A 68,079-nucleotide genomic window follows, 5' to 3' on the forward strand; every position below is an offset into this window, starting at 1 on the left:
CACACTGCGGTTTTATCCGTCCCCTACAGAAATAAAGCCACTTACACATACTTTATGTCTCTGCTGGAGAAGCAGAGGTGCACATCAGAAAGATGCTGCTGTTAAATCAGTCTCTTCTAAACACACATTCACATAGGGACACTCTGGAACACAGTCACATAGGGACATAGAGACCCAGACACAGAGTCCTACAGGCATACTCAGAATTAGCCACTTAGTCATATGATGAGATGCCAACACACATGGGGACCTAGACATACAGCTTTGCACAAACACAAAGTAATACAGTTCATAAGCGGTATGAAGAACCAGACTCTCAATCTTACAGGGACCTCCAAAAACACAGTGCCATAGGGACATGGAGACCCAGACAAACAGTCCTACGAGCACACTCAGCATGACACACAGGGAGAACACAGTACATGTACTAGAAATTCAATCCCTTAAGGACACCCAAAAACAGAGTAACTTACGTACAGCTAGACTGGTATATAGTTGTGAACGTGCATTCATTGCCTTTCTACTGAGTTATTACAGAGGGCTGTATGGCAGTGCAGGAGGAAGGTGGAGTAGATCAGGAGGACAGAGGGCAGAGAAAACTACTATTACAGAGGGCTGTAATTCACTCCAGGCGTTTTTTCTGCTCTTATCAGCAGTGAAGGGGACTGGGATCAGCAGCTACTCAGAATATGGAAAGATAGCTGTGTAGTAATAAGTGGGAATGATTATGCTACATAGACTCCAAAGAGAGGGAAGGGGGAGCTGAGTTTATTCACCTTCATTATAGAGATCATCTGATCAGTGCTGGAAACACCCCAGAGCCAGAAACTTGCATGTAGGAGAGTCTGCAAAGCAAGTATGATGCTTTTTAAATACACGAGAAGGAAAACTCAATGCAAAATAGTAAAGTGCATACTTTTTCAGCATGAACCTAATAAGATATGTGTGTACTGATTTTTCATGCACAAAGGTTTCCATAGCCTTTATGTTTCTATAAATATAAATGCAAGATAATAGTAGGAAGAGGGTGACAGGAACAATTAATGATTGTTCATATGACAACTATTATAGAAAATGTCAAGAACGTTGAATGGAGAGGCACACTCTGAAACCCCTGCCGTGGCCACCAATAGAGCTTGTTGCATCCCTAGTTTTGGCCGAAGGGCATAACCATCAAAATATCTTTTTGACATATCAATAAGTCAATGAAAGCAAATATTTAACAAGATGTGTAAATCGCCTGTCATTATGATATACCTACAAGGAATTACCATGTTTAATGGACAGCTTGTATATTGATTTAGCATTACATTAACCCTCCAACAGTCATGTTAAAATTGGAAAAACCCTCCTGAAAATGTCAGTCTTTTTATTGTAGATTTTAAATTTATGTCTCGTGTAACTATATTTGAGGCAGAACTCAGTCGCCTTAAGTGCATTTTTAACTCCTTAGTGACATAACTAATTTTAGCCTTAAAGAACCTGTAAATCGGATCCCTTTTTGTGTTCCAGCAGTCATCACTTTTTTATTTTTTTCATCAGTATAGCTGTATGATACCTTGTATTTTGCGGGAAGAGTTCTAGTTTTTTTAGGAAACAATTTGGGGTCTATACAATGTATTTAATAACTTTTATGATTTTTTTTTCTGGGGACAATGGACAAAAAGCTATTTCACCATTGTTTTTCGTGATTTATTTTTTACGGCATTTACAGTATGGTATAAATATTATGTTACCTTTATTCTTAAAGTGATTATGATTATGACAATACTAAATATAGAGAGGTTTAATTATCTTTTACAACTTTTACACAATATAAACAATTTTTTTAACAAAAATACTTTTGTGTGGCGCCACATTACAGGACCAGACCATTTTTAATTTCCAGTGAACAAAACTGTATCAGGTCTATTTTTTGTGGGACAACTTGTAGTTTTTATTGCTACCATTTTGAGATACATACAAATTTTTTAAAATGATTTTAGATTTCTGTTTAGTGGAAGCAAGATGATCATAAAACAGCAATTTTGTTTTGTTTAATGGAATTTTCCGTGCTTGATAAATAATGCAATATTTTATAGTATGGGTTGTTATTAGAGATGAGCGAGCGTACTCGGAAAAGCACTACTCGCTCGAGTAATTTGCTTTATCCGAGTATCGCTGTGCTCGTCCCTGAAGATTCGGGTGCCGGCACGGAGCGGGGAGCTGCAGGGTAGAGCGGGGAGGAACGGAGGGGAGATCTTTCTCTCCCTCTCTCCCGCCCGCTCTCCCCTGCTCCCCGCTGCGACTCACCTGTCAGCCGCAGCGGCACCCGAATCTTCAGGGACGAGCACAGCGATACTCGGATAAAGCAAATTACTCGAGCGAGTAGTGCTTTTCCGAGTACGCTCGCTCATCTCTAGTTGTTATAGATATGGCGATACCAATTATGTGTAGGTTTTTTTTATGTCTCCTTTCAGTTATTTCCATAATGTAAATAATTTTGTAAGGGAAAAAAAGGGTTTTTATATTTTTTTTAATGAAAACGTTTAGCAATTACTGTATGGTTAAACGGTGTAGAGGAGTGATTAGGTGAGCAAGTCCTTATTATTTCACTCCTTTTCTAGAAAGAAAACCCAAATTTGACAATCAGAGAGCAAATATGTTTTTTGATATATGGGGGGTATATTACATGAACAAAAATTCATGTTACCCCCTCCCCTGAAATATACAGAAGATTCACATATCTTCTCTGCTGCCGCTGGTCTCTCCTTCCCCTTCCTCTTTCCTCTGCATACACATTCAAAATGATAGCTGTAAATTCACTTTACTCGCCTGTCCCATTGGGGTACACAGCTGTAGACCATGGGATATAGTTGCTGGTCATTAGGATATTAGGAGGTAGCACTAAGCAAAGAAGTGTTAGCCCTGCCTACTCACTATATTCCTCTTGCCGACACTGAGCTAACCAGTTTTAGCTTAGTGTTTGTAGGAGGCAGACCTATGTGTCGCATGGTCTATGAAGCAGGACATTACGGGGAGGCAAGACTCTTATTCGTTACTCCGACTGAGGCGGGTGAACAAGGGACGAATCCTTACCCTGCTGTTGTCAGCCCCAACCTCTGAAAAAAAGGTCGCCCATGCTCTGAATGTTAACAGGCATGTCAACCCGCCAGCTATAGTGTGCCCCCCTTATTTATATGGAGTACCCCCATACCTAGCTCTAAATTATGCTGGCTGCGGGGGGTACTCCTGGAGCCCAGGACTTCTCTCCCTTCCCTCTACATTTTTGAGGGTGAGTAATGGGTTCCTGGGGGATGTTTCTAACAGGAGTCTGTGTCCTGCATATGGTAAATTGAGGCTTACCTTCATGGTGCCCTTTCTGGGAGCTTAGAGGCTCCATTGCTTCTCAATATTTCTTGGCTGTAGGGACATCCAGTGTAGCTGGCTGCAGGTTATGGGATGCTCCCCTGTAACAGGCCAGGCATTATGCCTGTTGACAGCAGCGGTGGGTGGCCCCGTGGGTCCTCCATACTAACTTAGTCCCCGGCTTGGGCCTAGGCATCTTCCGACATCTTTTGGCATCTTTTGCCCCTGGCTTGAAGTTCCAGTATGTTTATGAGCAACCTGGACTCCCAGTGGCTCCAGGCGTCCTGCATCCAGAAACTCTGAAGGGTTCTCCTGCAGCTGGTCAGGTTGGCATCTGTAGTAAGCACCTGCCGCTGAAGGGTCCCCAGTGGCAATCTTGGGGGGCTTGAGGAGAATCTAGCCACCATTGGAGGGAGTGCTGTGTTTGAGGAAGTACTGAGATCCTCCACTCTAGAGACCCCACAAAACTATCCCTCAATGAGAGGAGGGCCCATTGAAGAGATCTGGCATGGAACTGCTCATACTGGATCGCCTCAAAAGCTGAAACCATGAGACCCAGCCGGAACATGCAGTGGCAAATGGATACGCGGTCTGGTATCTGTAAAGAACGTATCTGCTCCTGAAGGCAATACAATTTCTCTGGTAGCAAAAAGACTTTGGCATGTGCCGTATTGAATAGCAGGCCCAGAAAAACTACACACTGGGCTGGGATAATGGACGACTTGGGAAAACTGATGACCCAACCAAAACTGGCCAGAGTGTCCAATATGAGTTGGAGCTTTTATCAGGATGTCATCTAAATAAGTAATGGCCACAATCCCTTTTTAATGAAAGAGTGCTATGACCGCCACCAAAACCTTGGTAAAAACCCAGGGTGTAGTAGCCAGCCCAAATGGAAGGTCTGCAAACTGGTAATGCCTTTCCTAAACGGCAAACCACAGGAAGTGCTGATGCACCTGACAAATGGGGATGTGCAGGTAGGTGTCCTTCATGTTTGTGGATGAGAGGAATTCACCCAGCTCCATGGACATCACAACTAACCTTAGGGACTCCATACAAAAATTCTGAACTTCTCATGTAGCAATTTAGGACTTTCAGATTCAGAACTTGCCTGAATGATCTGTCCTTTTTGGCCACAGTAAACAGATTGGAACGAAAACCCCTGCAACGCTGAGAGGACGGGACCTGTACTATGATGCCCTGAGACAGCAGGTCGCGAAAGGAATGAGATTCTGGAACCCTTGAGTTTAAATATGCTTGGTTGGCTGGGCAACAAACTCGATCGCATAACCTGCAGAGACAACCTCTAAAACCCATGCGTCTGCAATGTGGGCAAGCTAGGTATCCCTAAACAGGGTCAGCTGTCCCCCCACCCCGGAAACCCCAGGTGGGGGCTGCCCCTCATTTAGAGCATCTAGCGGAAAATGGCTTACCACACTGGGGACATGGGTGTCATGCCGATCTTGACTGAAAGGAGGGACCTTGCCTCTGGTCTTGTGGTTCGAGGGCCAGAGCAGTGAAAGGGCCAAAAAAGAAAATGTTTGCCCTAAATGGAGCCAACGATTCTAGGCCTATACTGAGGCAAATGGGAACTACTCCTTTCCGTGGCATCATAAATGATTCATCCAGCCGAGTGTCGAACAGCCTAAAACCCTCAAAGGAAAGGTGTGCCAGCGCTTTCTTAGAGGCAGCATCGTCTTTCATCGTGTTCTGTATGACCACGGACGAGCAGATGTCCGAGCTATGAGGCTGGCTGTATTAAGGGATGCCTCACAGACATATCTACCAGCATGATCAATCTGTTGGGCCACCTCCAAAAACTGATCCTGAGTGCACTCAGCTAGGATAGCTTTTTGCAGCTGTGCAGCCCGCTCTGAAATGGCCCTACTGACCCGGGGTGATGGAGAACACTGGCCTAAAAGTCGCTCCTGCTGCTTCAGAGCCAGACTTAGATGTTTGTTCGATTTTTCTGTCCTGCACATCCTGAAAGGATAAGGTGGCCGCATGGGCAGCATAATATGTTTGGATAACCATGACAACGGAGGATCCACAACAGGGGGAACAGACTAGCACTTTACAAATTCCTCAGAAAATGGATACAAGAGATCCAACCCCTTAGGCTTAACAAAGCGCTTATCTGGTTTACTCCATTCGCTGGAGATCACATGCTCAAAATCCTCATGCGGAGAAAAAAATTTAGGGGTGCGTCTGGGGCACCGGAAGGAAATGGTTGCCGCAGGACTAGACTGAGGTTGGTCAGTGACCTGTGAGGTACCAGTGTCTGTTATAATAGGGCTTTTAACCATTGAGGAGTGTTTAGAAGCTTGCTTGTCATCAATATCAAACTCAGAAGCCAAATCAGAAGGCTCGCCCTGTGATTGACTAAGGTGTCAAGAGTAATAACAAAACTCTGCCTGGTCACTAGATGACGGCAACCGGTCCGAGAATACAGGCGAGGAAGGCCTGGGCAGAGGAACATCTGTTGGCTCTTTTGGCAATTCACATTCCCGGGGTAGACAACTGGGTGGCCAACTACCTCAGAAGGGGGACGGCTTCCCCAGTGGAATGGGAACAGCATCCCAAAGTATTTTGCTTGATTTGCCGCAGGTAGGGCTAGCTGGATATGGATCTGATTGCCTCCAGATTCAACCACAGGTTATCAGCCTTTGTGACCCTATACCTGGATCCCATGGCTTGCGTGGTAGATGCCCTGGTGATCTCATGGGAAGGATTTTGGTTCCCATATGCTTTCCCTTCATTCTCCAGAAAATCAGGTAGGAGGGCCTTTCTGTCATCCTTGTGGCTCCAGATTGGCCACACAGAGCAGGGTATGTGGAGCTCGTCGACCTCCTAGTCAACGCTCCATGGTGCCTTGCAGTCTGATCTGACCTTCTTTCTCAGGGACCCCTCTGCCACCCCAATTTGTCCACGCTACATTTAACGACATGGCTGTTGAGGCTGCAGTCTTAAGATCTCACATCTTTAGAGAGTTGGTCATTCAAACTATGATAAAGGCTAGGAAGCCTTCTTCTTCCAACGTCTATCATCAGGTATGGAGAAGCTTCTTCCTCTAGTGTGAGCAGCGGAAGGCTCACTCTATGCGTTTCTTCCTGCCTCGGGTACTTACCTTTTTGCAGCCTCAGTTCCTTAAAAAGTCAAGTGTCGGCCCTCTCGGTGCTTTTTCAGCGTAATCTGTCCTCATGGTCAGTGATCTGCACTTTCCTGTAAAGTGTTGCTCACGCCTTTCCTTCCTATTATTCCCCCGTCTTGGGACCTAAACTTGGGGCTGACAGTATTACAATCTCACCCCTTTGAATCACTGAAGGAGGTTCCTATGCGTCTCTTGACGTGGAAGGTTGCCTTCTTGGTGGCCATTATTTCCATTCGCAGGGTGTCTGAGTTGACAGCTCTCTCGGCTAAACCACCGTTTGCTGTTCTCCATCCTGATATGGTGGTATTATGACCCATTCCGTCATTTCTTCCTAAGGTGGTATCAGCCTTTCACCTTAATGAAGAAATCATCCTCTCCTCTTTTTGCCCTACCGCCAATCATCCGAGGTTACGGGCCATCCACAGGCTGGACCTGGTACAGGCTTTTAAGATCTTTCTTTCATGGACAGCCTTCTCTTTTTGTCATCCCCGAAGGTCCGAGATGTGGACTTCCTGCCTCTAAGATAGTCATCTCCCGCTGGACTCATTCGGCCATCTCTGAAGCCTACCATGCAGGAGGAAAGCTGACCCCCTTCTGGGTCACAGTGTATTTGGCTGGGGCAGTGGGGCCATCATGGGCTGTTCATAATGGGGCTTTTGCCACTCAAGTGTGTAAGGCTGCCACTTGGTCCTCCTTGCACAATTTTTCCAACTTTTATCGTGTCAATACATTAGCACCTGCAGACGCCACTCTGTGTCCTTGAGCTCCCACCCTAGATGGGAACTGCTTTTGGATGTCCCATGGTCTATAGCTGTGTACCCTAATGGGACGGACGAGTAAAAGTAGACTTTGGTAGTCACCATAAAGTCTCTTTCTAATCTCATCCATTGAAGGACACAACACCCACCCAAATGAGGTATTCTGTTTTTTGATGACCTTCCTGGTTCGAGGTTCTCCTTTGTGTCATACATGGTACTATCCTGAGCGGAGTTTAGTAGAACAAGCTCTGTTCGTCCTATGCTGCAAAGTCTTTTTAATACAGAACAAACAGAGCTGAGGGATATAAAGTAGAAAGTACAGTATTGCCTTCTTAAAGCACAAAAGCTGATTACAACCTAATTTTAAAATGGAGGGCAGAGCTATGCAAATAATTGTTTTCTCCCCTTATTACCATCCATGAACAATTACTGCTGTACAGCACAGATATTGGATGAAGCTATACAGTCTTTTACTCTACTTATACCTGTCTCAGGCTTGGAAGCCATCATTAGTGCAAGATAAGGAAACAATCAGCAAGGTAGTAAGTACAGAAATACAAAATTATTAGCTCTTGTAAATAAAGCTCACTCATTCAATAATGCTAATTATCTTACTTTTGGAATATTCACTTGTATTTCAATACCCTCTTCAAGATCTCTGCTTGTTGTCAGTGAAACTGAATACTCCTGTTTATATAAAGTGCTTAAAACTCTGTAATGTCTTCAGCCAAGGTAACCAGAGAACCATGCCAGAAAGAGGTTAAAGCAACCCTCCGGCCCTAGACAAACAAAGATGGTCGAACCTCTTCACGCGCTTGCCAGTATCCACCTTATACCAGCAATTGCATTAAAGTCAATATAAAGTTTTTAAAAAAATTTAAAGCTTCAGCTTCCCTTATGGATCTGATCCATTAGGGGAGCTGAGGATATTTACCTCCATCCTCCGTGATGTCCCGCGGCGTTCTCATCCTCCAGGACCTAACGCCGGCGTCTGCGTATGAACGTCAGACGTCTTTATGTCACGTGCATGCGCAAAAGCATGGAAGGCCCGGGAAATTTGAAAACTCCCGGCTAGTATGTATAGCCGAGAGCACGGGGCTGTCACCTGGAGCTGCTGTATGCGGTTCCCGGTCACATGATCACTGTTATTTCAATGGGAAATCTCGCATCGCATTCTCATGCACATCGAGAGCCATGTGATGTATTTAAGGTCCCATTGCAATCAAGGGGCGATGTGTTCTGAGATAAGACGTGAAGAGATAGGACATACTTGCTTATATTACTCCAGTCAAAAGAATGGAGTTCATATTGGCGCAAGATTTGTGCGTCTCGCAATGCACAAACCTCACTTGAGTTTTTTGGCCGTGTGAAAGCGGCCTAAGGCAAGTTACCCTACACAAGCTATTCTGTAGACAAGTTGAAGCATCATTTTAGATTCGTGATACAATAACTACATGGTGGAAACCATTTGATTTGGAAAGGAGAACTGTAAGTTTTAATGTTAAATGTAATCTGTTATCTCCTAAAACCTTTGGGAAAGTGGGTGCACCCGTCCTCTATATCAGCCAGGGACAGACTGGAATATACTGTATGTATCAATTGTGCCTATTGATAAATCTTTTCAAAAGAGGCAATTCTCTGTGTGCTTAATAAATCAACTTCCCAAATCTTCCCCCTGTTCTGCTGTTTTTGTATATTGTATCACTATAAGTGAAAGAAGATTGTTCCCAGCAAGAAAAAACAAGTAATCTTGTAGATACGATACCTTTTAATAGCTAATAAAAATACACGATGGTATAGCGAGCTTTCGAACCTCTCAGTGTCCTTCCTCAGGCGTAATGAAATAGATCCAAAGAGGTATGCATATATATACACACACTGATGACATTTTAGTGCACATAGCATTCAGGAAGGGAAGACATCCAGCATCACAACTGATGCATCAGATGCCAGAAGTGACCCCATAGAAAACAATGGGATCAATTCTGGCATCAGTTTCTTACTGGCATTTCCTACCACACTGGGGGAAAAACTACACTGATCACCTGATATATGGGAGTCCAGCCTTACAGACGTTTTAGGAATTGATAAGGGAAAAAGGATTGTTTAGACTACAGAATAATTATATCCACTTCTCAGCTGAGAACATAATTAGAGTATATACATATATATAGGGTATATACATTTTCAGCCCCTGGACATAAGCTTTTATTGTTTACTGACATCAACAGAAATATTAAAAACAGAGGAATTGAAACACAAGGTATATTTAGGCTGTGTTCCCCTATACTCGTCCATCCAACAATTTTTTTGATTTGGTGTTATATTGAGAGGTCCAAGGGAAACTGATGCCAGAACTGATCCCATAGTTTTCTGTGGGACAGTTCATGGCATCCCACGCATGAGTTTTGATGTAAGATGCCTCCATGTGCCGGATAAAAAAAAAAGTCGCATACAGCATTTTTCTATTCAGGTATGGATGCCAGATTGGTCAACTCTGGTGTAAAATCAATGTGCGGACACAACTGATTTATTAGACCGCCAGCTTTACAAAGCTGCTGAATGTTCCTTTGGATACTTAGTCGAATCTAGGAGTGGTGGTGGAGCTCTTGACCACTTGTGCACCGCTATCACCACTGGTGGTGCTGGAGGATTTTTTTTCTATAGTTTTCATTAGATAAGCCAATATGCAACATATGCAGACATTGTATATGAGCAACCTCACATGACTCAGTCCAATACAAACCGTAGTAGAAGGACATTTCTTTGGAGTCACAGAACCCATTTGAGTTGGAGGCTGCTCCCTAGCTGAGAGGGATAACTGAAAAGGTGGGTGTAATGAAAACAAAGATCTGGTACCGTGTGAGCCAGTAGAGCAAAGTGTGATTGTTCCCAGCAAGAGAAACCAAGTAATCTTGTAGCTATGATGACTAAAAAACCTGACGAAGAGCCCTGAGAAGTTCGCAAGCTCACTACTACATCATGTATTTTTGTTAGCCATTAAAAGGTATCATAGCTACAAGATTACTTGGTTTCTCTTGCTGGGAACAATCCCATTGAGAAGGTGGGCTGATGCACTTACATTCTTCAACATTTTGCACAATCAGCAGTTTGAGAGCTTATTTAATGCATGCCATATGCAATTTCACTATAACACATGTATCAGTATTTTATACAATTGCCCTAATTTAAAGTAATGTAGTCTCTTTATAAAGGAAGGATATGAACTCTAATAAAAGGGCAAGCAGTTACTCCCTTTTACCCTCTCAGCTCCCAGTTTTGATCCATTGGGCTGTATTCTGTATTTACATGGGCAAGTGCGATATCGTGCTCATACACAAATGCGATTTTCCCCATGGTTGTGAAGCATATTGTTAGAAAAACGCATTGCATCACTGTACATGCAATTTAGGAAAAAAAATGTAAAATCTCATTGCACTTGCATGAAAATTGCATCTTCATCTGAGTGTGCTTTTTTTTTTTTTTTTGCTCCTATAGAAAATAATGGCAAGAGTGTCCAAAAAAATAGGACATGCTGCGATTTTTCTATCGTAGACTCTTGGTAGGAGAGAAAAATCGCCTATGTATATAAAACAATTGGTTATTTTTGCTTGTAAGTTCCGTCCAAATCAGTCAGATGGAACTCACACAAGGAAATCACCCATGTAAATATAGCCTTAAGATGTTTTTGCTGATTTGTCCTCTGAAGAAGACTGTATTTACATGGGTGATTTCTTCGCGTGAGTTCCGTCCAATTGCGATATGAACAGAACTCGCACGAGAAAATAACCCATTAGGCCATATTCACACAGATGAGAGCAATTTGCACCCGAGATTCTCAAACATCTTGCATAACATCTTGAAAAAACGTTCATGTGTATGAACCCATTCAAATGGATGGGTTTGCCTTCCGTATGAGTTCTATCTGTCTCAAACATAGATAGAACACGCATAAGAATATCAGATTTGTGAATACGGCCTTATTTTCTATGTGTTTATACACATGGGCAATTTTTCTCTTGGACCGAGAGTCCAAGATTGATAAATTAATTGTCACGCAAGTGCAAAGTGATTTTTTATTTTTCCTATTGAAACAACATGCGATTTTCACGCATGTGAAAAACCACATGGGCAGCGTTGTGATGGATTTTTCTCGCACAATGCATCACAATGGCGGCTAAAATCATATATTTATGAGTGCAATATCAGTCCAAGTAAATACAGCCCATTTCTGTCTTATGAGGTCATAAAACAGCCAGGGATTTATTACTGCATAGCTAGGCAGAGTATGACTAGGAATCTGGGAAAGCTGGGTGACAACATCTGTAAGAGCTGAAACCTTACCTATATTGGTTGTCACCCAGCTTTCCCAGTAAGATATATGTCATAACTATTAAAATGTGCATTTTACCATCCTGGCAGAAAGGGATGCAATGTATTCTTGATTAATGGTAATTTTGTATTTTAGGGGAAAGTTCTGTTTAAATCACATTTGGAAATTTGAGTAATAATAATAACAGCATGGGGGGGATGGTGGGAAGAGTAAGCCTCCCTGGTGAATGGAGTGTAATGTAAGTAAGGAGTTCATCACTAGCAGTGGTGAGACTGATCCTCTGTGTTCAGGCTCCTTCCTCTTCGTTATATTGAGTGCAGTAAATCAGGCAGTGCTATTAGAGGTGGCACTATTGGAAGGAGAGAGTGCCCATGTGCTTGACCCTTGACACCTGGCAGATAAATAATTCTCTCTCCTGAATTATTAAATGGCGATTTTTGCTGCTAATCTCCCATTCTCTGACAAAAGGAAGGTCAAAGGCGGCTCCCACAGCTCCCAGTGTGTCCCAGCATCTCCCAACATGTCCCCGGGATAAGCATTGGCAGAGATGGATAGTCTGGGTTTCAGGGATAATATCAATGGGAGACTTGCTAAATTAACCCCTCTACACACAGATTACCTTATAGAAGAGTTTAGGTTTAGTCATGTGTGTTAAGAAGGAGAAATCCAAGTAGTTATCTGTATATTATAAGAAATTGATTGTGATAGGAAGATGACAACCTAAATGATAGATTAGATGTGAAATAAGTAGAGAATTGAAGGGTAAATAGATAGATAGGATTTCAGCAAAGCTACATCCACAGAGAATCTGTAGTTACTTTTTCAAGATGTATGAAACAACTTCCCTGCCGAGTTCTTTTCAAAAACTGTGTGCAAGTGTACCTAGAATAATTGATGCTATTTTGAAGGCAAAGGCTGGTCACACCAAATATTGATGTGATGTAGATTTCTCTTGTGTTCGTCCACTTCGCATTTTGTTAATAAACAAAAAAAACTTTGCAGCATTTTTCCATGCCTGCCCAAGACCTTTGCACAGTACGATAGATAAATATTCAACATAAGTGTGCAGCACAATGTCCTAGGTACATTAAATATGGGGTTACCAGCGATTAATCCCCGATCCAGGGCATATTAAATATATTTCAAGAACCACGCAGTATATCTTTGAGGGTATCTTTTTTTATTATTCACCCAGTGCACTGAGTGAATACAAATAATGCCCTTAAAGTTATCCTGAGAGTGCTGTAAAGTTCTTGAGATAGATAGATAGATAGATAGATAGATAGATAGATAGATAGATAGATGATAGATAGATAGATAGATAGATAGATAGATGATAGATAGATAGATAGATAGATAGATAGATAGATAGATAGATATGAGATAGATAGATAGATAGATAGATAGATGATAGATAGATAGATAGATAGATAGATAGATAGATAGATAGATAGATAGATAGATAGATAGATAGATATGAGATAGATAGATAGATAGATGATAGATAGATAGATAGATAGATAGATAGATAGATAGATAGATAGATAGATGATAGATAGATAGATAGATAGATAGATAGATAGATAGATAGATAGATAGATAGATAGATAGATATGAGATAGATAGATAGATAGATAGATAGATAGATAGATAGATAGATAGATCTGCCGTTAGCTTAGAATTTTTGAAATGCTTGTGTTCATACTGGAAATTGAACTTTCATTCATAGTGTTCTATTTTCTCTGTATGTTTCTGGAGAGTTTGAGAACATTTGCAAGAGTTGTAATTTATGCTTACAGAAAACAAAAGTTGTTTGAGGAATACAGCCGCCCAGTAGAGTCTTCTACAGAGCTCACATCACTGCCTTCTGTGGGATGGAGGGAAGGAGGAAATAGGGGGGAAATGTGTAGCTTTATTGCGCCGGAAATGTAAAACTGTGAAACAGTAGATTTATAAAAAGTGAGGAATTTAACTAGCGACCTGCAGCCTGTATAACATATACCTTTGCACGTGCAAGCACTGAAAGCTACATAACTGGAGTCAGTCCTAAAATTGTTACACACCCTCCTCTTGGTGGTGCACACTACTGTTTTAGATAAATAGATAGATAGATAGATAGATAGATAGATAGATAGATAGATAGATAGATAGATAGATAGATAGATAGATAGATAGATAACATAGATATTAAATAGATAGGATAGATATAGTTTAGATGAATAGATTTGCAAGCCCCCACCCCCGTCTTCCCATGCCTAGCAGTGATTAGGGTGCAGCTATCATCATTGAAGGTGCAGCAGCTCCTTTATGATTTAGCCCCAACATGAATATGATGTTCCTATAATTAATAATGCCGCTTATCTCGGCACTGAAGCCCCCATGGTGAGTCAGACCTGGGGCAGCAGCCTCCTATCCCCTCTTTATACTGCCGGTCCTCAAGTCTATAGTTCAGCATATATATATATCCACACTTCTACAGCTTGGTGCCTGTACTAATCATTGAATGTTAATTAGAAATTCATTACAATTAGGGCCCCGTCTTAACACAAGGCAATGTTGTAATTACATCTGCTTTTTCATTCAGACTTCGTGTTTACACAGTAAGCAAAATCCGTCTTTACCTTGTGATTATCCCCACTACTCTTTATACTGTACTAATTATGTAAATGAAAGCTAATTATCAGACGAGGAGCACACTCCACTTCATTCCACTGCTAGGAGATGGGAGCTATCTGACAACTGCCAGCCACACATACAGCCACTGACAGGCCTCTATCCCCATGTATATGCCTTCCAGGGGGCTTCTACCCAGCGCCAGGGCACTAGATGACAACAAGGAACACAACACCATCATATTATCAGAAATAAGAAGTAAAGGTGGAAAAGATTTCTTGTAACTGAGTAATATTTTTTAAGTCAGGGAACTTCTATATGCAGCTAAAGAACACCGAAACTGATATGAATAATGAAAAGAAATAAATAGTAGTATTACTTGTTGTATTTTCCGGGGAAACAATCATATATAGATATTTCTGTGTGCGCTAAATAGCTAGAAAAAAACACAACAATATTAGAAAACATAATATATATTAAAATGAGCATAATAGCAAATGATAAGGTACAATAATGACTCAACCTATTTATAATACACATAATCACATAAAAATCCTAAAAACAAAATATTTTGTTTCATTTTTTTCAAAGCTCTGATATTTTCTGTAAATATTTTATTGTTTGACTATTTTATGAGTTGATGGTGTAATCAGGATTGGCTGGATGTGAAATATACATGTAATTGCAAGCAGTGATATGCAGAGCTCGGGGGGTTCTGGTAAAGAACAGACAGAATGTAACGAGTTAATGGAGCTGAAGTTTTGATGTCCTAAGTGTGCTGACGGTCCTGGGCGTCTCTGGGAAGATGCCTGATCATTTCTTGATAACAATAATAATTAATTTATTATTATTCGCATTATTATTGTTGTTGTTTGTTATGCTGCTGTTATTATTATTGTTGTTGTTATAACCAGGAATCTGGAGAATCAGATGCAGATGTAATAATCACTATTTTGTAGTACCCTCCTCCTCCGTTTACTAAATATAACATACCGTAGAATGTGGGTCACTGTTGTATAATGTATATATTAATATTTCTAGTATGCTCTGCGGTGGTTCCCATACATTTTGTGGAGTTTATTTTATGAATGCCCTAAAAAGTGGATGAAGGACAGTAGTAACAAAATAACACCTAGAGTAATGATAACCCAAGTGCTGATCAGCTCGCCCCATATAACCTGCTGCCATTATTCAGCAGGATTTAGCACCAGGTGCTGCAGAGACCCTAAAGCAATATGTGTAAGGTCTGGGGACAAGGCTGGAGACTTCAGAACAGTGTGAGCGATACGTCCCCAGGGAAGAGATGAGGGGATTGTAACTATTAAGTTCTGCAATATCCAGGGCTGACCTCTCCACTACTACTCTGCTCTCACAGTCAAATATAGGATGTAGTATAGGGAGAACTTGCATATATAGTGCAGTGCAAAAGTTTTAGGCAAGTGTGGAAAAACATGCTGTAAAGTTAGAATGTTTTCAAAGTGTTAATAGTTTATGTTTGTCAAATAACAAAATGCAAAGTGATGCACAAAATAGAAATCTTAATCAAATACATATTCAGTGTGAGCACCCTTTGCCTTCAGAACAGCAGCGATTCTTCTAGATACACTTGCACACCATTTTTGATAGAACTCGGCAGAGGGGTTGTTCTATAAATCTTGGAAAACTAAGCACAGATCTTCTGTGGATGTAGTCTTGCTCAAATCTTTCTGTTTCTTCATATAATTCCAGACAAACTCAATGATGCTGAGATCAAGGCTCTGTGAGGGCCAATATCATCACTTCTAGGATTCCTTGTTCTTCTTTACACTGAAGATAGTTGTTAATGACATTGGCTGTATGTTTGCAGTCGTCCCGCTGCAGAATAAATTTGGAGTCAATCAGATGCCTTCTATTTTTGAGGGAAAAAATCGTACTTTACTGCATTGTTTCCACACCTTCCTAAAACTTTTGGACAGGACTGTATATGATTGTACACAGTAGTGTATGAATAAGCCTTTCATAGTTACACTATATTATATATATATATATATATATATATATATATATATATATATATATATATTCTTGTTTTTCTTTCTTTGTAACCCATCTACCTTTGCTGAACTATTAGTTGCAGTCTACTGCTCCCTGTTATCAGGCATTACAGGTTGTGGAAATGCTGTAATCCTATTTCTGCTTTTTTAATCACTCCTGCACATCCAGTTCTGATATGACTACTCATAACATAAACGACTACCAGTATATTCTATAATGTCAGGAAGTTACTCAGTGTTGATAATGAGCTGTATATTAGGATGGTGTAATGGTGTAGGGCCTGGCCTGACTGATACAGGGCACAGACAGGTGACACAGGAGAAAGTTGAGAGAGAGAAAGACTGAAGTCTAATTACAGACATGTGAGGTGTGAGGAGCAGGGCTGAGGCTCCAGCCTCCTGTCACCAGCCTGACACAAGCCCTCACACAGCCCCTAAATAATTGACAGCACAGGCATAATTACAGAATAACATTGTAATGATGGGGAAGGATGGAGGACGCCGGGCGGCTGCTCTGATACCTGATCACAAGATCACTATCAAGTTCACCATTATCCGGCCCTATAAATGTTGCATCCAGCGCTGGGTGTATGTGACAGTCTGCAGAGGACATGGCCCCGCCTGTGACCCTCTTCCTGCCTCCCCTGGTGGAACCCAGAATAAACAGCATCCCATACTCCACTCCATAATGGAAACCTACACACTGCAAAAATATATACACCTCATAAGGTAGATCCCAACATAGTCAGGCATTGGTTGTCATTATTTCCCAGATTCAGAGATAGATAGATAGATAGATAGATAGATAGATAGATAGATAGATAGATAGATAGATAGATAGATAGATAGATAGATAGATAGATAGATAGATATGGGATAGATAGATAGGATATACAGATAAATGGATTGATATCAGATAGATAAATAAATAGAAAATATATGAAATAGATACATTAGACGTTATACTGCATTTTATACATAGTATAAAAGCAAGCTTTAGAAATATAGTTTACTATATTATACTACAAATTATACTATATTTTACTATATATTACAAGACATAACTATACTATACCACCCTATATTACATTGTATACTTCCCTATTTCTACTGTGCTTTAAGGCTGCACTGTGCTATTATTATCATTGCTATTCTTATTATTGGGGCTGTAGAGGTAACAGAAGTGTTGCCCGGGGCTATACTGTGACCGATATTAACTTGTGTTTGATTAGGGTAATTGTTCGCATTTACTTCGGACAGTATGATTAATTACAGTTTAATTAACGTGTCCATTAAGAGCTGTTAATGCTACAGTGTTGTATAAAATGCCTGGGGGGCAACTCTGTGAAACCTCAAGCTGGACAGCCAGTGATGACTGGGGGGAAATCGTACATAATAACACAATGCTGCGACGAGAACACAAAACTAAATATCTGCCGGATATGTAGGGAGAATTACACATGACCAGGCCTGCAACTACAATAAATACATAGGATAGAATAGATAGATATGATAGATAGATAGAATAGATAGATATGATAGATAGATAGATAGATAGATAGATAGATAGATAGATAGATAGATAGATAGCAGACATGACAGATAGACATATATATAATATATGTAGATAGACATAATATATGTAGATAGATATAATATATGTAGATAGATAGACACACACATATATATATATATATATATATATATATATGTGTGTGTGTATATATATATATATATATAATATATGTATATGTATATGTGTGTGTGTGTGTGTGTAGACTGGTGGCTTTAATCTATGTGGAGCGCTTCTTTCTCTCTGAGGTATTGTACAAACAATTGTATAAGAGATACCACTTGATAAGGGGATAAGAAGAAATTGTGTTTGTGGGATTTCGCATACACCACACGTATGATTCTGCTCGGGACATGTAGACATAACATGCAATGAGTATATTACAAGTACACTGGGACTTGGATATTATTTAGTTGTGGCTTATAAATTCCAGCTCCAAATAGCTGCCCCTTAATATAGCAGCACTTGCCGCCAGTAGAAGATACAGAGAGCCCATATAAATGCATTATAGTAGTAGTACTGTTACAATGTGCCACCAGGCTCCACTTTCTAGCTGCCACTCTTAAATATGAAACTCATTTCCCTCATTGCTAAACTCTGGGAGAGATCCTGGGAAATGGATCGAATCCTCTTATGTTTATCCAGCAATTAATTAGTAATAATTATCATCTTCATGATTACACTTTTCTCACACATCAGATTTAAAGGGTCCCCCCCCCCCCCCCCCACACACACACAGAAAAGAGAGAGAGGAGGAGGTGGGGGGAGGAGGAGGAAGGGAGGAGGATGAGGGTGGTATCTGCTAGTAGTAATAATAAGAAACACTCACAGGTGAAGAGTAATCCCCCCACTTACCTCTCATATCTTCTGCACATCTCACTCTCTGGGAGGAAGGATCCCACCCGCCAGTGCTGTGCTGAACACAAGGGGTTAATGGGAACATGTCAGTGCTAAGTGGAGTCGCCTCCCTATTATTGTAGCTGTCACTGGATCATTGGGAGCACTCAGATCAGCCGCATCTTCAGTGCTTGTGTGGACCCCAAGCCCATGGTGCCAGCCTCAGCCTCCATGTCCTCCCACCTTCTGAGCCCATAAGTAGGGTACAGTGCAAGAGCAAGCTTCTAAACTGGAGGAGATAGCACCAATCCACAGTACACTAGGGTAAGTAACTCTGAACTCCACACACAGTATCTATCTATCTATCTATCTATCTATCTATCTATCTATCTATCTATCTATCTCTGTTCTATTTATCTGCTTATCTATATCTATTGTTTGATCTATCTATCTATCTATCTATCTATCTCTGTATCTATCTATCTCTGTTCTATTTATCTGCTTATCTATATCTATTGTCTGATCTATCTATCTATCTATCTATCTATCTATCTATCTATCTATCTATCTATCTATCTATCTATCTATCTATCTATCATCGTATCTTATATCCATGTATTACAAAGTACAAAGATCACCCAATTTATTTTCAATGTATATATCAATTTCTTAGTGATTTGCCCAGGCAGGGTAGATAGAGGACACCTCTGTTTTCCCCAGTGCTGCTCCCCATCTTCTTATTCTGTGTAATTACAATGCAATCCCCTTCATTAGGTGATCTCTTTAGGATAAGCCGCTTTCGGTGGCTCCCGTGTGCAAGACTTGTACAACTGGTACAGTTAAATAAACTAATCTGCTCCAGGATTATCCCATGTCAAGACTTTACCCAAAGACCAAGAGCTGGATTTGGAAAAGCACAAAAAGGATTATTAGGAGAGAGAAAAAATATTTACAGGAGAATAAAGATCCACACCAAATGCTTTACTGTTACCAATATTAATGTAGGAATACTTATTTAAGTGTGAGGGGCAAAAACATTTTGTTTTTCTTATATTCAATTGCTTAAAAACTAAAATTGTCCTACACAGTGGAACGAATAATAGTAAAATTATTACAACTACAAAGTAGAATAATATGTAAAACACACACTAAAAATAAATAATATATTCATAATTGTATTGAAATAGTATATTAAAGTAAATATTACTGTACTATAGATAGATAGATAGATAGATAGATAGATAGATAGATAGATAGATATTAGATGGTAAGAACACTTTTGGGAGTAGTAAAGAACATTTGGAGCAGATGCTGCGTGCTGTCCTGGTGCAGGAATAATTCACTGTCAGGTCACAAGGCTGTGTGACTGGACAGGACAGCATATACTGTCCTGGAAGCAAGAGCCTATACTTTTACTGTGTTATGAGTAAGACTCTGCACCTACACAGTTTTATGTATTAATACAATAGTCAGGAGGCTGCTGTAGTCCTGGGAGAAAGTTGATGTACTGTGGCTAGTGTGACGCACAATATGGAGCAGGACTTCAGTGTATGTACTAAGGAACTGTGATCTTTCCACTAAGCTCTGGAAGACAATGGAACTGGAGGGTACAATGCTGGGAGATGGTCAGATGCTGTTGGAGGGTCAGTTTGTACCTTAAATACCTTTATCACAGCCGGTTCACACTAGTTATTTTTTCCTTTTTGAAAAGATGTTCAAAATTTATTAGACAAGGCATGTGGTTCTATCTATCTATCTATCTATCTATCTATCTATCTATCTATCTATCTATCTATCTATCTAATCTATCTATCCTCATATCTCTTGCGTATATCTATCTGATATCTATCTATATCGCTGTTTCTCATTTAACTTGTGTTCACAGGACCTAAAAAATGTCACAACTTGTATTTTTGGATCCCACCTAGACTTATGCAAAATGCATGATGCATAATGTCCCCATGGTTCGCATACCATATAAATAAATTTGATCTTTCAGAGAATATTAACATTTTGGAAGAAACTACTATTTTATTATCCCAGAGTGACCAGAGACTTCACAGAAGTAGTGCTCACCCGGCAGCTCTAATAGAGCCAAGTACATGAGAACACAACCGCACATAACTTCTTGACCGTAACATACATAAAACATGCATTCAATTGTAGAATATATATATATATATATATATATATATATATATATGCTGTGTGCTTATTATATACAGGAGGCATACCATAAGCTTATTGCACACTTTATTTGCTTATTACATACAGCTAGAGTATTACACTAAACAGGATTGAGACACATAGCATATAACTTAGCATATAGCATAAACTTAATTCACTGCACAAACAGGGCACACAACAGACATGAAGTTGCTACACAACATACAGGAATTACACACAACATGCTTCTACATAAAATGAATTTATACCACACAGACTATAATATAAAATAATTTTCTAAAGCCAACAAGCAGGAACTTTTGACACTGCCCATAAAGGGGCTTTTAGGGTTATTTACATCCTATATGTGAATTCTTGTAGTCTTCTAGGGATCACGCAGCTGATCACTAGGTATCTATGGACATAGGTTTGTACAGAAATGCACTTTTGCATCAGTTGTAGCGCTAGACATCCCTCTCAGTCGGTGGTATACAGATCTGTCCAGCTGTGGAGGACAGCCAGTGTTTTATTTCTCCAATTGTTGTGATCAGTTTAGGCAGAAAACAGCACACAGTTCCGTCTCAACAGCAGCAGGACGCAGCGTCAGTCTCCTCCTGGATATGTCAGTATGATTCCTGGTCCCCACCTGCTTCATATTGTGACTTTTGGCTTCTTTGTGTGCTGATTCCGCTAGGAATGTCCTCAGCCCCATACATTGTAAGGCGGTGATTATAAAGCTGTTCTCATGTCTTACTATCTCCTCCAGTCATTTATTATTTATAACACATCCGGACGCTTCTCTGTATTACGAGGGGCGAGAAAATACCACTATAAATCCTGCAGTTATTATTAGGATTGGCCTGATCCTAGGAGCTAACACTCTACAAGAGGTCAGAGATGACAACGGCTCCAGCTATAAAGCAGCGCACAGGTTACTATTACACGTGTCAACTACTTAGTATCAGCTGTATAGACCACACAGGACACATGTAGCAGAGCTCACTTGGTCCTTGGTCCTTTTATTGTTTCTCTTCAACACCAGGATGATTGATTCAGAATAATGGGCAGGGCATACCTGCAGGCGCCATTTCCATCTAGGTGTGTGTATGTGTGTGTGTATATATATATATATATATATATATATATATATATATATATATATATATATATATATATATATATATATATGACAGCTGGGTGTAGGAGAGTCGGGGTCAGTAAATTATTCCAGTAATATATGCGCAAATATTAAATGCCACTGAAAATAATGTCATTTAACGAAATCACTGCCCTGGGAATCAATAATTCTGTACTAATAATTATTAAAAGCCATATAGACACACTGATAGTAAGGATCATTCCACTACTAATAATAGTACCAGCCCTAAGTAATTGTTTCTTCATTAGTCCATTGGTCATGTTGTCATTACAGACTCCATGTACTGTTCATATACAGTGATACAATGTGTTTCTTGCGTTTTCCTATACGATACAATGTGGGAAAAGTTAAATATTTACTAATTGAGAGAAAACATCGCACACAGGAGTCTAATCGCAGTGACTGATTATATATATATATATAATGTACATACAAAAATTGCATCACATGCTTCATTCAGTGTTTGGTACCGAAAGCAGTAAGTTGCATAAAACCAATGTTAACTGTTGCAAATAACAGAAAAAAAGTTTTTTTTAAATGTAATTTAATTTTAATTAAAAACAAGAAAACGTTTACAACAGTTCACGGAGAGATTTTGCAGCTAACTTACTGTCTTCAGTATCAAACACTGTTTAAAGCATGTGTATTTTGCTCACCTCTGTACACACACGATATATATATATATATATATATATATATATATATATATATATATATATATATATATATATATATATATATATAGACAGCAATAAAGACTGAGTTAACCCTAAAATGTACACCTCATCTTGTATGCACGTGAGTATAATATAACAAATCTTTATGGTTGTTTGTATTACTATATATGGATCTGGATAATTTGACCTCAGATAGATGTGTGTATGACATTATATCACACACACACACACACACACACACACACACACATATATATATATATATATTATATATAAATATGTAATATATATATATATATATATATATATATATATATATATGTGTTACACTATCTGATATGTAAGTATCTATAGAAGTATCTCAGATATATCTATTTATAGTACAGGTGTCTGGTCATTATAGTATCTATATGTCTACCTGTATAATAGGATTGTGTTTAGTTATTGTAATGTGTATGTATTATACAGGTGTGTCGGCGTATCTGAAATTATCTGAATACAGATGTCTAGTTATTACAATAGATTATACATACATACAAACACTCTATAAATATATAAAATGAATGTGTGTGTATCCTCTTCTTGCGCCAGACCTTTGATGCCCAGATGCTCATCAAAATTTTATATTATCAAAACAATACATTCTAGGGTTTCTTGTTTTTTATTTGATGCCTGCTTTTTTTTTACATTTTTTACAACATAGATTCTGCTTTCTTATGGTACCGGGACGGGGTCGGTATCTTTTAATTTTTCTTCTTGTTTAGAGAAGAATGAGCAGAGTTAGTATAGTATTCCAACGTTCTTCATTTTTCCTATTTCCAATTCAATCTAATAAATTTGATAACACAAATATATACCTAAAAATCTTCTTACACTCCTGTACACAACAACACCGGATATGTGTATTCTGATTAAGCCATCATCTATGGAATACCTGGAAACAATATTTTTTTCCCGCTGTTATTAGTTGGTAATTTGGCCCCCCTTGACCCCTACGTTTATCACTTTTCATTGCTGAGAGCTGATCATCACAACTCCCCGTCACTTCATTAGGGTTGAACTGACAAAGTGCTGAACAATATCTCTACTGGCAGAGAGTTATACAATGACATGTGCTACTAAAATGGAGGACGTATATGTACGTCTGAGCTGCAAGGTGCATCTACAATTAGGATGTATATATACAGATGGTGGACTCAAATGGCTTATATAATACAGGTGTGTGATTATTATATTGTATATTACAGGTGTAACTGATTATTACATTGTATATTATAGCTGTATCTGGTTATTATATTATATAATACAGGTGTATCTGGTCATTATATTGTATATCACAGATGTATCTAATGATATACTGTATATTACAGGTGTATATAGTTATTATACTGTATATTACAGGTTATCTGGTCATTATACTGTATATCACAGGTGTATTTGATTACATACTGTATATTACAGGTGAATTCAGTTATTTTACTGCATATTATAAGTGTATCTGGTAATTATATTGTATAGTGTGTATCTGTATATGACAGGTGTATCTGGTTATTATATTGTATATGACAGGTGTATCTGGTTATTATAGTGTATAGTATGTATGATTATATACTAGACATTGGTGCTCATAGTAATACTGACATGTCCCCGTGTTGTTATCTTGCAGGGGAGACATTATGGAGGGGATCAGCGCCCAGAGAGAGCCCAGCTCCTCACCCAGCACCAAGCCCCCGGGCCAGGACAGCCAACCTTTCTCGTCCCTGAAGCCCAACCAAGTGGGGGAGACGTCCCTGTACGGGGTGCCCATCGTGTCTCTGGTGATAGACGGCCAGGAGCGCCTTTGCCTGGCGCAGATCTCCAACACCCTGCTCAAGAGCTACAGCTACAACGAGATCCACAACCGGCGGGTGGCGCTGGGCATCACCTGCGTGCAGTGCACCCCGGTCCAGCTGGAGATCCTGCGCCGGGCCGGTGCCATGCCCATCTCGTCCCGCCGCTGCGGAATGATCACTAAGAGGGAGGCCGAGCGCCTGTGCAAGTCGTTCCTGGGGGAGCACCGGCCGCCCAAACTGCCCGAGAACTTCGCCTTCGATGTGGTGCACGAATGCGCCTGGGGCTGCCGGGGCAGCTTCATCCCCGCCCGCTACAACAGCTCCCGGGCCAAGTGCATCAAGTGCGGCTATTGCGGCCTCTACTTCTCCCCCAACAAGTTCATCTTCCACTCGCACCGGGCGCCGGACTCCAAGTACACGCAGCCCGACGCCGCCAACTTCAACAGCTGGAGGCGGCACCTGCGGCTCAGCGACCCCTCCGCATCCGACGAGCTGGCGCACTCCTGGGAGGATGTCAAGGCCATGTTCAACGGCGGCACCCGCAAGAGAGCCTTCCCCTCCCCGGCCTCCAGCAGCTCCTCGTCCCGACAGCACCTGGAGCTCCCGCCGCCACCGCCGCCGCCCCCGGCCAAGAGCCTGCGGGGTGATGAAGAGCAGGCGGCGCGCAGCTTCCCCCTCATCCCGGTCCCCAGCAAGGGCTTCTCCCTGCACAAGATGACGCCGCCGCTCTTCCCGCCGCCCCCCTACGGCTTCCCGGCCTTCGGTCTGTGCGCCAAGAAGGACGACGGTGGCCTCGGGGAGAAGGCTGCCCTGCCCGGCGTCTTCTGGCCGGCGACTCCGGCCTCTAAGGACTCGGTCTATCCGCCCTTTCCCGTCTTCTGGCCCGCCGCGGGGGCGCTGCCCGTGCCCTCCTACCCGGGGCTGTCCCAGCAGCAGGCAGCCGGCAAGACCGCGGGGGAGGCGGATGAGCAGGAGAGCAGCGGAGAGACCCAGGAGGAGCAGCCGCCGAGCCGGGAGGAGGATAGGTCCGGGGACGAGGGGAGGCCCGGGGAGCCGCTCACCCCCAGGAAGCTCCGCTACATCTCCGCCTTCAGGCCGGTGGTGAAGGCCGCCGAGAGTCTGGCCAAGTTATACGGGAGCCGGGAAGTGTACGGGCCCAGCCGGCCGCCGGGATACAGCTCCCCGGACCTGCTGAGCGACACGTCCAGCTACCGCTCCGTCTCCCCCGGACCCGACACCGCGGACGAGCCCGAAGTAGATGTGGAGTCCAGCCGTTTCCCCGAGGAGGAGCGAGGAGCCGGCGGAGGACCAAGACCTTGTTCCAGCGCCTCATCCCCAGCCTCACCCCGAGACACCGAGGACAGGAGGGAGCACAGCCCGGGAGACAGCAGCCCGAGGAGCAGCGGGGGCTACGAGGTGAGGAGGCGAAGCCACCGGGCAGGTGTGCTGCAGACATACAGCTATACACATACATGTACACAGATATATACAAACATGTACACACAGATATACACATACATGTACACACATATATACACATACATGTACACAGATATATACACATACATGTACACAGATATACACATACATGTACACACAGATATACACATACATGTACACAGATATACACATACATGTACACACAGATATGCACATACATGTACACAGATATATACACATACATGTACACACAGATATACACATACATGTACACAGATATACACATACATGTACACACAGATATACACATACATGTACACAGATATATACACATACATGTACACACAGATATACACATACATGTACACACATATATACACATACATCTACACACATATATACACATACATGTACACAGATATACACATACATGTACACACATATATACACATACATCTACACACATATATACACATACATGTACACAGATATACACATACATGTACACACATATATACACATACATGTACACACATATATACACGTACATGTACACACATATATACACATACATCTACACACATATATACACACATACATGTACACACATATATAAACATACATGTACACACAGATATACACATACATATACACACATATATGTACACATAGATATACACATATGTGTACACAGATATACACATACATGTACACACATATATATATACACATAGATATACACATAGATATACACATACATGTACACACATATATATACAGTACATATAGATATACACATACGTGTACACAGATATGCACATACATGTGGAGACAGATTTACACATACATGTACACACAGATATACACAGAACACACATAGAATATCCGGAGAGATCGCAGCTGACAACAAGAACTTTCCTTTTGTTTTTCTGGACACTTTGGAAAACCATAGTGAATGAGAACGTTTAGAAGTCATACATGTTTATAGGTCAGATATGATCTCATTAGCAGCATTTACTGGGAGCTGTAAGATGCTAATTACAATATAATAACCGGCTCAAGGACCACCAGATGGAAAAAAAATCAGCAATGAAACTATTTTTTTTCGCGGACGCTGGAAAAAATGCCCTATTTTTATGGACAATCCAGGAATTTCTGGACAGTTGGGGACCCTGTATTGAGAATCTACAAAAACAATATACATGCGGAACACAAAAATATACATATAGACACATAAGACACATAAAATACACATGGAAGAAACATGTAGAGCACATAAGTATGCAAATACAACATACACATGGAACACACAGAATATACATATAAGATATGCATGAAAAACACAGAATATATACAGTACTACATAAACATAGAGCATATAGAATAAACCTAACATCTATGTAGAGAACATTGCATAAACACATACAACCAAACATACATGTGATTGTTCCCAGCAAGAGAAACCAAGTAATCTTGTAGATATGATACCTTTTAATGGCTAACAAAACTACATAATGTTAATGCCAGCTTTCGAACCAACGCAGGGTTCTGCTTCAGGCTGAGAACAATCACATTTTGCTGTACTGGGTAACATGGTACCAAACTTTTTCATTAAACATACATGTAGAACAAACAGAAGATTATATATAATGTTTGTGTAATATGTACTGTATATAGTCTGTGTTTTGCGTATATGTCGTATATGTATATTCTGTGTTCCATATGTATGTTATATAACACTGTATATAGGTATACAACATACATGCAGAACACCGAATTTGTATATATGTATAGTACACACACACATATATATATATAGTGTTTACTATACACATTCAGAGTTTTGCATGTATGCTGTATACCTATATTCTGTGTATATATATGTATATATGTGTATATATAAATATTATACATATAGAACACAGAATATACGTATACAACATACATGCAGAACACCAATTATTTATAGTACACACAACATAAACATAGAGCATATAGAATATTTATGTAAAACATCCATGTAGAGCACATTGCATACACACATAAAACATGTAGATCATTCAGAATCTAAACATATAACATGAATGTAAAATATAAGCATAGAACCTACTTTAGAGCACATCATATAATAATAGCGCATACATGTATAGCACATAAAATATACACATAGAACATATATGTAGAACACACAGACACATATATAAAACACGATATACAATTATATTATACACATAGAACCTAAACATGCAGGATGCATGTAGATCAAAAGAAACATAGACATGAAACGTACTTATAGAACATACTAATATAACATGCATGTAGATAAACAGATAACATACGTGCAGACCACATAGGGTAGAAGATTTCTGGAAACAAATATAATTTTCTATATAACAAAACATGGAAAATATGTGTACATGTAACATACATATAGACATTACACACAAACTCACAGATACGTGTAAACATAATATACATGCCACCTACAGACATAATACACCCGCATGCATTTAAAGCACAAATACAGATAGAAGGCTTCGTTCACACGTTCTGTTAGAAGATTCTGTCATGAGTGCCGGAAACATTGCTTTCTGTTTACATGACGAACACCATGTCTGTTTCCTGACGGCACCCATTATAGCCAATGGAATCTGTCATGTGATAGAACAGAAAAACGGAAGTTTTCACAGATGTTTGCCTAACCAACACATCATTCACATTGTGCAAACATGGAGAGTACACCATATACATTCACATACCATACATGTAGAGCACACGTACTATACACTTGCACTCACAAGGCTGTCTGACACGTGATTATTATTCATGTTAAGTGAACGGATCAATCCCATACTTTCTATAGGGAAGGCATCAGCAGCCGTTACCCATACATGTAATCATTGTGCTGTTAGCTCCATGCTCACCAGTCTCACATATGGGACAACTGTTAGCTGACCCCCTGCGGTCCACAGGGATCACTCGTGTCTCCTTCATAAATGTATACACATTGGCTGAGCATACAATAGGAAAGGGGATTAAGCCAACATCCTACACACAGCGCATTCATGCAGTCCTAAAATTAGCAGGATTGGTCGATGTTTATCCAGGGTGTATGATGAGCCTAATTATAGTTGTTGCTTTTACATTTGCACTGCCCCTTTATAAAGTGATAGAACTAGTCCCAACGGGCTTCATGCTACAAAGTTTCTGTAGTCCTCCGGACTGTTGTTTGACTTTGACCATTTTACCTGGACATTGTTTAAATTTATACACAAACAATCCTTCACGATGACCAGCAGTAAATCACTACTAAAAAGGTGACTAGTCACGTTGCCTTCGCTGTTTTTTTTTTTTGCTGAATCTAGACGTGTATGGTACGATCAACCGCTTACGGCCAATCATTTGCCGCTTTTCAAAAGCCGTCTTTGTTTACTTTTTTTTTTAACCACTGTATGTCCCTGATATATGAGCTTAAGGCCCTGTTACACGTAGCAATTATCGTGTGAATAATTATTAGATCGAGTGGTCTGCATGATAATTGTCAGGTGTAAATGTGTGCAGTGAACCAACAATTAGCAATAAATGGTTAGATTATCGCTGATTGGATCTTTCATGCGGACCTAAAAATCATCCTTCGCCGCTGTATCGTTTGGTCGTAGAATTTGCCAAATAGAACTCAGTGGCAGAAGCGTTGACTAGAGGCGTGGTTATATTCCAATGAATGATTGAAAGAACCCAATTATTGCCCACTGTAGATACATGCCTAGCGAACGATATATGATGGTTATGTCACTGCTGGTTGCATGCTTGTTCCAATTAATCTTTTTGTGTAAAAGGGCTTTTAGTCTGGCAGATTGATGGCTGGATCGTTGATTCCAACAATATTACTGGTCGGCCACATTCTGGCTAGTTTTATCTCTTTATGCCCAACTTTAGTTATTTGCAAATCTGGGCTGGTCACAGAGGGGTAGGGTAAATTTCTAAGGCCATGATGCAAAATCTGAACCAGACTTGCAACTGTCACATGCCATTTATATGTACTATTTTTCTCTGATGCGATAGAAGGGCTGATGGTCCTCCTTAGGCTCCTGGTTCTGGGTGCTATTGTTGTCTCTGCACTCCTATAGTTTGGCCCTATAGTTAAAGGGCGGTCTCTGGTTAATTATGTCTTTGTTGTGGTTGGTACTTGGTTTCTACACTAAGCATGCTGAATGGCCGTCCATACATTTCATATGTGCAGAGTTAAGTAGAGGGAGATGAATCTTCTGAATACAGTATGGTTAGTTAGTATGTAGTCAATGTGTGTCAGATACATAGAAGAGGTGTGAGAAGTGCTCAGACCTGCACCAGACATTCTGCTACTACTTATATGCCCCCTATAACTCTCCTGGATTGATTTACTGGTGTCCAGTACATACTGGGCTGATAATGTTGGCATGTTCATAGATGTGATTCGAGTTCTACCAGTGCTAGGGATTTCTAAAGGTTGGAGCAATAATCTTAGTGTTGTTTTTACTGCTGATATGGTTCTTTCAGAACATGGAAACCTGAATTGAGAATATATCAGACCTGGTTAGAAGTTATTCTCAGTCATTACAGACACAATTCGCTAAGAACTTGGATTGTGGAATATAGAGACGCACAGTAGAATACTTATACAATTGGACTGTAAAAACTTTCTGATTGCCGATAAATAACTTTGCACGTGTAATGATGACCTAATTGTAAATTTTCTTTTTGCACTATTAAGCATGTCATCATTAGTATATAACCCACCAGTAGGGAGCAGTAGTTCTTTCTCAGTACTAATGGGACTGGACTTCCTGTTCTGTGATTGGCATATAACCCATCAGCAGGATGTAGGGTTCTGCCTATGAACACTAAGGCCGGCTTCACATGTATTGCACTGCATATTCGCGCGATAGGGGTTTCATTTTTCTGTTTAGACTACTGTATTTTTTTGCACGTGCACAAAAACACGCAAGCATGCTACCATTGATTTCAACGGGCAGTTACATTTAATGAGTTTAATATGTGCAATTTTTTGTGCGTAATTTTCATGAAAATAGAACATGCTTTGTTTTTTTTCGTGATCGAAATGCACGCGCAAAAAACGTACAATCATTGGGTTCTATTCACTGCGTAAAAAATACAATCATTGAGTTCTATTCACTGCTCAAATTTTGCAAATGTGTTCATGTAAATAAGCCATTAGCGTAAATTCACACGTGGCAGATTTAGCGCAGAAATGTCTGCAACTAAAAGTCAGTTCCTTTCATCTGAGAATGTTTTGGCGGCAAGCACATGGATTTCTACAACCCCCGTGCCAGTGAACGCGAGTTACAGAATTTTCTGCAACTCTGCCTTATGAAAAAATACCCTTAAGCAGTTCTGTATGGTTGTATTTCATGTTGATCTATAACCCACCAGCAGGGTGCAGTGTTCGCTCTCAGAGTTATTTGTGGCTGATGGTGCGTCTAGTGGTCAGTGGTACAGGAGTACACCCTGCTGCGATGGACACTCTATACAAAGCATTAGCCATTGGTACTGAGCAGACCCCAGCATTGTGCAGATGCTATGGGCCAGCTCACACTAGTGCTTTTCGTTTCTGACTAGCTGTTCTGTTGTGGGAGCAGCTTAATGGAAAGAACACAGAACTGAAAACAAATGGATAGCTTTCCGTTTGCTTTCATCCCCCCTTGACTGGCATGTAAAAAAAATGGAAGCCTAGCATTCCATTTTGCTTCTGCTTTTTAAAGTGGATTGCTGCGCTTTTGCTTCAGTTAAAACGGAATGGCGATGGAAAATTGATAAACGGATTGAAACTGGAAGTCTTCAGCTTCAATGCTGGGCACAAAAATTGAAACATTTTCATAGCTGCTTCCATAACAAAAACAAACACTAGCATAGTACCACTATATTTATACAAAAAGCTGCAACAAATGTATCGGAGTGAATGTTCCCATTGTGCTCTTCCCTCTATGTAATTGATGCTGCACAAGACAGACTATATTGTAAATGTCACTTATGTCTCGTCATTTACAAACCCAATGCTATTATCGTATACTCTGCATTAATAGTTATTGCTTTTTCATCACTGATGTTTTGTGTGTAATTGTATGTGTTCAGTTCTGAAGAGGGGATAATTACAGACCATAACATTTACCTTGGAAATACACAGCGAGACCCCAGGAGTTTAATCCTGCTTTGTGTTGCCCGTTCCCCCGTAGACTGAGAACACCTGTAAGGTTCCATGTAAGCACATTAACATAGAGTTAATTATCCTGATTAGAGAAAGTCCTTTCATGCTCGGAGGCTGCAGCGTACCGGGGCGGCCCTTTGAAGAGACTGTGCATATTGGCCCTCTTCTAATGTGGGCAATTTTCTCTGAAGCACTGATAATTATATATAATAAAATGCTTGTCCTCTTTAAGATCTTGTATTATTTACATCTGCCTGATCATCTAACAAAAGTGCGTGATATCCTGGAGTATCGGAGGGGTTTGTCGTGAGCCTTTTATGGCCTGGGAGTGTTTATGGCAGCTGAATGGGAATGGGCAAAACTTTCTCTATGCATGCGGTTTATGATATGTCTTAAAATTTAACCCACTTAGGCCTCTGGCACACTAGTGTTTTTTTTTTTTCTGTCATGTATACTCAATGAGGCAACAAAGACTAGTGCGTTTTGTCACACAGACTGCATGTATAAACTCATCGCTTTCACTATTTTGATCCATTTTACGGACGAGACTCGCCTATTCAAGTCAGTGGGGATAGAAAAAAAATGGACCGCACACGGATGCAGTTTGTGTGCTGTCCACTTTTTCTTAAAGATGCAGAAGAAAAGAATCGGGCTTGTTTCGGTTTTGTGAAAAATGGATGGTATATGGAGGAAAAAATGGACACACTGACCGAATACTGAGACCACAAGAAGCTGCACACTTGTGAAAAAAAGTCTATTTTTTGCAGATGTAACTCAGATTTTTTTTTTACATAAATGTGGACCTAGCCTTAATATAACTAACGGAATCTGGAAGCCACCATAGGGATCTGGTGTGGGGAACTATTAGGCAGCTGGAAGACATGGACTCCTATAGGCGTATACTATGCCTCCATTCTGGAAGTGACCACAGAAAAAGTTTTAATATTCCTGCTCCAGGATAGCGGTGCATGAATTGATGAACTACCCATTTAATTAATACTTTTCTGCAAACTGCCAGTCAGTCATTGCCAGCTCAGGCAGTTTTCTTTTTTAAGATCGGGACAAGTAAGCAATTGTAAGATGTAGCAATGCTTTTAGCAGAAACACAGTGAATGTATCTGACAGGCTAGATCTGTCATACCAGTGCTGATCCAGAAAAGTCGCACTTTTGATACATGACCCCCAAGGAATATAGACATATGCCCTTCCCTTCGATCATATAGGCCTACTTTCTGTACTAGTTAGCAACAAAGTTATAGATTGTTTTAAAGTCAGTACATCAATGCAGGTTAGTTAATAAAGTAGAATGGCTTTGCTGATCTGATAACGAATTTCCATTGGTCACAATAACCATGTACTGTAGACTATAGTCATAAGCTGTATGAGACATGCATTGTTGGAACTGGTTCTCATAATCTTCAGCTCTAGTGGCAAGCTACAGTACATACTAAGGCCCTATACAGTGAATGTGAGCGACTGAACGATTCCTTCTTTGAACGAGCCAACGGGCTGACATCGTTCACTCGTTCAAAGAGAAATCGGTTCGTCTATACGGACCCTTACTCTCCATGATAAGTTCTAGTAGGAAGAGGGAATACAGTATGATCATTTTGTTCTAGTGTCATTTAGCCAACAATCATGTTATGTTTTGTTCTATCTTTTACTGGCCTTTCTTTTTTAGCAACTGTCCAACAATAATGACAACCTGAGCAGAAAAGTGTTACAATATCTATTGTCTTATTTTCTGCAGGTTTACACTAAGCAGATGCCAGATGTTCCTCAGACCCCGAAGACGAATGCCCCACATCAAGGCCTCCCAACATCTTATCTCTGCAGCCTAGACCCAAATGGTAAGAATAGTTACTTGATTTACTAAGCTCTTCCAAGTTTCCTTCAGGTGACTCGTACCATAGTACATTGCTGTTGAGGATGAAGGTTGTACCCTTATCTAAGCTTATTGGTGAATAGAGGATGCAGCCATTATTACTGCGGCCATAGACAACGTGACTGTATAATAGATAATCATAATGTGTATTCCGATGGTAAACTGTGTATGAGGTTTATGAAGGTGGTATCACACATAGCTTTTTTTTCTTTCTTGATAAATGATGCATTTTCAGCATTTTTGAATGTTTGTTTTTTTGCTGCTTTTTTGGCAGCAAAAATGCTGCATCCAGATGTTGGCTGGGGGTCAATAGGGAATTCTATAAACAGCCCTTTATTTGTGGGTAGTGTTTTTGTTTTCTCAGTTTTGCTGCATTTTTTGAGTCCATGCCGTTCTTGGCAAATCATAGCATGCTCTGTCGTATGGGGTTTTTTCCTTTGGTGTTTTCTTATAGACTTCTCTATAGTAAAGTAAAAACCTATGTGTGTCCAAAAAAAACGCCACAACAGAAAAAAACGGTTGTAAAAACAAATAAATTTCAGGGCATTTTTTACAAGCTGGAGAAACTGCCAGAAAAAAAGACGGTATGGAGGAAGCCAAAGGGCCCGTTCACACAGACCTATGTTCTGTCGGTGTGCAGTCTGTGTATTTCATGGACACATTATAGCCTATGAGGCTATTCGGATGAATGATCTTTCTCATGGACCTCTAGTCCATGAGAAAGGAATTACAGCATGTCGTCATTTGCTTTCACAGATGAGAATAGGATATGCTATATGTGGGGTCGATGCTGTTCAACGTGACTTGTGCACGACAATCTTGGGCGCAGCTCACACATAGCCGTCTGAATGCGGCTTTAGGCCGGTATTACACATAAGCGCATTTATGTATGTGCGTGTTTTACTGCACTTTTTACGTGCGCAAAAAACATGTAAACGTGTTCCAGCCATTTAAATAGACGATGAAGTTAATTAGTTCAATATGTGCTATTTTCATTTGCAAATGCACAGAAAAATAGAGCATGGTGGGTATTTTTTTGCACGATCGAAATGCACATACAGAATATGTGCATGTAAGTGAACCCATTGAAGTTTTGCAAAACGCTATTCAAATACATTCGTGTGGCATATTGTTTTTTGCTTTGGAAAAGAGGCACAACTGCAACAAACTGCAACTTTAAAAAACTGTGAAACTATCTAAAAAGTTAAGAATCTTTTTGAAGTTCCCTTGTAGTAGGGAATTACATAAATAGCAATACCCTAAAATGCATGAAAATGATCCCTTTACATGTGAGAGTCACCTGGCAATAACCAGTAGGTCTTTGGTGGACTTCACATTCCCCGTGTTGCTCTGCAGGATCATCCAGCAGATGTGAGAGTTATTTTTAAGAGAGGCTTCTCTAGATGGTGCCAGGCTTCTGATGAAGACTCCTGCAGGGCAGTGGCAGGGCAAGATGCTGTAGGATACCTGTGGGGCTAAGAAAAAAACATTGTGTAACAATTGCAGAATATGCCCCCTCGTGGAATCTTCAGGACCAAAATCTGCTCTGCTAACTTGCGGATTTTGATGTGGAATTGAAAATGGTCGCTCCGTATTTACTGCTCAATCCCAGGACGGCATATTCTGCAAAGTTGCTGCGGGCCATTCTATCCCATGTGAAAGCAACCTTAGGCGAGTTTCACATGGGCGATCGGCTAGTTTGTCGTGGCAAAATCGCGTCTTTCTTCCCGTAATTTTCTCGCAAAAATTTTCCCATACAATTTTTTAGCGCAAAAGACAATGGGACTTTCTAATGTTGAAATCGCATCGCACGAAAATCGTTAATTCGTGCTTTGTGATACGATAAAAAGAGGCTCCATAGGCAAACATGAAAGATTAAAAAAATCGCACATCACAGAAAGATAAGGCATGCCGAGATTTTTTTTCCTCACAACATCGAAACATTGAAAATCATTGGTTTCATAATTCTGTGTTTCTACTCACTCTTGCATTGTGTGAAAATCGCGTGATTTTATCGCCCGTTAGAAACCACCCTTAGGAGAACAGATATTCCTTCCAGTAGGACTAATAACGAGCATACGGGAAATAAACTGTGTGCCAGGTTCAGAGTGACTAATGTAGTAAGAGGTGCAAGCCTCTTAATACATTTATCTCAGTGAGTGGCACCTCACTGTGCCAGCTGAAAACCTACTGCAGCCATACCCCACAATGCATGGGCCTGCCCACTTTTTGAAAAAATGACTGGGCATGGCATAGAGGCACCAAATTTGCGACTTTTGTACACCAGAAAACTGGCATACTGGGCATAATACATAAGCCCCATTGTTCTGACCATAACATTGTGTGGGTGTACTGATCTTATGTTCAAGAGTGATCGCTCCAGTTAAAGGATTTCTGTCATTAAAAAAAAAAAATTCTATACTCACCTATTCCTCCCCGCTATCAGTCTCCTTACCACATCTTCTCCTGGCTGAGCTTCTCCAGTGCCCCCCGGGGTCACCTCATCCCATGCCGGCCAGCTTGTTATGAAGGCTGCATTCTTCACATTCTCTTCTGGCCGGGTCAGTGAAGGTTACATCATTGTGCTGTAGCTTTACTGTATGGAAGGAATTCTGATCTTTTGCCGAGACAGCTCGCATGAGCAATCTCCAAAGTAGATCGACACTTCCCCTGCTGGCCTGCGAGTTGTGACGTAGCGTACATTGGCTGGCAGGAAGAAGACTGTCGGCAATGTACATAACCTCACAGGAGGAGAAGAATCAGCCAGCTGGAGGTGAGGTGACCCGAGGATTGCAGGAGACAGGAGAAGATAGGGGAGGTGAAGATCTGGTAAGTCGACTGACATGGGAGAAATAGGTAAGTATAGATTTTTTTCTTTTTTAATGACAGAACCCCTTTAAGGCTTGTGCTACAGGTATACAACATTCAATCAGTGCCAGATTGAACTCTGTGGACCCTCCTCACAAAATATTTCTTAATATGTTATTAAGAACATATTCTTAACATGTCAGCAGGATCTCACGACACACTAACTCCCAGAAAGCTTCATTTCTCAAGGTTTCTCGTGCGTACGCTCTAGTGTGATTGTATGCAGGGGGATCAGGAGCCGATCCCGATCAATAAAATGCGGGTGCTAGCTGTTTCTTACAGTGTGAACGCTGATCATGGCTATTAACCCTTTCAATATCACTGTCAGTTCAGGGGTCCTGAACAGCCTCAATCCCATCTACCCCCCAAAATGTGATTGCGAGGTGCCATTCAGTTACGATGGCAGCCTAGAGCCTTCTGAAGGCCTTCAGTGCTACCATGGCTGATTGCCTATGCCTGTGGTGTGTCCTGTTAGCATGCTTGTTAGATTGTGTTATAGTGGCTTGGTAGTATGCCTTTTAGATCGCAGTATAATGTAATCCTATTACATTATACTGAAAGTAAGTTCAAGTCTCCTATGTGGACTAAAAAAGGCTAAATGTAAAAATGAATAAAAAAATACTTTTATTAATTATTGGAAAAAATACAACGAAGTAGAAGTTTACCCCCCTTTTCCCATGTTTATAAAATAAAAATCAAAGTGATGAAAAACAAAAACATATGTGGTATCGCTGTGTTGTAAATACCAGAATTGAGCTTTTTTGGTCACCCTAACTCCAAGAAAAATATACTAAATCGAAAATGTTACCAATAGAAAGTACAGGAAATCTTGTTAAAAATTGAGCTCCCATACAACTATGTCAACGGACAAATAAAAAAGTTATGGCGGTCAGAAGATGGCAGAAAATAATTTTATCTCTTTATCCAAAGATTTTTATAGTTTTTCTCTGCTGTACTACCTTTAAAAAACAATACATTTGGTATCGTCGTAATCGTACTGGCCGACATAATAAAGTTGTCCTGTCATTTTTGCCACAGTATGTACACCGTAAAAAACAAGCCCCACCCAAAGGTGGCGGCATTGTGGTTTTTTTTCCATTTCACCCCACTTAAAAATTATGAAAAGTTTTTTAGTACAACTCATTCTGCAAAAAAACACGCCCTCAAGTTGATGAATAAGTAAAAGGGTTTAGATTGTTTTTTAAAGTGTGGAGGAGAAGCTGAAAATGGGGAAAAAGGAGCTGGTTCTTGAGGGGCGAAGAAAGCGTGACTTGATCCGTTGTCGTGGGGCCCCTAAAAGGCGCGGGACCCAAAGGTCGATGCCTGCTCTGCCTATTTGGTAATCTGGCACTGCATCCAGTCATGGAGTATTCCTGGCATGTTCATGATCATATTGACTACTGTGTATTTATTGCAAAGCCATATTTGCCTTCAGGGATCATTTTTTTCAGAATTCTGAAAGAATCAACCTTAGGGAATTCTTTTTTATTAAAATGAGTCTTGAAGACGCCTTCACTATCAGACATGCATGGAGATATTTTTTCCTATTGTTGGGATGTTCAAAGATGTTTGCCACTATGCAAATGATCCTCTCCATAGAGGATTGTTCACATCAGAGAAGCTTATTGTTCCCTGACTGCTCTACATGCTAGTATATAGTTCCTTTATATTTTAGGCCTTCTTTAAAATTCCCAACTCTTTCCTTCAATATTATTAAGGATCTGCAGTGCTGTGCAAAAGTAATCCCGCCACCTTCTAGATGTCATCTATCATTGCATATTTGTCATAATGAATTGTTTCTCGTCTTCAAAGTGTAATATTGTAAAACAATCCAAACATTTCATATCATTTGCTAACAGTCTTTTAGGCTGGGTTCACACGAAGCGGATTTGCTGTGGAATTTCCCCGGGAAATTCACTGCAGCCGCTAATCTTGGGATTAACCAGCCATGTGGACAAGAATTTGCGAAACTCTCATCCATATGGGGCGGCCAATCCATTGCGGCAAAGCCGTATGGAAGCGGCATTGGAAGCCAGATTTAGAAGATGCAACATGTCTATTTTTTTCCCTGCTGCAGCCTCGGTCCTCTCTATGGGGAGAGAATGCCGGAGGCTGAACCTCTTCGAAACCCACAGCGAAATGCCACGGGCTTTGAATCTGCGCTTTTCCAGCAGAGTTCCTGCATTTTTTTGTTGCGGCCAAACCGTGGGAAATCCGCTGTGAACCTAGCCTTATAGCTTCACCTCCATCAAGCACAGGGATTTCTGGCGTTAAGGTTGTGTTTATAATGAATGTAACAGCCGTGAAGGGTCCGTTTCAAACAAATCCTGATGGATCCCATTTACTTGTAATAGGGTCTGTCAGCTTTCCTTTGGGGTTTACATATTTCTTCAGTAGCAATAACTGCGACACCTGATAGAAAACTGACAATATGAACTAAGCACAACATTTTTGTAGATAGATATCTGTGCATATACAGCACTCTGCAAACGTTTTAGGTAGGTGTGGAAATAATGCTGCAAGAAATAGAAGTGCTGATAGTTTTTTGGTCAATGAACAACAGAGAAAACTAAACCAAATCAATATTTGGCGTGACCACTCTTCGCCTTCAAAACAGCATCAATTCTTCTAGGTGCACTTGCACACAGTTTTTGAAGGAACTCAGCAGAAAGGTTGTTCTAGAAATCTTGAAGAAGTAACTACAGGTCTTATTTGGACGTAGGCTTGCTCAAATCCTTCAGTCTTCATGTAATCCCAAACTGCCTCCATGATGATGAGATCAGAGCTCTGTGGGGCCATATCATCACTTCCAGGACTTACCCTGAAGATAGTTGTCAATGGCAGCCATAGTCCTGCTGCAGAATAAATTTGGCATAGTACTATATTATATTATATATATATATATATATATATATATATATATATATATATATAAAAGGAGAGGTACAAAATACACATTAGCCTTCTCATCAATATGCAGTCGGTTTAACACTATATATTGGAGAGATCCATAGCTAAGCACCGCAGTGTAGCGTGGCTGCTAGTAAGTTTATGTAGGTCAGATGTATATAGTCTGCTCGCCTACAGTTAACACCTTGTTTATTACTTTTTAAGAGCAAGATTCAGAAGACAGTCATTCAACTGCTGAAGATCTGGAAAGCAGGAAGTCATTCCAAGACCAAAGGAGTCATATATCTCACACGAGCCCCGTACACACTGACAGAGGTAGGTGCTATCTCTGGCCCCATGCAGTATATCTTGCTAATGTAACATCCTCACACATTGCGAATGTTCCTTTCTCACTTGTCGAATAAATGAGCAGTTTGTGCTCTACCTACCAATCCCATAAAATGTGCGCATTACCCCATCTTCCTGTTTAATGCCCACATTAATAATACATCTTTGGCACTTCTTATTCACAATCGATAGAAGGAGATTTAAATCAGCAGTAAAACAGCTTGTCCCCTCCAGCTCTCACCGGATAAATATTTAAATAACTAACTCAATTGTTTAAAGAATAACCTTTCATGGGAATATGGATCTTACTTGAGCTCGCTGGTTTCTACAAGACATTTCTGCACCCAAACGATTGGACTTTGCTTACAGTAATAGACTAGGTCTAGACCGGGGCGCCTACACCAGCCAGTTCTCTTCGATTTGGTATTAAAAATTTACCGTTATCCAAAACAATCGACGCAAGAGAGTTTCCTTAACGGAAAAGACTGATAAAAAATACGCAGTCTCGTTTTATTGTGTTTTCTATAGGCTCTGTTTATAGTACGCTTATTCTGAGCAACGCAGATGAAAGCACTGAGCAGCAATTGTCTAATTTGTCATCCATTGTAATGTATTAATGTAATAAAATGCAAAAAAAAAAACAATCTGAATATTATCTTCCATGTTTATTTTTTAATGACTCTTTATTACACGCTTAACAGTGAGACAATTTGCAGTTTATAAATATTGGTTTTGCTATGAAGTAGATATTAGAAGATATTTGTAACTTTTGATACTTTGGGAATTTCGGAATTTGCAGCCCCTCCTTACTGAAGACGTCTTGGTATTACTTTGTCTTATTGGTATTCACATTAATGAAGCTATGCAAGTTGCCTGATCTCGGAAAGTTTTTCGATTTGAAGGATAATTTTGCAGTTAATTCATCAATAAGCTGATTTATTACAATTATTTACTGTAGCTAGGTTTTATTATTTATATTGTATCAACCGGATTGACGGAATTTCTTTACATTACTGGTTACAAATAAGAAGTATTATTTTTATGGTGCAACAAAAAGTGTAATCTAAAGCTTTTTTTTTACAGCTTTTGTAAATGGTGGGGGGAAGCTTATTAAGTTACATGGGTTTGTTTTACATTAGAAGAAGAGGTACATGTTTTTTTTGTTTTTTTTTTGTCTATGACATTTGTGTAGGAATTTTTGGAAGGTTCATACTTTTTAATCTTTGATTTCAGCTTTAGGGCTCATTCACACAGGCGCAGTTTTGGTCCATGAAAAATGCAGCTGTTAAGTCTGACCAAGACGTACTGTTTCTGTCCCTGAGGAATGGATATACACACACTATGATGAATAACACTATATAATAATAAGGAAATACAAAATAGAAGGAAAGGGAAACTGAGCCTAACTTTACTGAATTGATGGCCTCTACCTATCAGTGGAGTAACCACCCTGATGAGGGCAGCCCCACGGCAGGAAATGCTCTTGTTCCTGTGTGTGGACAAGGAAAGGTGACCATAGACGGATGGAAAACACAATAATGACACAAATAAAGTTTCATTTACATGCAAAGACAATCTTTCAAACGATTGAAAGATTGATAGTTCTAGTGATCATGGACACTAATACCCCTTAGCACTTTATTAGCATCATTTGCATGTAAATGAGCCTCTGGGAGCTGCTTGCAGAACACAGCAGGTGGTTTCAGCTCTGCAATCAGCTCCTTTGTTCTCGCCGAATACAATGTAATCAGTTGCTCCCCTGCAGAACACAGCATGCAGTCCCTGCTATTTATCTCAGGCTGAATCATGGATTTTAAGCTCACCTTAAAATCATCATTCAGCTAAAGAGTAAATGATGGTAGCATTTACACACAACAATTATTGCTCATATGCCATCATTTGAATGAATTTTGAGCAATAATCGTTGCGTGTAAATGGGGCTTAAGGCAGCGTTTTAGATGTAACAAAGCCCCAGAATAGGTGGATATAAACTGCTGACTTATCTGACTGACAAGAAGAACAGGAACAGAGAATGCTGACAAGACTAGATCTCCACTAGGTTGATGAATAGCCTGCTCCGTCTGAGAGGAGGTGCCGGAATATATAAACTTACATAATGTTTATTGGCCGGTGTAAAGGAACCACCCCTCCACTAACCAATCAATCCCCACACTCTGTAGTTGCCCAGTTGCGGCTGACACACTGTAACGTGAGTTTTTGGTGTGCATGTTTTTTTTTCTATATCTGTGTGTTATCCGTTTTTTTTACATACGGAAAAAAAAAATAGCATGGGGGGCCAAAGTGATGTCAGTTTTGTCACAACTCACAGAAAACAGGGTGTGCAAAAAAGTGACCACAATGAACACGGATGCTAATGTGTAAAAAACACATGTCTGAAAACGCCGACTAAATTCAGTGGGTCCGTGTGCTGTAGTGCTGTGTTAGTCAGTTTAATATGGACAGAAAATACGCCCGTGTGAATAGGCCCTCAAGAAGACGTTGATGAGTATTCCTTTTCGTGACTGCGGAATGTGAAATAAATGTAACTGCTGTGTTCCAGCGTATATCCTTGAGTGCACATAACAGAGTGCCTCCTACATTACGTCAGATTGTGATGTAACAGGATCTCATGTCCATATGAGGAAGCCACACATTTATCCCTATATCAGAAACAGGAAACTGATGACTTAGGCATAAGTTGGTCATAGAAGTAGCAATCATCATTAATGATTGGAACAATTTCACAACTGTTAATGATAATTAAGGGATCAGTTCCAGCTGATGCAAATCTGCTTCATTGGTCGTCAAAAAGTACAGCTCATGCTACAGTTACTAGTACTAGAGATGAGCGAGCGTACTTGGAAAAGCACTGCTCGCTCGAGTAATTTGCTTTATCCGAGTATCGCTATGCTCGTCCCTGAAGATTCGGGTGCCGCTGCGGCTGACAGGTGAGTCGCAGCGGGGAGCAGGGGAGAGCGGGCGGGAGAGAGGGAGAGAAAGATCTCCCCTCCGTTCCTCCCCGCTCTCCCCTGCAGCTCCCCGCTCCGTGCCGGCACCCGAATCTTCAGGGACGAGCACAGCGATACTCGGATAAAGCAAATTACTCGAGCGAGTAGTGCTTTTCCGAGTACGCTCGCTCATCTCTAACTAGTACGGTACCCTAGTGTCCAGCTTACTGTCTTAAGACACAAATACTTTGTCGAGCAATGCAATTGTATTGTAGAAAATATTTTATGCCACTTTCCTGACATGCTGGGGTCCGTTTTTGTTTATATATTGACAGACACATCATTCTTCCTCTACTTCATTGGCTTAGTTCTTCTATGATAAGACGTGGTATGTTTGGCCCTTGAACGCTAACGCCTCATTCCCATATGCCCTGTTATGTGTTGTTGTATAGTGAAACGTCAGAGGGAGATTGATGCCAGAACTGATCCCATTGTTTTCTCTGGGATTGTTTTTGGCATCTGGAACATCAGTTGTTGCACTGGATCTGCGGACTGCATGGTTTTTGTTATGCTTGTGCAGAGCTTATCCTACATGGTCTACATGGGTATAAATATAATGTCCTACCTGGATTGATGTACAATATTAATAAGTAAAGCAAAAATGGGGCAATGGAAAATCTGACCCAAACTAATTAATGCAATTACATCCTACCTAAAAGCAGAGCACTCACCTTGATGAGGACGACCCCACGTCAGCAACCTGGGGCAACCTTGACTTTCCCTAGTTGGAAAACAGGGATAATGTTTGCTACAGAGATGGATAAAAGGACACAGTATAGATGGAGACAAGCACAGAATGAGTCAGATGAAATACAAATGCAAAAAGAGCAATTTAGTCAGGAGGTAGATGTCACAACACTCCCGAAATATTCTTTACACAAACAGACAGAAGACTAGAAGTAAGCAAGGAATCATACAGAAGTCAGGCGGATGTGCTGTGGAGAGTTCAGACATCAGACCAGACCAACGGAGGCAGGAGTATAACCGCTGACGTCTGTAAGGAGGAGCCAGGATAAATATTTACAAATGAATGACGATTGGCTGGGCTGTCCCACCTCCCAACCAACCAATCCACCCATAAACAGCAGAAGATATGGCACTGTTAGTGCCCAGCACTAAAGTGACAATGGGCTTGCACAGGCTTGAGGACATAGTGGGCCGGGGCTGACGTTGTGATGTCACTTCTGACCCGATCCTCAGCCGGCGCTGGGACAGCTTTTCAGGCTATGGATGTCAGACCGGCGCTAAAATACATCATCAGTTGTTTCCGGCACATGCATAAAACAATTGGCCAGACAAAACCGATAATGCGAACCCAGACTTACAAGACGTGTAGGAAAACTAAGAACCTTGCGTATTACAGTAGATCTCTACCTCACCATGTTTGCTTTCCCTACATACACTACTACCATGTTTTCTCGAAAACAAGACACTGTCTTATATTAATTTTTGCCCCAAAAGAGGCACAGTGTTTTATTTTAGGGAAGGGGGGGTTTATACTCACCTGGTCCGCGGCGTCCCGTTGCCTCACGCTGCTTGTCTCCGGCGGCGATGCGGAAGTCTGCAGTGTCCTCCACGCTGAGCTATCCCCTTCTTTCTGGTGCCGGGCTTTGAATACCCTGCCTCCAGCAAAGTGAACGCTGTGATTGGATCGAGCGCCAGCAAATCACAGCCGACGCTAGATGAGCCAATCACAGCCATTCAGTGATGTCATTCACTGAATGGCTGTGAATGATTGAGCGCCGGTCTGATTGGCTGGCGCTCGATTCAATCACAGCGCTCGCTTTGCTGGAGGTGGGGTATTCAAAGCCCCGTCAACAGAAAGAAGAGTATTTCTCAGCGCACAGTACACGGCAGCTTGCCGCAGCGCCAGGAACCATCAAGAGGGCCAGGTGAGTATTGATGTTTTTTTTCCATGTACTTTATCTAGAGCTTATTTTGGGGGGAGGGCTTATATTTCAAGTCTCCCCCGAAAACCAGGGTAGAGCTCACTTTTGGGGTGGGTCTTACTTTCGGGGGAAAATGGTAGCTGTGTTCAGGTGCCAGATATCAAATCAATTTCCTACTACTACCTACCCAGTTAACTGGCAGTTGAATCTAATGGTGTGGCAGTACGGTAACATTACAGTCTATCATTGTTGGTGTCATAGGTTTGAAATGGAATATTAATCTGATGTGTTCCCGATGTTGCATGGGTTCCCCAGGATTTCTCCCTCACCCCAATATCCAAGCTTATGCTAATCAGCTTCCGTTTAAATTGACTCCAGCAGATGAAGAGCTAGATTGTGAGCCCCTCTGGGGACAGGAACGTATATAATCCATAACACTGCAGAATATGTTGCTGCTATACAGTCATTATTAATAAATACATAATCTCCGGCACATAAATCCTGTCCACTTCTCACCCTTATTGCAATGTTTTTTTAAAGGTTCTCAATGTAGCATCATTATATTCCTATGTAAATACAAATGTTAACATGTATTATTAAATGTTGCTGTGTGTTTTATCTATCCCATATCTGGGGTCTGGGACAAATCCCCATTCCCATTACTGTTAATCAGTTGAGACAGTTATTTTAAGTTGCCATAGTTTCCACTTAATATGCATTGGAAGAATTGAAGAGGGAATATTGTGTTTTATTAGATGCTGCAGGATACAATTACATTTGTTCTTCTCTTCCATGTAATATTATGTGGATCATAAAGGTGATTTTTATAGTAAGCATTAGTCTTACTGTTCTTGCTTATCACAAACAGGGGAAGACAGTCCAATCGATGTCACTGGGACCCAGTTTGTAGAAAAAGACATTGAGAACATGGCAAAAGGTTAGTGCAGTTTTCTGCTGATAGTCATCGTTGTAACCCTCTACTCTGCAACCAAGATGTATGACTATAGATGTGACTTGTATGACAGAGACGGTATACAGAAAATGTGTTCATGTAAACCAGGGTGGAGATTTCCATATGAGACTTTGATACACAGAGATAGCATTAATATATACCGTGACTCAGACCTGTCTATAAATATTGGTAATTCCATGGTTGAACACTCTGCTCTGACTTTTGACAATAGGTATCATAGTTAGTCAGGTAATGTATACATGCAGCTTATACTAATGCCAGTATCCAGACTTTTCCAAGGACAGGTATTCTTCGTTTACTTATAAGCTATGGAAACCTTTGGGAATAAAAACATAATACACACATACCTTACTAAATCCCTGCAGAAAAACGATGCACTTATTTGGGGGTGTTTTGCATTGAGTTTTCCTTCTTGTGCATTTAGAAAACCTTATAGTTTGTTTGCAGACTCTACTACATTTAAGTTCCTAGCTTGGGGCATTCCCAGCACTAATTAGCTGGTCTTTGTCATGAACCTGCAGAAGCTCAGCTCCCCATCTCCTCTCCTCTTTCAGATGCTGTGTAGCATAACCACGCCCACTCAATACTACTCACCTATCTTTCCTCTATCTCATCCTCTCTCTGAATAGCTGCTGATCAGTTCCCCCTCACTGGTGATAAGAACAGAAAATTCAGAGTGTAAAACAACCCTCTGTAATAGTAGCTTTCTCTGCTCTCTGTTCTCCTGATCTCCTACGCCATACCGCTACACTGTCATACAACCCTCTCGAATAGGCAGTAAATGCACATTCACAACAGGGGAGTAGGCTAGGAAAGGAGTCGGACAGTAAACTCTGGCTGATAGAATTTGCTAAGATTTCAGTCTTCCAATCTGCAATGTCTTGGAAAACAATTCAAGTGTAGAAATCAAATAATCAGAGGTTTTTTAAATTAAAGCCAGTTACAAAAAGTCTTTATTTTCGAAAACACATTGATTTAAAAAGAGTGCAAAGGTGAACACAACCTTTACATCCTTCCCATCTAACTGATCATTTTCCTACAGATGAGCTGCAAAAATTGTTAGTGGAACAGATGGATTTGAGGAAAAAGCTGGAAAGGGAATTTCAAAACTTGAAAGGTATGTTATCCACTATTAATAAGGGATTTCTATTCCTGTCTTATTCTCTTTTATGACTCCGCCATTTTTCTTATACTTTACCTGCTGATCTGTGCACATGTGAGCACGTGGTAAGGCTTCTTACTCTGGCTGGTTTCACATACAGTGTACTAGTTGCAGAACTTTTCCACAGCCCAATTCTGCAACAATGTACAGTACAATATTAGTGAATTTGGTTTAAATAAACCCTGTTCATTTACAGCGGAAAACATCCACTTCAGATTCAAGTCATTCTGTGGATTTCTAAGTCCCCAGCATGCTCTGTTTCTTGCAGAAAATACACTGCAGACTTCATTTATTTCAATTAAATGAGCAAAATCCAGGTTTAAATTCACACCAGAATCTGCAAAAAAAATCATATGCGGATTTCATTGCGGATTTTGGTTCCAGTTTTTTTGTGCAGAAATACAACAGATATTTTCTGCTATGTGTGAAACTAGTCTTACAAGGTAGTTTTGTGCTGCTGTTATTTTACCGCTATGGCTATATATGCAGTAGATAAGTGAAAGTATTCTATGAGTTGCCATTCACATGGTCCATTGTTCCCATTTGAGGTACTTCTGTGTCTTCATAGTATGTTGAATTTGTTTTAAACCAGGATTATTACATGAATTATTAATATGGGAGATGTTACAATGCCTTGGGCAGAACCACCTATTAGAAGGTAACATTCCTGCAAGTCAATGTCTGACTTTTTAACAGGCCTTCTAACAATGACTGGAAAAATAAGCCAGAACCACAGTTTCCTCCAGAAGGAAAAGCTAACTGTTACTTTCATGCAGGGCTTATCCACCTGGCCTCCACGAACGAACTAAGTAATGGGTCAAAGCAAAGCGTATTCTGGTCCAAGATGGACCACAACAACATACACCTACACAATGGAAAAGGAAAAGTAATTCCTAGCTAATTTTTCGGAAGCGGACCCTGCCTACAAGCAGTGATCCTCATGACAGGAACAGCCCTGCGTCTTGTACCTAAGGACCTAGTCTGTCCCTAGATTAAAAGTAAGAAAGAGGAAAGAACTAATCAGATGTTAAACAAGCCACATAGGTACTTAGACACAGGTGTCCATACACACACCCCGCATCAAACAGGACATGAATTTAGATGTACCTACACCCACGGATAGAAAAAATGCATTCAGACCAAGGCAGGTGGGGGAGCCGGGCGTCGGCGTCCCTGTGGACGCAGGGCAACTCGGGCGTCGGCATCCCTGCGGATGGAGGATGACTCGGGCACCCGTGCGCCTACAGACACAGGGCGACTCGAGCGTCCGCGCCCCTGCAGATGGAGGGGGACAAACAACACCAAGCAGAACAAAGTCTAGAATCAAACACCAACAAATAGGCTACACCAATCAGATACAACATAGAGCTAGACTTACACACCAAACTGGATCCAGACAGAGAGCTGCACAGCACACATCCTCATAGAGATAGGAAGACAACAGAATGAACCACACCAAGCTATGGGTGTGCCCGGGTTAGGTATACTCACACTGTAGCTGATTCGTCAACCAGGGGATACACCTTCATGTGGAGCAAACAGTCCATACACCATAGGAGATGTTACAGCAGAGTGGAGATGAAGGCCCTAGTAAGATACTACCCCAATTCCTAAAACATTTGGACGATGCGTAAAATGTTAATAAATGTAAAAAAAATGCAATGGCTTGTGAATCTAATAGAACCATATTTTATTCACAATAGTACACATATCAGAAGGGGAAAGTGAGATATTTTTCCATTTTCTTTAAAAAATCTCACTCATTTAAAAACTGATGGCAGCAACACATCTCCAAAAAGTTGGGACAGGGCCATTTCTTCTATTATGTAGCATCCCCTCTAGAGATGAGCGAACGTACTCGGATAAGCACTACTCGTCCGAGTAATGTGCCTTATCCGAGTACCGCTGTACTCGTGCTGAAAGATTCGGGACGCGCTGCGGAGCGGGGAGCTGCAGGGGAGAGCGGGGAGGAACGGAGGGGAGATCTTTCTCTCCTTCTCTCCCGCCCGCTCTGCCCCGCTCCCCGCTGCGACTCACCTGTCAGCAGCGGAGCGCCCCGAATCTTTCAGCACGAGTACAGCGGTACTCGGATAAGGCACATTACTCGGACGAGTAGTGCTTATCCGAGTACGTTCGCTCATCTCTAATCCCCTCTTATTTTTACAACAGTCTGTAAATGTCTGGGAAGTGAGGAGACCAATTGCTGGAGTTTTGGGAAAGGAATGTTGTCCCATTCTTGTCTGATGTATGATTCTAGCTGCTCAACAGTCCTGGGGAGCCTTTGCCTGTTTTTTTCTTTTTGTAATGCACCAAATGTTTTCTAGTGGTGAAAGGTCTGGCCTGCAGGCGGTCGGTTCAGCACCCGGACTCTTCTTCTGTGCAGCCATGCTGTTATGATGGAAGCAGTATGTGGTTTAGCATTGTCTTGCTGAAATATGCAAGACCTTCCCTGGAAGAGACGTTGTCTGGACGGGAGCATATGTTGTTCTAAAGCCTCTATATACTGCTCAGCATTGATAGTGCCTTTCAAGATGTGTGAGCATAAGCACTGATACTAATTCTACCTCATACCATCAGAAATGCAGGCTGCTGAACTGTGCGCCAATAACAAGCTGGATGGTCCCTTTCCTCTCGAGTCTGCAGTACACTGTGCCCTTGGTTTCCAAAAAGAAATTCAAATTTTGATTCCTCTGACCACAGAACTGTGTTCCATTTTGCCTCATTCATTTTAGATGAGCTTTGGCCCGAAAAAGACGCCTGCATTCCTGGATTGTGTTGATATATGGCTTCTTCTTTGCATAATACAGCTTTGACTTTCACTTGTAGATTGCACAGCGTACTGTTCACAGACAATGATTTCTGGAAGTATTCCTGAACCCATACAGTGATTTGCATTACAGAATCTTCCCTGTTTTTAATGCAGTGACGCCTGATGGCCCGTAGATCTCAAGCATCCAATATTGACTGTTAGCTTTTGTCCCTTGTGCACATGCATTTCTCCAGAATCTCTGAAGCTTTTGGTGATATTAAGTAGTGTAGATAGTGGGATATTCAAAGTCTTTGCAATGTTACGTTAAGGCACATTTTTCTGAAGTTGTTCCACAATTGTTATGCGTGAATGTGAAATATGAGAAATCTATAGCACAGCTAACACTGCTGGCCTGGTGACCCCCAAACACTAATTCAGGGAACACAAAACCTTAAAATCTTTATCAGTGGACTATTTAAGTATTTATTTATTTCTCTACTCATCCTGTTGTAGTATTCTTTTAAGTGCAAATTAATCACATCCATGTCTGTAGCTTGTCATAAGTATGTGTGTATATATATAAATAGTTGCATGCCCCTTCAAAATCTATTTTATTATGCCTGAGTAAGAATCCTGAGAGGTTTGAAAGCTCGCTATAACATCATGTATTTTTGTTAGCCATTAAAAGCTATCATATCTACAAGATTACTTGGTTTCTCTTACTGGGAACAATCACATTTTGCTCTACTGGCTAACATGGTAGCAAACTTTTTCAAATTTCCCATAGGAACATGCATGGTCTTTTACGTCTCCCCACACCTTTTAGGTGCTCTCCGCAAGGAGAAACTGTACACCTCCTGATCCTAGAAATAACAAAGAACCCCATTGCTTTAATATAATAATCACAATTAGTAATCTAACAGAAGGTTCCCAAGTCTGTTTCCAAGTACTTTTCTTTATAAATTGAGGATCCGTTCCTTGAGTTGTCCCTCCTGTTGTGTTAAGTTACTGCAGGCGAGCAGAACCCACTATTTTATGGTATCTTTTAATAAGTAACAGTGCTCTTTTTTTAATGCATAGCATTGATGCTCTGGCCTGGTCTGCAGTGAAGACTCGAGCAGCCAGTCTGTCCACTGGGACCTGTAAATCCGTGTATACGCTACATGAGCCCCATGCAGGTCACAGAGTGAATACACATTACTAGCATTTATTATAACTAATATTTTACTATAATAAAATATGCCATGTTTCCTGTATAACTAAGATGCAGAAGATGCTAGCACCAATATTTGGTGGTTTTTTTTTAATAGCAAGTAAGGACTACAATTAGCGAGGGATGGCTCTTGCGAGGGTCATGCTCTGAGCAGTAATGCCTATTATAAATGTAAATGCTGCCATGAGTGAAATTTACATATCGCGCTGCCAATAATGTTGATTTTTATGACAGTATGATCTATTAAGAACAACACTATGAAAAAGATTTAGCATTGATTTTTCTTTTTTTTTTTCATTTAACCAGCCAATTATTATTACGCTCACTTAGAAATGAGCCAATGCTGATGATTATTGACCAATGTAAATAAGCCTTTATATATAAGTATCTATAGTATAGCACACAGCCATGTAACAAACCAATAAAACTTAAGATACCTTTACATAGGTCGGTTCATTGCCCGAATTATTGCTGGAAGCAGCGAATTCGGGCAAAAGTCGTCCCGTGTACATGTGGCCGCTGACTGGGCACTGAGCAAGAAATCACTCACTTTTTAGAGTCGCATGGTATTTAGTGGGACTAAATTGTTGGCCCGTGTAAACGACTGCCGGTTTACTGTGAATGGAGGCGCGTCCATATATACCCAATGATTTATGGTTTGAACAAGCAGAGTTTACTCAGGCAGCCTGATTATACAGGCAGGCACATCGTCGGCTCGTTCAAAAGAGAAATCATTCGGTTGCTCACATTTGCTGTATAAGTGAATAAGAACGATCGAATGATCGGCATTTAAACTGAACGATTAGTGAACGAGCCAACGATGATTTTTATGCCTGCAGAAAATGAACGAATAGCAAACGATTTATCGTTTGATCGTTGGCCGCGTTTACACTGAGCGATTATCGTTCACTTCCGCTCGTTCCGTGTAAAAAGGCAAAAATGGAGAAGGTTCTCTTTTAAGAAATTTGCAGATGATATAGTTGTTATAAAACAATATAACTTTATTTTCTTGTCCAACAGCTGTAGTGATAATGGTCACAGATGACACTTGCTGGGATAAAGAGGGAACCCTCTATTCTTGGTTTACAGGGACCCTCTCAGCTGGTTATAGCCTCTGCTAACCCTGTCAGTCCACTCACTATTCTAAACTGTATTTCATGGCCACTCGCTAGGCCCCAGGTCGGCCAGTCTCTTCTATCTGTTGGACACTCAAATACAAGGCCAGTGCATCCACAACCCTCATCAGTAATGGTTCCTCAAAGTCTCTCAGTCCCTCTCGTGGAGAAATACTGCTTCTGTATCAACCAATATCATACTGGGGCCGGGAAGTGTCTACCATGGAAGCACTATGGCTTCCACAGCACACAACTGCCATCCCCGTAGCAGCTCCTCACAGCCCCTCCTTCTTGACACCACAGAGCTACGCCCCTTTTTTTCTAGATCTTTCTTCTGTGCCCTGTATTAGGCTGTTCGGGCATGCTCAGTACAATCCATCACATTCATGGTTCAGCAATAGAATATATTCCATCTACATGTATAACTAGACAGATAACTGTGACAAACTACAAATACATAGAAGTACAGTGAAACACAGGTTACACAGACACAAAGTGTAAACCTACATTTCAGGCATATTTATCCCTCTTACAGGTGGGCCTGAATGATCTCCAGCCCGCTCCACCTCCATGAACAGAACGACTCTCGCTTCTGAGAGATAGTCAGGCGGTAGTCCATGGGACAGTTGTCGGGTGCTTATGCGCCCAACATTCATTCCGTGTAAGGATACCTTTAGGCTATGTGCACACAGGCAAAAACCGTGGTACAAAAAGCTGACGTGGATTTCAATGAAAACTGTAGCAGAAATCCATGCATTTAACGCATCCCTAACGTTTCAGACGATATTTTCAGTATAAGCTGCCAAGTGCTTATACATGAGGAGCAACACTATCTCCGGCCATTTTATGGCTTGTATCCTGTATTTCTGCCTATTTTGCCCCTCTGCTGGATGTATGTATAATTCTCAATTATCTAAAGACTTGTTGAAGGAGCCTGCAGTGTTCTATAGACTATGCAGAGGACAGAAGATTATTCCCACTGCCTGTACAACACACACAGAGACCTAACATCATCATGTACTAAGCAGTGGAGATGTGAATAAACAGCAAGAAATAATTTAACATTAGCTTTAGCAGCACAACCGTGTGAGTTTCTCCTTGTGTCCCACCCCCCTCCCCATTACTCTCATAGGCTTCAAGGAGCATGATGACTTATTCCCCTTCTCCACTTCCTGTTCTGTGGTCCTGCTGTTTCTAGTAACAGAGCTTACTGCAGCTCCGGATGTGCACGCAGATTAGTCTCATCCACTTCTGCTAATCTACATGCGGAAAAAAACAGATATGGATTTCTCCTGCATTCTCGTCTTTCCTTTTTTTCCATGACTCATATTTCAAAGCTGTACTAGACTACAGCACAGATTACCATGCAAATGAATAGTATACTCCCTTGATGCAGATTTGATGTGGTTTCTATGTGGAATCTGCGTGAATTCCATGTTAGATCCAGTAGATAATGCACCATGATAATACGCCTTACGGTAACTGATTATAAGCTGACATTAAACTAACTCTGGGTGGTCTGGTCCTGCAGTCATCCTTTTTTTAAATTTTTCCCTACTCCTTGATAATCCTCCGAATATATATTAACAAGGGGTAGACAATAGATGTGAAAATATATAAATGCCAAATCTGACTACACAGAGTTTGTTTGTAGTCTGTTACCAAGGAGACACATAGGTATGCATAGGAACTGCAAATATAACATCGTTGGAAATATTTAATCAAATGTTTTTGATTTTTTTACATTTTATATGCATTGGGATAATAGAAAATCTTGCTGCAAATGTGGATGTAGCCTTTAATTTTTGTATTAATTTTTCGATGTGGGAACTTTTAAAAGGGGTTTTCCTGAGTTACAGTAAACTTGGGGGGAGGCCAGCAGATGGTTAAAAATAAAAAAATTAGTCCTTCTCACTGCTCTGCTCCTGCACCGGTCCACTGTCTTCACCACCGGTCTTTGTGTACTTTTTTGCAGTGCTGAGCTGTCTTTTTGCACCCATGACCACTGCAGTCAATCACTGACTTCACCAATGTACACCTTGATTCCGCGAAGGTCAGCAATTGGCTGCAGCAGTCATATGTGTTTGTCAAGAAAGACCAGTACTGCAGGTGGTAATGGTGATGCTGGACCAGTCGGGGGGAACGAAGCATTGAGTATGACTTCGTATTTTATTTTTAACCATCTGCTGCCCTTTCCCCAATTTTACTAGAACTTGGAAAACCCCTTTTAAGGGTATACAAACTGTTAATGTAGCCAGTCATTTCGGCATAATGGCATGAAAAAGTGATAATAGAGGCTTCTTTAATAGTTCTCCTCACCGACATCATGGTCATGCACTTTCTACTAACACGGTGGTATATAAAATGCAAACCTAACTTGAGAAGTCAGCTTGGGAGAATTTAATTAAGACATCCCTTGAGCATCTACTGCTCCCTTGGCAATATCATAGACAAGAAGCGTGATTACCGCCTCTACAATGTGACCTTATGGGTTTATGCCTTCTAGAACGTCGTGGCTTGATGGCCCGAAACAGTTTAGGAGTGTCAGGTGGTTTACCGGCATGGGAGTATTGCATCCATTTCACTGTTTTTGCTGGGAAATACGTGTTTGTTTAATTTTCCACTATTTTTTCTTCCCAGACAATTTCCAGGACCAGATGAAGAGGGAGTTGGCATACAGAGAAGAGATGGTCCAGCAGCTGCAGATTGTCAGAGGTAAGCGCTCCCGCAGTTCTGCCGTCATCTGACGCTGTTTACAATCAGCTCAGTCGCCTAGGTTTAAATGCAAGGTAATTTAACAATTATTTTTTCTTATTTAATATCCTCTGATTAGCCTGAACATAGCAAACAAGCCTCGCTCAGGCCTTGCAGGCACCATTACCAAACAGTGATTGAACTCCTCTGCACACTAATTTGCATGGGTTTCTAAATTAAAAATCGAGGCGTAAAATTACCTGCGTGTTAATGTCTGCGATTGTGTTTAATTCTACTCGTATCCATCTGCCTCCCAGCGCAAAATCACAGGCAGTGTCCTTACTGTAACTCACTTCTAACAAACTGCTCTGCTTTTAACCCAGTCTCGTCTATGCTGGTGTCTTCTTCCACATATACATTGCTGAACATGTACATCTGCTTAGAATATATAGTTATTATACAGTGAAAGTTGGCATTAGTTTAATTGTATCATAGAGGGAATTATTCAGTGGGCATAAATATGGTATTCATGTTTGTAAACATAGAGACATATGAAATTGATGTTAGAATTATTCGGAAATGGCCCCCTTGTAATGGGTCAGCATCAATGGTGTTCAGCACACCCGTTCAAGACACTGATGTAGTATCTCTAATAATGAGTATCTCTAATCAGACGGGGAGATGTAGATTTGAAGAGAGTGTCCTTACTGGCAAGGAATGGGTTGAGCATTTGGAGAAGAGCCTGTCATTGAGCATGAAGCTGAAGTCTCCTTTCTTTCCCCAGACACCTTGTGTAATGAACTGGATCAAGAGAGAAAAGCACGCTATGCCATCCAGCAGAAATTAAAAGGTATTAGCAAAGGAGACAAGAGAAAAGTGTGTCACGGAGCAATTTCAACTGCATAAAAACTGTGCATACAGACAGAACAAGAGCAGCTGTGCAAACACTGCATATACATGTTGCAAATTGGGTGGGACCACAAACCATAGAGACAGAGCAGGGTTGGAAGTATACATGGGTGTACATACTCATGCAACTGTTTTGGGTACCATTAGGGAGTAGAGCCCAAAATGGTCCAAGCCGTAAGGTCTTTCAATCCTGGGATGGTGGGGAATGAATATATGAAGCAGTACCAGACTAGTGGGGGCTCCGTTCTAAGTATGTCACAGAGAGTATGTATTACAAGGAGCAGGGCTGCGAATAGAATACCATAATGTACTATTATTGTCAGGTTTGCTTCTTCTAGGAACTGAAGTGTTTTAGTTGTAGAGGACGAAAGCTTTGGAGCCCATCATCAAGCAGATGCTGTTTCATGAAATGCCTATACCGTAGAGATAATGCAGATTTACGTGATATTTACACTCATTGTCAAAAAAATCGAGCACCTAGCAGAAGTTATGGTAATCGAGTGAAACTTTCTTGTGTGATTGTAACGTTGATATAAATGATTACAATATTAGAGCAAAAGGATCATTTTTTGCGAAAGACTGAACACTGGAAGGGAGGCTCTAGTACCCTGTTGAACCACCTCTAGCTTGGATAAAAGATGTGATACAGACAGGCATGCAGGCTCTAGTACCCTGTTGAACCGCCTCTAGCTTGGATACAAGATGTGATACGGGCAGGCATGGAGGCTCTAGTACCCTGTTATACCACCTCTAGCTTGGATACAAGATGCGATACGGGTGGGCATGGAGGCTCTAGTATCCTGTTGTACCGCCCCTAGCTTGGATAAAAGATGTGATACAGACAGGCATGGAGGCTCTAGTACCCTGTTGAACCGCCTCTAGCTTGGATACAAGATGTGATATGGGCGGGCATGGGGGCTCTAGTACCCTGTTGTACCACCTCTAGCTTGGATACAAGATGTGATACGGGCAGGCATGGAGGCTCTAGTACCCTGTTATACCACCTCTAGCTTGGATACAAGATGTGATACGGGCAGGCATGGAGGCTCTAGTACCTTGATGTACCGCCTCTAGCTTGGATACAAGATGTGATACGGCGGGCTTGGAGGCTCTAATACTCTGTTGTACCAATTCTAGCTTGGATACAAGATGTGATACGGGCGGGCATGAAGGCTCTAGTACCCTGTTGTATCGCCTTTAGCTTCGATACAAGATATGATACGGGCGGGCATGAAGGCTCTAGTACCCTGTTGTATCGCCTTTAGCTTCGATACAAGATATGATACGGGCGGGCATGAAGGCTCTAGTACCCTGTTGTATCGCCTTTAGCTTTGATACAAGATGTGATACGGGTGGGCATGGAGGTATACAGGTTCCAGATTTGCTGTAACTGAGCCTCTAGATTATGCAAACTCGTAGGCTGTTGAAGTTGGCATACAAAATGGTCCCATACATGTTCTATTGGAGATAAATCTAGTGACATAAGTGTGACAATGTTGTGGAGACATTCCTGTGACCCCCTTGCTGTGTGCGGCTGAACATAATCCTGATGCCACTTGGAAGCCGCCATGAGTGGAACACATGTGGCTGCAGGATGTCCTGAATATATCGCTGAGCTGTCATTGTCCCTCGTACCACTACTAGTGTACTAGGGGTGACCGACTGTCATATCTGATGGTCCCCTAGACCGTCAGACCAGCAGTGGAGGCAGTGTGCTGCTGCACAGCAAAGTCAGGATTGAGGCACTCACCCCCCCATTCTCCAGACATGAGCATGGCCGTTGTCAGTGCCCAAACTAAACCTGGATTCATCGGTGAAGACAACCCGGTTAGCAGTTCAGTGCCCTCACACATCAACTGGTCCCAACATTTCCAACAGTCTGGTCAGAATGGTCCAGGTGGCGAGCTATTCATCAATTCTACCAACCAGCTTCTTGCATTCCAATAGTTCTCCCCTCTTGAACTCTGTTGACAAGGCAAAGTCTCTTTGATTTTGTCGTAGAGGCGTCTAGTGATCATCAAGCTCTACACTAGTCTAAAAAGAGGTCACTACACACAAGTAGCCTCTGAGAGCCTTTTTATAGGTTAAGGGTGCAACCACTTCTAAGGCCTCCGGTGTACGACCGTTCATCTAATCACGTCACAACTCTAATCATATGCATATCTGTCCGAGATTTAACTACATGCCGATTGTTGCTAAAAAAAACGCTGCTTGGTTTTTTTTTGACAAAGAGTGTATATTAGGATTGCTGTATATGCAATTTCTTAAGTGTAGATTGACCAAATGTAAAGTTAAGCTTAGATTTTGCTGAGGAACCTTTATTTACAGCACAATTTTGTTTCTGTAAAAGCCCAAACCAAGAGCTGTTGAATATTTTATTATGCATCCAGGTTCTGGAGCCATAGAGATACATATTGTTCTCAGAGACTCCAATGTCAAAACTGGCTACAGACACACTGATGCCTGTTTTGTACAGACCTATATGTGCAGATAGCGTTCTTTTCACATTAGTGTTGAGAGCCTCTGTTGACCTTTGATTGCAGGAATACTAAACTGCAACAAGTATTTTTGATGGCAAGAATAGTGGAACAACTGAAATACCAGAACCCTGACAGTGCCATTTATAGTCACCGGGGCCCATTTAGGTTTTCTGATATAAACCATTTGTTTACAGACTGTGTACATCGTTGTACTCTTTTTTTTAATCAATGTGTTTCTAGAAATGAAGACCGTTTGTAATTGGTTTTCATTAAAAATGTCTGATTTCTATGCTTGAATAGAAGGTACTGCAGACTGGAGGACTGAAATGTTAGCAAATTCTGTCAGTTAGAGTAAACTGACAGCTCTTCCCCAAACCTGCTCCCCTGTTACACTGTGCTATTACAGAGGGCTGTATGATGGTTGGGGGGGATAGTGGAGGAAATCAGGAGGACAGAGAGCAGAGAAAGCTACTATTACAGAAGGCTGTAATCCACCCAGGAATAATTGTCGACTCGTATATATAGTTAGGGGAATGGAACCACCCATCTACTCAAAGAGAAGAAAAGATAGAGAAGAGATAGCCATGTAGCATTGGGTGGGTGTGGTTATGCTAAACAGCCTCTGAAAGAGGAGAGGGGAAGGAGAGCTGAGCTTGTGCATGTTCAAGGAGATCAGTGCTGAGAACATCCCCAAGCCAAAAACTTGAATGTAGTAAAACCTGCAAACCAAGTATGAGCCTTTCTAAATGAATGAAAAGGTAAATGCAATGCAAAAAAAAAGCCAAATAACTGCATCATTTTTTTACCTGCAGGGGCTTAGTATTGTGTGTGCATTGATTTTTCATGCACAAAGGTTTCCATAACTTTTAAGGCTTTGTTCCCTTTAGCATCTTTCCAATTCGCTTGCTTCTTCGGAGCAAGAATAGTGTGATCTGCAGTGCTAATCTTGCTATCAGAAAAAAAACGGTGGATCCCATTATAAGTCAACAAGATCCATCTGGATCTGTTGGGATCCATTTGAGGACCTATCCATCATAGCGATCATGACTCCTTTGTGAATAATATTAAACCTAAATTTGAACCTTGTGCAGAAAGTCAAAATGTGGAGCAATTAGCCATAACAGCCAATGAGATTACTTATTTTATATTGTAGCCTAGCTTAGAAATGTGCTCTAGAGATATGAACGCTAGAATTGCATCGGTAGCTGAATGTATTGGCAGCATTTTTTTTAAACGTTCTTTTGCAAAAGGCCACTCTGTGAACATTCATGCCTATTTTCATGTTTTAATACCTGTTATAGTAACATTTTCTATGTATATATTTTTTTTAAGATGCAGACACCAAGACCTTGCACAGAGAACTGTTCCTGCAGACTTCTAATCCCGCACCTCTTAGCTATATTTGGGCTCCAAGGAAACTGATGTACCCTCCAGCCCCCTGAAAGACAAACAGGGAATAGTTTCTGGACAAATCAAGCCATTCACTGTCTCCAGTGAAAAGAAAGCACAAGTGTGGCCCACCTTTTTGGAGTTTTCCTTTGGGACAATAGGCGAACTTGTATATATTGTAAGATGAGCAACAGGATGTCTGTGCACTGAGGAATCTGAGCCAGGAATGATCCACAGATCGACCGTGTATTATAAGGATTTTGTGAATAATGAACACCTATATATAATATAAATATATATAAATATATATATAAACAACTCTTGCAAAAAAAGTTCAATGTATTAATTGTTTTACGATTTATTTCTTATTCTGTATGTTTCCACTAAACCTCAGTAGAACCAGTGGGGGTGTCCTTCTGGCACCAGAAGTGTTACACTAGGGGTTATTGGTGGTAGAGTGGCCACGTGCAATGGATATCTATGTACTGTGATTCTTATTAAAGCAGTATTTTTTTAAGTTATTTGAATTATTTTCTATATTTGTTTGATTTCACCATCTTTTGTATTTTGGATGATGTCATAACAGCACTTTAAGGAGAAATCCGCCAACTTGTGTACAAAAAAGAAAACTCAGTTTGTTCTAAAGGAAAAAAAATCTGTATAAGTGAATTTTGTTCTTAAATAAATGAAACTTGCTGCATATTTTGCATTTGTACATCAGAGGTCACAGGAGAAGTTTCTTTGTAGCAAGCCCATCATATACAGTTGCAAGAAAAAGTAAGTGAACCCTATTGAATTACATGGATTTCTGCATTGATTAGTTATAAAATGTGGTCTGACTGTTATCTAAGTCACAATTATAGATAAATGCAATCTAGTAACACATAATGGTATCATCCATGCCTTTTATTGAGCACATTGAGTAATCATCCACAGTATATTAGGGCCCTTTTACACAGAACAGTTACATTTCAGATTCTTGCTCGGTTGCGGCAATCTAAACGATAATCAATCAGTGTAAATGCTGGTAGCAACTGGATGATGGATGATAATTAATTGGCTTATCATTGGCTGTTCAGTTTTTTGCAGGCATAAAAATTAAGTGACTATCGGCCCATACAAACTGGCAGTTGTTCATCTGTGAATGACTGCCGGTTTACTGTGAATGGAGGCGGGTGGCCAGAAGAGATCTGCGGCTTGCTCCACCTCCTTTTACTGTGCGATCATTGCTCCTGTGTGAAATCAGAGGAGCAATTATTGCTGGGCCAACTGTCCAGTGCTTAAGTGCCCAACCATTGTCCTGTGCAAAAGAACCCTAAGTAAACCTCTGTGTTAATGATTTCCTCAAGAGCTAATTGGCATTTATGTTTCAGTTAAGGAGATGAGATTGGAACTGCAGGGTTTGCAGGTGCTTTGCCCATTCAATAAAGAGACAAAAGCTTGGTTACTGACAAGTTTGTTCCCAAGAAAAATTGGTTAGTGTAAACCATGCCTCGAGGCAAACAACTTTTAGAAGATGTGTTGCAGAGACACATGAAGCTGGAAAAGGCTACAAAAGCATTGCTAAAGACCTGGGTGTATATAACTCCACAAATTACCTACACAAGGGGAAAATTGAGGACTGTTACTACGCTCCCCAGGAATAGGAAACCTATTTATATCACAAGGGCAATCCTGAAAGAGGTGTAAAGAACCTACGGTAGCAGCAAATATCTGCAGAAGAATTTACACGCTGCAAGATCCTTTGTTTATTGCTCCAGTATTAGACTGAATAAGAATGGTCTTCATGGAAGACACAATGCTTCTAGGAAAATGTTCTGTGGACCGGCGAGACAAAAGTGGAACTTTTAGCACAAATGTTCAACATTATGTTTGGAGTAAACAGAACACTGTACACCAAAACCTCATCCCAACTATGGAGCATGGTAGAGGGCGCATCAGGGTTTGGGGCTCCTTTGCTGCCTCAGTCCCTGGATGCCTAATGATCATTGAAGGAACAATGAAATGGAAAGTGTATCAAAGTATTTTACAGAATGTAATGATAGCAGTGCATTATTTTAAGCTGAAGAGACATTAGGTGATGTAATAAAGCAATGGCCCAAGGCAAGTAAATTAAAGAATAGTTAAAAAAGAAGCAGATTTATGTTTTAGAATTGCCAAGCCAGAGTCCTGACCTTAACCCTATTGAGATGTTGCAACGCTTCACAGAGTAGGCATGGCTAAAACTTTATATTTTATTTATTAAATTTTTAAAAACGTATTCGGGGCTCAAGACAAACACTTAACAAAACTATCACACAAAAAGGATGTGGCCATAATAAAGTCATCACGTAAGGATATAGAGATAGTTTTTTTGAAAGAAAAAAACCCCAATTTTTTTTTTTAAGACTCAAATGAACCTATGATGAGCAGGGTAACATATTCAATGTATACTAGAAGAAGACTTTAGAAAGAAAATTACTTGGATAATCGACCCAAAAGAGGAAGATTATAACTCTCTAAGGTGTTTGTAGTGATCACAATACAAATAGTGGTGTTTTGATGGTTCATTAATGGTTCAATGTGTTTTTTTGCAATGCATAAAATGAAAGAGAGGAGCTCCCAAGATTATGCTGAAAAAAGGCTCTATCTCCTTTTGCATGCAAAAATTTTTTCGATGCATAAAATTATAGAGAGGAGCTCCCAAGATTATGCTGAGAAAGGGCTCTATCTCCTACGATAGCGGCGGCTCTGAAATACCCTATCTAAAGCCAAAAAGTGCAAAGTGATACCAAAACAATAAAGAATGGAGCAATACCAAAATAATAAAGAGTGAGATCTAGCTGTGTAACCTTGATGGTAGGTTACCAGCATTGACTGAGATGTTGTGGCATGTCTTGAAGAGAGCTGTGCATGCAAGACATCCCAGAAATTATTGATGAATTGAAACTCTTCTTAAGACAGAAATGGTCTACAATTTGCTCCTCAGTGTTAGGTAAATTGTATTTGCAGGAAGTGTGTGGTTGAGGTGATTGCTGCTAAAGGGGGATCTACAGATTATTAAAGTCAAAAGGTTCACAGAGGGTTACTATGCAAAATGACCCTTTGTGTTAATGATTTCTTCAAAAGCTAATTGGCAAAATATGTTTCAGTGAAGCAGATGAGATTAGAACTGCAGGATTCACAGGTGCTTTGCCCATTAAATAAAGACACAAAAAGTCTGGTTACTGACAAATTAGTTCTCAAGAAAAATTGGTTAGTGTAAACTTACTTTTTCCCCTGCACTGTGGATGTTTACTAAATGTGTTATTAGATTGTGTTTGAATATAATTGTGACTCAGATAAAATCAATCACATTTTAATTTTAATCAAAGCAGAAATCCAGGTAATACCAAAGGGTTTACTTACTTTTTCTTGCCACTGTAAAATCTTTCATAGTATTTTATATACATTTTGTAGTAGATATACTTAAAATTTATGTGTAATGTGTAATTTAAAGTGTAACTGTCATTAATTTTTTTTATGTATCCATATCTTCAGTGCAGATAACAGTGCAGTTACAGGGTGCAGGCCTCCCCATGTTCACTCTCCCTATTCAGGTATGCAGCTTACTGAGTATGGATTTGCCTTAGCAACACTTCTCATCGCTGCATAGCTGAACAGGAAAGGGGGCACAAGTTCTAAGGGCCTTTTCTATTAAAATGTACAGAACAGGTAATTAAATATATTGCAAAAAATTCTTAGAATTCCCTGTTTTGTACATTAAAACACAGAAACAATAGTTACATATTCCCAACTGTATTGGCATACCATTGGGGTATGCCATAGCATTGTAATCTGTGGTGTGGGACCCTCATTGATCCAGAGAATGAAGAGATAGTGATTCCTTTAGCATTTCTCCTGCTTATAGGTACTCTTAACATCTCCTATGTAGAGAACTGCAACATAGTCTCACTCAAGTGAATAGGGCTGTTTCATAGCTTTCTGCACAGCAAATAGCAGAGCAATGCATTGCTGGAGAAATCAGTAAAGAAGCCCCTTCACCTTGAGAATCCTGGTGGTCCCAGCAGTCGGACTTAAATTTGCTTTATGGTACAAATCACGTATGCAGTTTTTGATGCAATTTTTTGAAGCAAAGTTAGTAGTGGATTTACTTTTCCCTCTTACTGAATTCCAGTGGCTTTGGCTCAAAAAGGCGCATTTCTAACAGCATTAAAAGCTGTATGTGTTTCAAATCTAAGGCCTCTTTCACATGGGCGTTAATTTAACTCGATGTTAGCCGCATCAAAAAATCGTGACCATCGGAGCAGCAAATCGCATGAACGAAGAATAGCCACAACCAAGTCACAGCTATTATTTGCGATTTTATCGTCCATTCACACTGCTGGCTGCGGTGAAATTTTACCGCAGCCCGAAAATTCTTCAGCTGGTAGAACTACTATTAATGACTTTTAAACGCCTCAACTAGAGGCACCTGTTAGTATTTAGCAGCACTAGCCCCTGCTAAACTCCCTTCCCCTTCCTTTTTCGGACGACTCCCATAGTCGTCTAAGGAACCTCCTGCATTGGTCCATCGAAAGATAGGACAAGACCTATCTTTTAGCGCACCAAGAAATTTTGGCGTTGAAATATTATGTTCTATCTTTCGCAGTCCGTTTTTTTTTAGACGCGTCAAAGAATCATTAGTCTGAAGGAATCCATAGGAAACCATTGGTTCTAATTAGAGATGAGCGAGCGTACTCGGAAAAGCACTACTCGCTCGAGTAATTTGCTTTATCCGAGTATCGCTGTGCTCGTCCCTGAAGATTCCATTGCACATCCATCTCTAGTTCTAATGGATGTGCTTTTTTGACGTGCCTACTTCGTGTCAAAATATCGCCCGTGTGAAAGAGGCTGAAGGCTAGTTTCTCACAAGCGTAATACAACAAATCTGTGGTGAAAATTTGCTACATAAATTGACAATCGGCAGATTTTAAATCCGCACCACAGGTCAGTTTCAGCGCGAATTTTGTAAGCAGCCTATTCAAGAGATTTGGTAAACCCTTAACTGCTTTGTTCACTTTGCTGGTCCCGGAATGTGGATGGAAATCCTGCAGTCTATCCACCCCATGTAGCTCAGGCCTTATTCACACAAGCGTTTGAGTCCCGAGCTTAATTAGCGTTTTCTCGTCCATTCACACAGGTGTATAACGTGAACAATACGCTTCAGTGCAGAATTCTGTCAGTTGGCAGAAATCCTCGGAATGACTTCTAATAACTTAACTAGCGGCAGCTGTCTTCTTTTCTGAACGCCGGCCACAGATAAACTCCCCTGCCTCCTTTTTTTTCAGCTCCCATAGGAGTCTAAGGGAGTTCCAGAGTTTTTTGTCAAAAGATAGGTCAAGACCAATCTTTAGACATTACATGAAAAATTGTCGATCGAAAACAGTCGCTGATATTCTCGTTTTGATGCTGCGATTTTCTCATGCGACCGAAAATTGTTTATGTGAATGACTGCATTGGAATATAATGCTTTACATGGTCGCAGTTTTTGGCTAAATAGTTGCCTAAGAACGCTTGTGTGAATGAGACCTTACACTGAGTACTGAAAAAAAGAATTGAACGCAATTAGACTGTTTTTGCACAGCACTTTTCTGAACTTTGTGCCGGTTCCATCCTCAGTTCCGTCCTCCATGCAGAAAACAGGACAGTTCCGTGGTGGAGTGTATGTGAGACAAAGACCTCTTTGGTCGCCATCTCACATAGTTTATGTTCCCGTCAGTCTTTTGCTTTGGGCAGTAAAGTGCTGTTTCTGCATGGAGGATGGAGCCAGCTCTGGATAGGAAAGTACTGCATGAAAACAGCCTAAGTGGTGAAACTAATATGTGATTGCAAGTCTGCAGTTGCTGAAGGAGGGGGGAGTGGTACATTTCAAGTGTCTTTGGCCATGGCTATAATATACTACAGTGTTACACTGTCATTTGTTCAGTTAACATTGGTTTTTCGGTTTCTGCAGGCATAAAATCAAATGACGATCGCAGTTGTTCATCTACCTGTTTACTGTAAATGGAGGCGGGTGGCCAGAAGAGATCTGCGGCCCGCTCCATCTCCATTTACTGAGCGATCATCCTGTGTGAAAGCAGAGGAGCAATTATCACTGGGCCAACTGTCCGGTGCTTCAGTGCCCAACAATTGTCCTGTGCAAAAGACTAAGTGAACCTCTGTGTTAATGATTTCTTCAAGAGCCAATTGGCAAAATATGTTTCCGTTAAAGAGATGAGATTGGAACTGCAGGGTTCGCAGGTGCCTTGCCCATTAAATAAAGATACAAAAAGCCTGGTTACTGACAAATCTGTCCTTGTATGAAGACACTCTAAGGCCTCATTCACACGGCGATTTTCGTTCGCCTGCATCACGGTGAATGAATCACATGAATGACGCAGCCCAGAATACCGTCGGTCAGGGGTAGAGACTTCAGCTCTTCTAAACTACCTCCCCCTTTCCGCCCCTTGCCAACTGCCAGCAAAGGGAGGGGTGGGAGGTTAGCAGAGCTAGTCATGCTAAACTCCCTCCCCCTTTGCCTAACAGTGGTTCCCATTGGTTAATTGCTGCCAAAAGATAGGACAAGTCCTATCTTTTCCAGCCGCACGTAAAAGTGGCTGCCCAGAATTGGCACCATATGTGCTATTTTTTTCCGCACTGACGATTTTACACGCCGCGAAATCGGCCATCTGAACAATTGTATTGGAATACAATGATTCAGATGGTTGTGATTTTCGGCCAGCAAAATTGCAGCCATAAAACGCTCATGTGAATAAGACCTTAAACTGTGACATACCCCTGCCTCTCAATTACAGATAGTCCCATTGTCATCAATAGCAGTACACAAAACTATGGGGGGATACACAAGACTATGGGAAGTCACACAAAAATTGTGATTTTCAGCTGTATAGTCACATAGGCGTACGGGCTGCAATAGGCACTGCGTATGCCCAGGATTCTGACATACGCAGTGTGACTTTTTTTTTTCAAATTCCTCGCTCTGTGCAGACCGGGTCTGCGTATTAAACGCTGTCCATTCGCAGGCATGCTGCTCCAAAGAAAATTCTACCAATGAATGCAAGTACGAAGGCGAAAATAGATCATGCTGAATTTTTAATACACAGCTGTGAAAAGTACGGTTATGTGAATAGATACATAGATTTACATCAGCTCTGTGTTACAGTCCGCTAAACACAGACCAAATATGTTGTTATATGCAGCTTAAGGATTCGGACTAGTTTGGTACTTACAAAACATGACAATTTTGGGGGATTTTCAACTCAACATTTCAAAAACTATTTTCATAGCCATATGAGAGCTTGTTTGTTGCATGGCGACCTGTAGTTTTTATTGGTGCCATTTTGGGGTACATATAATGTATAACTTTCATTTAAGCCGTATTCTGGGACTTAGTTAACTTGTTTTATTGATGAACGACAGGTCACCAATAGTTGATCGGTGGGGACCCAGCTGTGCTGCATTTTCATCTCAGGCCGCTGCACTATGGGCAGCACTTTCTGCTTCCTCCACTAACCATAGTGACAGCGGCGACAGGAATCAGCTGATGGGTGAGGACTCCATTGGCTGGTCCAGGACGATCATCTATTGATTGAATACCCCTTTAATGTTTGGGTAGACAGGGAGCAAAAAACATCAATTCTGCAAAAAATTTTTACAGAGTTAACCATGCAGTATAAATGACATGGTAAGTTTTTTTTTGTGATTACGGTAACAACAGTACCAAAATTATGTATATTTCTTTAGGTTTTTCTACTTTTGCACAAAAATTTTTTGGGTAATATTATTTATTTTTGGCATTCACGGAGCTATGCTTTTGGTTTAAACAAGATGAGCTGTAGGTTTATTGCTGCGGGTTTGCAATGTATTTTCTGCAGATTTTCCACCTAGCTTCAATCGTGGCTATTTAACCTACTGGATGCCATGGTCAATGTTGACCGGGGCAACTAAGCAGCTAGCCAGAGGGGCACCTCTGGCACATTATTGTCTTCCCATGACATGATTGTGGGGTGCTTATCAGTTCACATGGCAGCCTAAAGTCTAGTGAAGACTCTCAAGGCTGCCAAATATTCAATCCATTAAGCCAAAGGCTGAGCTTAATAGACTAATATTAAAAATATAATATACTGCAATATTAAAGTATTGCAGGATTTTGTGTAAGTGATTGCAAGTTCAAGTCCACTATGGGGTCTTCTGGAAGATGCACAAATATGTACAAAAAAATATTAAAAGTTAAAAAAACACTTTTTCCATTTTTCAAACAAAAAATAAACATAATTGGTACCCCTTTATCCATGAAAGTCTGAATGATTAAAATATTGAATTATTTATCCTGCACAGTGAACTCCGTAAGAAAGAAAAATACACA

The 68,079-nt window shown here is 40.8% G+C and overlaps 1 protein-coding gene across 2 annotated transcripts; it reads left to right on the top strand.

Annotated features, from left to right (window-relative positions):
* The first annotated feature begins 18,670 nt into the window (after positions 1–18,670).
* On the top strand, positions 18,671–60,210 carry SKOR1 (SKI family transcriptional corepressor 1). Of its 2 annotated transcripts, none has more exons than XM_066589992.1 (9): positions 18,671–18,970; positions 24,315–25,896; positions 33,873–33,972; positions 39,990–40,100; positions 45,878–45,946; positions 47,025–47,099; positions 54,862–54,936; positions 55,700–55,765; positions 59,637–60,210. In XM_066589992.1, exons 2-9 carry the CDS (start codon positions 24,325–24,327, stop codon positions 59,744–59,746), a joined length of 2,178 nt encoding a protein of 725 aa, XP_066446089.1. In that variant the 5' UTR covers positions 18,671–18,970; positions 24,315–24,324; the 3' UTR covers positions 59,747–60,210. The 2 variants fall into 2 exon arrangements, with proteins under 2 accessions (XP_066446089.1, XP_066446090.1); XM_066589993.1 differs by lacking the exon at positions 18,671–18,970 and adding an exon at positions 22,708–22,769.
* The last annotated feature ends 7,869 nt before the right edge of the window (positions 60,211–68,079 follow it).

The sequence above is a fragment of the Eleutherodactylus coqui genome, chromosome 2 (assembly GCF_035609145.1).
Source record: "Eleutherodactylus coqui strain aEleCoq1 chromosome 2, aEleCoq1.hap1, whole genome shotgun sequence".
Lineage (NCBI taxonomy): Eukaryota > Metazoa > Chordata > Amphibia > Anura > Eleutherodactylidae > Eleutherodactylus > Eleutherodactylus coqui.

Excerpts from the sequence above, each read along its gene's own strand:
- SKOR1 (XM_066589992.1), top strand. The coding sequence starts at position 24,325 with ATGGAGGGGATCAGCGCCCAGAGAGAGCCCAGCTCCTCACCCAGCACC. Across the intron at positions 25,897-33,872 it reads GGAGCAGCGGGGGCTACGAG|GTTTACACTAAGCAGATGCC; the intron begins GTGAGGAGGCGA and ends TATTTTCTGCAG. Across the intron at positions 33,973-39,989 it reads CTGCAGCCTAGACCCAAATG|AGCAAGATTCAGAAGACAGT; the intron begins GTAAGAATAGTT and ends TTACTTTTTAAG.